The sequence below is a fragment of the Schistocerca americana genome, chromosome 2 (assembly GCF_021461395.2).
Source record: "Schistocerca americana isolate TAMUIC-IGC-003095 chromosome 2, iqSchAmer2.1, whole genome shotgun sequence".
Lineage (NCBI taxonomy): Eukaryota > Metazoa > Arthropoda > Insecta > Orthoptera > Acrididae > Schistocerca > Schistocerca americana.
This window is the reverse complement of record NC_060120.1, coordinates 9,864,510-9,936,598: the sequence shown is the minus strand read 5'-3', so window position 1 is coordinate 9,936,598 and position 72,089 is coordinate 9,864,510.

The window sequence follows — 72,089 nt, the reverse complement described above, 5'->3', positions numbered from 1 at the left end:
ATGCCTATGTTCACGGACGAAATTTTGTTGTTACTTGGTAGTCACTGTAATATTTTTATCTTACGACTAAAACGCTGTTATCAGTTGGATTGTCCTTACAGTACTTGAAATTACTTTCTTTTAATGATAATTTTCAAATTTAATGATTGTTTTACTTGTTACAGTATGTTTCACTCGTGCACACTCGGCATACGTTTATTTTGACATTCAAGTTTGCCAACTATTTTACGTTATATTTTATAATGTCTATTCTCTTGACTGACAAGCAACTTTAATTTTGCTATTGTAAATATCATTCACGATACATGCATACATACTTTGGTTTTATTCGCGTTTTAGTGGATCTATTAGCTCTATTTTACTTAATAATTTTTTCTTCGTTTCTGTTGCTTTCTGTGTACAGGTTTATAAAAGTATGATGTCGACTCTGACTAATAGCATCTTTGTGACTCCAGTTATATCCACAGTATGTGAGATCTTTGTCACATTTCCACCTTCTTTTGTTTCTCCCACGATACTGGTTACATGAGACTTATCTTATGTGTCTACTGTGAAAATAGTTGTTATCATCCTGTGAAGTGTTTGTTACTTTTCAGACTGTGGTATTGTGTGTTCTCACATATTTTTCGGAAGAAGGGAAGGATTTATATCACCATATGTTGTTAGTTTTATAATGTTCGGTACCATGTTGTCGTACTTGACAGCTTCACGTTGTTAAGTTGGTACAGTTGCGTTATGTAAGTAATTATACAGTCTTATTATTCTTTACTATCTAGTTATAGATACAAAGCCCACGACTACCTCAGTAGTAGAAGTTTATGTGCCAACTAGCTCTGCAGATGACGAAGAAAATGAAGAAATGTATGATGAGATAAAAGAAATTATTCAGGTAGTGAAGGGAGACGAAAATTTAATAGTCATGCGTGACTGGAATTCGATAGTAGGAAAAGGAAGAGAAGGAAACGTAGTAGGTGAATATGGATGCGGGTAACAAATGAAGGAGGAAGCCGCTTGATAGAATTTTGCACACATCATAACTTAATCATAGCTAACACTTGGTTCAAGAATCATGAAAGGAGGTTGTATACATGGAAGAAACCTGGAGATACTAGAAGGTATCAGATAGATTATGTAACGTTAAGACAGAGATTTAGAAACCAGGTTTTAAATTGTAAGACATTTCCAGGGGCAGATGTGGACTCTGATCACAATCTAAGGTTTATGAACTGTCGATTAAAACTGAAGAAACTGCAAAAAGATGGGAATTTAAGGAAATGGGACCTGGATAAATTGACTAAACCAGAGGTTGTACAGAGTTTCAGATACAGCATTAAGGAACAAGTAACAGGAATGGGGGAAAGAAATACAGTAGAAGAAGAATGGGTAGCTTTGAGGGATGAAGTAGTGAAGGCAGCAGAGGATCAATTAGGTAAACGGACTAGGGGTAAAAGAAGAAATATTGAATTTAATTGATGAAAGGAGAAAATATAAAAATGCAGTAAATGAAGCAGTCAAAAAGGAATACAAACGTCTCAAAAATGAGATCGACAGGAAGTGCAAATTGGCTAAGCAGGGATGCCTAGAGGACAAATGTAAGGATGTAGAGGCTTATCTCACTAGGGGTAAGATAGATACTGCCTATAGGAAAATTAAAGAGACCTTTGGAGAAAAGAGAGCCACTTGTATGATTATCAAGAGCTCAGATGGAAACCCAGTTATAAGCAAAGAAGGGAAAGCAGAAAGGTGGAAGGAGTATATAGAGGGTCTATACAAGGGCGATGTACTTGAGGACAATATTATGGAAATGGAAGAGGATGTAGTTGAAGATGAAATGGGAGATATGATACTGCGTGAAGAGTTTGAGAGAGCACTGAAAGACCTAAGTCGAAACAAGGCCCCGGGAGTAGACAATATTCCATTAGAACTACTGACAGCCTTGGGAGAGCCAGTCCTGACAAAACTCTACCATCTGGTGAGCAAGATGTATGAGACAGGCGAAATACCCTCAGACTTCAAGAAGAATATAATAATTCCAATCCCAAAGAAAGCAGGTGTTGACAGATGTGAAAATTACTGAACTATCAGTTTAATAAGTCACGGCTGCAAAATACTAACGCGAATTCTTTACAGACGAATGGAAAAACTGGTAGAAGCCGACCTCGGGGAAGATCAGTTTGGATTCCGTAGAAATGTTGGAACACGTGAGGCAATACTGACCCTACGACTTATCTTAGAAGAAAGATTAAGGAAAGGCAAACCTACGTTTTTAGCATTTGTAGACTTAGAGAAAGCTTTTGTCAATGTTGACTCGAATACTCTCATTCAAATCGGGGAGGCGGCAGGGGTAAAATACAGGGAGCGAAAGGCTATTTACAATTTGTACAGAAAGCAGATGGCAGTTATAAGAGTAGAGGGACATGAAAGGGAAGCAGTGGTTGGGAAGGGAGTGAGACAGTGTTGTAGCCTCTGCTCGATGTTATTCATTGTGTATATTGAGCAAGAAGTAAAGCAAAACATTGGGATTAGTTATTAAAATCCACGGAGAAGAAATAAAAACTTTGAGGTTCACCGATGACATTGTAATTCTGTCAGACACAGCAAAGGACTTGGGAGAGCAGCTGAACGGAATGGACAGTGTCTTGAAAGGAGGGTATAAGATGAGCAGCAACAAAAGCAAAACGAGGATAATGGAATGTAGTCGAGTTAAGTCGGGTGATGCTGAGGGAATTAGATTAGGAAAAGTGAAACATGTACGATAAATAGTTTGGACAAGAAGAGAATAGAAGCTTTCGAAATGTGGTGCTACAGAAGAATGCTGAAGATTAGATGGGTAGATCACATAACTAATGAGGAGGTATTGTTCAAATGTATGTGAAATGTTATGGGACTTAACTGCTACGGTCATCAGTCCCTAAGCTTACACACTACTTAACCTAAATTATCGTACGGACAAACACACAACTCATATCCGAGGGAGGACTCGAACCTCCGCCGGAACCAGCCGCACAGTCCATGACTGCAGCGCCACACACCGCTCGGCTACTCCCGCGCGGCCGAGGAGGTACTGAATAGAACTGGGGAGAAGAGGAGTTTGTGGCACACCTTGACTAGAAGAAGAGATTGGTTGGTAGTACATTTTCTGAGGCATCAAGGGATCACCAATTTTGTATTGGAGGGCAGCGTGGAGGGTAAAAATCGTAGAGGGAGACCAAGAGAAAAATACACTAAGCAGATTCAGAAGGATGTAGGTTGCAGTAGGTACTGGGAGACGAAGAAACTTGCACAGGATAGAGTAGCATGGAGAGCTACATCAAACCAGTCTCAGGACTGAAGACCACAACAACAACAACAACAACACTATCTAATTTGTTGAAATTTGTGTCATTTTTTGGAGCTGATCGCTTCTAGACCACCTGATGACAAAATGTCGAAACTGCAATTGTGTTATGTAAACAATAAAGATTTTTGGTACAGCCCAAGCAGAATGAAAGCTTTCAGGAACATACCAAGACTAGAAGTATCATAGAGGTTGTTCCAGAAATGTTGTGACTAGTTTCGAATGTCTTCTGGTAAACCTTGCGGGATGTAAGGTCGTGGTCCATGAAACTCTTCAGCTCCTGACGTTTCGTCCAGTGCTTCGCTGGACATCTTCAGAGGGGTGTTTCTCCTCCGGTGAGTCTTGCCGACTGACGGGTCGGACGTCTGAGAGCGACTTATGTATCGTAGAAGGTGGGCGTGACCAGAGTTACACGTGATATGCAGAGATAACCTTTGTCAGAGATAAAACTTAACTATCGATCGTAACCTTGTCACGGATAAAACTGTCTAGCAATTCTGTAGTGCTACTGTCCAAATATCACTAAGTTTCATGGTCTCTTCTTTCCGATTAAAATTATCCCTATGTTTATATATTTCAATTGATTCTCTACAAAGCCGTGGGTAATAGTTCGTCGTCGTAGATAAAATTTTTATTTCGGAAAACTTCACTTGATGATTTCCTGGCTGAAAAGCGTGTTCTGCTACAGCCGATTTATCTGTTTTTCCTAATCGGCAAAGACTTCTGTGTTCTTTTAACCGTGTATTTACGCTTCTTTTTGTTGTTCCAACATAAACTTTACCACATGTACACGGAATTTTATATACGCCACTGGCTGATAGAGGAGCGCGTTTATCTTTTACAGACCGAAGAACATGACAAATTTTCTTCGTTGGTCTAAAAACAGGTCTAATATCATGTTTACTTAAAATCTTTCCAATCTGATCCGTTACTTTCTTTATAAAAGGGAGAGAGACTGTATTCTTCCATCGTTTTTCGGACTTGTCCTTAAGCTTTTTGTTGTTTGGGTGCAGAATTCTGCTTACTTCTTTCTTTGAGTAGCCATTTTTCTCAAAAGCGTGCTTCAGATGTTTTAACTCGTCGTCTAGATACTCCGGCGTGCAAATCCGTCTGGCTCTGTCAACGAGACTTGTAATCACACCTCTTTTTTGTTTTGGATGGTGGTTAGAGTTTTTATGTAAGTATCTGTCTGTGTGCGTTATTTTTCTAAAAATCTGTTGTTTCAAGCTTCCATCCGTCTGTCTCATAACTAAAACATCCAAAAACGGTATTTTGTTATCATTTTCTCTCTCCATGGTAAACTGGATTCTTGGATTTATATTATTAAGGTAATCAAAAAATTCGCCTAAGGCTTCTCTACCATGTGGCCAGACCACAAATGTATCGTCTACATACCGATACCAGCGGGATGGTTTCTTATCTGCTTTTTCCAAGGCTGACTGTTCGAATTTCTCCATGTAGAAATTAGCTACTGCAGGACCCAATGGGTTACCCATTGCTACGCCATTAAGTTGTTCGTAAAACTCATTATTCCACTGGAAATGACTGGAAGTAAGACAGTGTCTGAAAAGAGCAGTCAGATCTTCTGGAAAAATATCCGTTATAAAATCCATAACTTCATTAACTGGAATCATAGTAAATAAAGATACTACATCGAAACTTACTAAAATATCTTCAGGAGTCAGAATTAAACCTTCAATTTTCTCTATAAAATGACGTGAGTCCTTTATATATGAATCCGTTTTTCCTAAATATGGTTGTAAGCGAGTTGTTAGATATTTTGCTATTTCGTACGTAGGAGAATTGATAGCACTAACAATCGGTCTCAGAGGAAGGTCCTTCTTATGTACCTTGGGTAGGCCATAGAGTCTAGGACACATAGCTTCAGTCTTCAATAAAGCTCTTTTTTCTTCTTTTTGAATAGAAGTGGCCGATTTTATCAAAGATACAGAGAGCCCTATGGAATAAAATAGATTGCCTTACATTTCGATCTATGGAAACCATGATGGAAACGACTACTAGAAGGCATAAGAAGAAGTTCGAAAAGTTACAAACTTATGCAGAAACTACAAATAATATAGTGATGTCCGAAACTGTTATTAATAAGTCAGACAGAGTTTTATCTCAAGACGAAATTTCAGTTCTTGCAAAAGGAGGAAACTACTCTATAACACCTCCGAAAGTTCCTGTTGAGGATATTATTGCAAATGTAGAAGCTGGTATACGTACTCTCCCCAAAGAAACTGCAAATGCAATCCGGATCGAAACCACCAGAGTATTATGCCGCAGTAAACCTCTGGAAAGTAATTTAACCAATGGCGAAAGAAAGGCTCTGAGAGATTTAAATGCAGATGAAGACATAGTGATTGTTCCTGCTGATAAAGGGAATGCTACGGTCGTTTTAAATACAGAAGATTATCAAAGCAAAATTTTGAATCTTTTAACGGCAGGGCAATACAAAAAACTTAAGAAAGATCCTACAGCCAGCGTACTACGGAAAACAAATAATTTGATAAAATCGGCCACTTCTATTCAAAAAGAAGAAAAAAGAGCTTTATTGAAGACTGAAGCTATGTGTCCTAGACTCTATGGCCTACCCAAGGTACATAAGAAGGACCTTCCTCTGAGACCGATTGTTAGTGCTATCAATTCTCCTACGTACGAAATAGCAAAATATCTAACAACTCGCTTACAACCATATTTAGGAAAAACGGATTCATATATAAAGGACTCACGTCATTTTATAGAGAAAATTGAAGGTTTAATTCTGACTCCTGAAGATATTTTAGTAAGTTTCGATGTAGTATCTTTATTTACTATGATTCCAGTTAATGAAGTTATGGATTTTATAACGGATATTTTTCCAGAAGATCTGACTGCTCTTTTCAGACACTGTCTTACTTCCAGTCATTTCCAGTGGAATAATGAGTTTTACGAACAACTTAATGGCGTAGCAATGGGTAACCCATTGGGTCCTGCAGTAGCTAATTTCTACATGGAGAAATTCGAACAGTCAGCCTTGGAAAAAGCAGATAAGAAACCATCCCGCTGGTATCGGTATGTAGACGATACATTTGTGGTCTGGCCACATGGTAGAGAAGCCTTAGGCGAATTTTTTGATTACCTTAATAATATAAATCCAAGAATCCAGTTTACCATGGAGAGAGAAAATGATAACAAAATACCGTTTTTGGATGTTTTAGTTATGAGACAGACGGATGGAAGCTTGAAACAACAGATTTTTAGAAAAATAACGCACACAGACAGATACTTACATAAAAACTCTAACCACCATCCAAAACAAAAAAGAGGTGTGATTACAAGTCTCGTTGACAGAGCCAGACGGATTTGCACGCCGGAGTATCTAGACGACGAGTTAAAACATCTGAAGCACGCTTTTGAGAAAAATGGCTACTCAAAGAAAGAAGTAAGCAGAATTCTGCACCCAAACAACAAAACGCTTAAGGACAAGTCCGAAAAACGATGGAAGAATACAGTCTCTCTCCCTTTTATAAAGAAAGTAACGGATCAGATTGGAAAGATTTTAAGTAAACATGATATTAGACCTGTTTTTAGACCAACGAAGAAAATTTGTCATGTTCTTCGGTCTGTAAAAGATAAACGCGCTCCTCTATCAGCCAGTGGCGTATATAAAATTCCGTGTACATGTGGTAAAGTTTATGTTGGAACAACAAAAAGAAGCGTAAATACACGGTTAAAAGAACACAGAAGTCTTTGCCGATTAGGAAAAACAGATAAATCGGCTGTAGCAGAACACGCTTTTCAGCCAGGAAATCATCAAGTGAAGTTTTCCGAAACAAAAATTTTATCTACGACGACGAACTATTACCCACGGCTTTGTAGAGAAGCAATTGAAATATATAAACATAGGGATAATTTTAATCGGAAAGAAGAGACCATGAAACTTAGTGATATTTGGACAGTAGCACTACAGAATTGCTAGACAGTTTTATCCGTGACAAGGTTACGATCGATAGTTAAGTTTTGTCTCTGACAAAGGTTATCTCTGCATATCACGTGTAACTCTGGTCACGCCCACCTTCTACGATACATAAGTCGCTCTCAGACGTCCGACCCGTCAGTCGGCAAGACTCACCGGAGGAGAAACACCCCTCTGAAGATGTCCAGCGAAGCACTGGACGAAACGTCAGGAGCTGAAGAGTTTCATGGACCACGACCTTACATCCCGCAAGGTTTACCAGAAGATATTTCATCCGGTCGTGAAAGCCTTCATACTATGATAGTTTCGAATGATTGTAGATGGTGTCTTCAGGAACAAATCGAGGTTAGGAACTCGTCTCCAGAAACATCATCCAATGACGCTACACAGCGTTGAAGCCATAGTTCCCAGCGCCTGCCATTGGACACCCCTTCGGCAGCAGACGTGACTTTGTAGGCTACCGGACCGTAGGCGGTACGTATCACAATGTTGTTTGTTACTCAGTGATCGCGACTGGTTGCCAAGATTGCCAGTGTAGAAATTGGAGCCGGCTGCAGCGTTGACAGGCCTTGTCTGCCAAGAATGCGATACTCTGTTGCCTCGGTGGGTGATGGTTTTAGGCATGGGTTTCCATCTGGCGTTTATTTTTTTTTCTGGAACCTTCTGAAATCTCTGACGTTGTTCGGTACACAGGAGGGAAATATAATAACGGGTGGAAATACGCGTCCGAAGCCATCACTACTTAGGCAACAGATCATCACATTCATAGGAGGCAAAGCCTGTCTACGCAGCAGCCAGTTCCATTTCATCTATTGGCGACGGTGGCTATCAGTCGAGATCACTAAACAACATAACACAATTGCGAGACATTCTACCTACGGTCCGTCAGCGTACGAAGTGACGTTTGTTGCAGAAAGGGTGGCCTAGTTTCAGATGCCGGCTCCTGTAACTTCGACGCTCTGCAACGCCGTTGGATGATGGTTATGGACATGAGGTCCTGTCCTCGATTTGTTCTTCAAGATACACTCTACAACACCTCGAAGTTTATCGCATCATCTCTGGTACAATCTGTATAACTGAATGGTAGCCATAGACTTCAAACAAGCTCCGGTTCAGATGAAAGAGCGTTAAATAAATCAATGTGATATACTTCCCAGCGTATCGTACACCTTTCGATTTAGCGTCACAATTGTGAGCCTCAGTTTCACTGCTTGTTTACTCAAGAATTAAGTTTTCTATTAACCTCTAGAGGTTGACAGCACATTATTGCACCTGCACAGTAGGTAACAGCCACTGATATTCGAACCCAGTATCTCTGCTACAGTAGTCAATGTAGTTAGCAATAATAACACGAAGGCCAGTCAGTAAGTAACGCAAAGAATCAACAGCCAGTAGCGCTGCGGTCTGAGTTCGTGACAAGAGCTGTGATACTGTGTTCAGATCGCTGACAGCAGATTTTTTTTCTTTGTTATCATCAGTCATCTGATCTCTCCCTTGTGCCAATATCTTCATCTCAAAGCAGCACGTACACTGAACGTCTTCAGTTATTGGTTGAGCAGCAACAAAAGCAAAACGAGGATAATGGAATGTAGTCGAATTAAATCGGGTGATAATGAGGGTATTAGATTAGGAAATGAGACGCTTAAAGTAGTAAATGAGTTTTGCTATTTGGGGATCAAAATAACTGATGATGGTCGAAGTAGAGAGCGTATAAAATGTAGACTGGCAATAGCAAGGAAAGCGTTTCTGAAGAAGAGAAATTTGATAACATCGAGTATAGATTTAAGTGTCAGGAGGTCGTTTCTGAAAGTATTTGTGTGGAGTGTAGCCATGTATAAAGTGAAACGTGGACGATAAATAGTTTAGACAAAAAGAGAATAGAAGCTTTCGAAATATGGTGCTACAGAAGAATGCTGAAGATTAGATGGGTAGATCACATAACTAATGAGGAGGTATTGAATAGAGTTGGGGAGAAGAGAAATTTGTGGCACAACTTGACTAGAAGAAGGGATCGGTTTGTAGGGCATATTCTGAGGCATGAACGGATCACCAATTTAGTACTGGAGGGCAGCATGGAGGGTAAAAATCGTAGAGGGAGGCCAAGAAAGGAATACGCTAAACAGATTCAGAAGGATGTAGGCTGCAGTACGTAGTGGGAGATAAAGAAGCTTGCACAAGATAGACTAGCATGGAGAGCTGCATCAGACCAGAGTCTGGACTAAAGACCACAACAACAACAACAACAACAACATGCTAATCTTGGTAGTTTCCTACAGTTCTTATGCTCTACAGCTCCCTGAAGTACCACGGAACTTATTCCCCGATATTTTAACACACCTCCTATCAATCCGTCCCTTCTTTCTGCAGAGAAACTCGTTTTTATCCGAGTCCACGTAAGTTCCAGACTCTTTTTAAAGCAGCGCATCTCAAACGTCGAGCCCCCCCCCCCTCCCCCCATCTCCCCACAAACTCAGTCCATGATTCTTTTCCGTAGAATGCTATGCTCCAGAAGCACAGTCTCAAAAATTTCTTCGTCAAATTAAGCCCCATGTCTGACATTAATGGAACATTTTTGCCCAGGCGTTACGCCCTCTTTGTCTCTGCTACTCATGTCCTCTTTGCTTCGGGCGTCACCAGTTCTGATGTTCTGACATTAATAAGTCTAGTTAATTCGATTATTAGTGACACCAACAATATCATCTCTTGCTTTCATTTCTAATTATTTCTTGACATTTCTCTTCTTCATATCAAATTTCTGCAGATATAGGTTTGAAAGACTGAAATCAACTTTAGTTACCATGAATATTAATCAATTTATAATGCAAAACAACTTTCTAATCATTGCCTGTCATACGTACAAGTGTACAGATTCTGTGTATCAGATCGAACTAGGTGGCACTGTGTTAAAACACTGGACTCATGTCCAGGGGACTGTGAGTCAATTCCACTTTCGGTCACCGAGATCCCGGTTTTCTATAACTTCCACAAGTGTAACGAAAATGACGAAATGTTTCCTTTCAAAGGAAAATAGCCGACTTCCTTCCCCATCCTCCCCCCGACTCTGTCTGTGATGACGTCGTTGCAGACTCGAAATTTAACACTAACTTTCCTACTTTCATTTCTGTATACCATGGTTAATAAATAGTATTAAGGTCGAGCGTCTTGTATTGCTGAACAGTGATTGCCTTACTTTAACGGTTACACTGACCTACGGCAAGGGGTTACTATTTTACAACTGGATTAGAGACAGCTGTAGCATTGTGCAGGGAGTTCGACGTGTCACACAGTTAAGGGATTATGGCCAAGAGTGTCTAAAAATGGAAGATATTTAGAATTTTATTTATACTAGGATTGTTTTTAGTAAAATGGGGTCTTACATTAGTGTATGAGGTTTTGAAAAATACGTAAAAAATGGCAGATATTTGAAAAAAAAGGTCAATTTCTTGGCACGCTTTTCTGCGTTCAATTATTTACAAGGGTCACTCCAAAAGAAATGCACACTATTTTTGTAAAAATACAGTTTTCATTCTGCATGTCTGAAAGTTTTACAGTGTGTAGATACATCCTTCCCGCGTGTTTTTAAACTTCGTTCAACCTGTTCCCGTGAGTGGCGCCGTCACAGCATGTCTTCAAGATGGTTGCTACACTTGACATCCGTCAGAAGCAACGTGCTGTCACAGAATTCCTGTGCTGTGAATACGAGACAGTGGGAAACATCCACAAGAGGTTGAAAAACGTGTATGGAGATGCTGCTGTCGATCGCAGTACAGTTAGTCGGTGGGCGAGCAGGTTACGTGATGAAAGCGGGCACGAGAATATTGAGGATTGTCCTCGCAGCGGCAGGCCTCGTACTGCACACACTCCAGACAATGTGCAGAGAGTTAACGAATTGATGACTGCTGACAGACGCATCACAGTGAACGAATTGTTACGCTTCGTTGAGATGAGGGAAGGAAGTGTTTGCAGAATACTGAAAGTGTTGGCGTTAAAAAAGGTTTGTGCCAGGTGGGTTCTCAGGATGTTGACAGTGGCTCACAAAGAAACAAGAAAAACGGAATGCAGCGAACTTTTGGAAGAGTGCGAGAATGGTGCAGACGAATTTCTTGGAAGAATTGTGACAGGTGATGAAACATGGCTCCATCATTTTTCACCAGAGACGAAGAGGCAATCAATGGAGTGGCATCATGCAAATTCACCCAAGAAAAAGTAATCAAAACTACAGCTTCTGCTGGAAAAGTTATGGCTATGGTGTTTTTGATTCGGAAGGACTCTTGCTTGTGGACATCGTGCCAAGTGGAACCACCATAAATTGTGATGCATATATGACGACACCGAAGAAACTTCAAGCTCGACTGAGTCTTGTTCGACCACATCGGCAAAAGCAGGATGTTTTGCTGTTGTACGACAATGCACGGCCACATGTCAGTCAAATAACCATGGAAGCGATCACAAAACTCGGATGGACAACACTGAAACACCCACCTTACAGTCCTGACCTGGCTCCATGTGATTATCATCTCTTTTGGAAACTGAAAGACTCTCTTCGTGGAACAATGTTTGCAGATTATGACTCCCCTTTTGCACGCTGCCAAACAGTGGCTCCAACAGGTTGGTCCAGAATTTTACCGTGCGGGGCTACAGGCGCTGGTTCCAAGATGGCGTAAGGCAGTTGAGAGGGATGGAAATTATGTGGAGAAATGAAAATATTGTTTCGAATCGATGTATCTACACACTGTAAAACTTTCAAACGTGTAGAATAAAAGATGAATTTAAAAAAAAATAGTGTTCATTCTTTTGGAGTGACCCACTACAAAACATTTAAAATTCTAATACAAAGAAAATTTCGCACTTAGGCCGCAAAATTTAGTTATAATTCGCTTAAAAAATCAAATGAATCGCTTAATCTGTCGAGGCTCTAGAGTGCTTCGCGCGGTGATAAATGCTTTTTCGAGAAAAATGCGTTTAAAATTAGGAGTAACAAAGAAAAGCATTCTTTCAAAACTTACGGTTAATCTGCGACCTCAGGACCGTAGAGATAACCGTCCTCTTCTTCAAACATGCTGTATTTCTGAATTTGGTGCTGTAGTTTTTCAGTCCGGATTCTTTTTAAAAAACTGAGACAGTCCTTTCTCCGCGGCGGCCACGTATTTCCTGTCAGACATCTCGGCGAAGTTGTTGTTGTTCACGGTATTCAGAATAGATGAACGGACTTCACTGAGTACACTAACAGCTACATACTCTGCTATTTCAGCAGTTTTGCTCGACAATGGAGGTGTTCTGGTACCAGTTTCCAGACGCATGCGTTGAAGTCTTCGTTGTTATTTTCCGAATTGGGCCGGTGCATCTTTCAGGTAAACCTTCATTGGACAGAAATTTGTATTCTGGTCGATTCTTTTCTTTAACTAATTCATCGAGCACCTTCATATTTTGTCGGGGTACGGCTCCATCCAACACGCTGTATCTTCTAAAACACCTTCACAATAAAAAAAAATCCGTTTACTGGAATAATCAGTATACGAAAAGGATGAAATTTATGTACAAAAATTCTTTTCTTCATTGGTCTCGAACAGAACCTTCATTTAAGACCCCGTTGACCTTTTATCTGCAATCCATGTGACAGTCGACAGAAAGATGGGAAATAGGCGAGATATTGGCCTATATTATCCCTACCAGATCGAGTGTAGAACATTTCTTCTACCGAGCTTTTCATCCCCCTCCGTGTCAACTGCGTCTAGTGAGAAGCTCAATCCAGAGAAAACTTCCAAACCCAAAGTCAACTGCCGTGGACATAAAAATCTGAATGACACTGATATACTTCGAATATCGCTGTTTTCAACAGATTATAAACCTACCAAATTGCAGTTAATCGCTTTCTAGGTCGATGCTTGACAAGAATATCAGGTTTGTACAAGTACTGCACCCGTGGTTTACGTGTAGCGTCTTTGATTAGTAATCAAAACGTCCTCGATCCTAGGTTCTAACTCCGCCATCGTTTAGATTTTGAATAAAAAATCATCAGCAATGGCTGCCACAGACATTCGGCGTAAAAAGTCACCCTCATTCTGCCAATGGCCTTGTCAAAGAGAGCGGAGGTGCGGACAGTGGTTCATGGTACTATCTTCAGGCGCGAAATTCCCACTAAAGGAGGAATGTCAAACGCATGAGGATGCAGAATGCAATGGAAAACACTGAATTACTGAGACATATTGAGTATCCATGGGACATGTGGCCAGTAATTGAAAAAGTGTCATAATGATCTCTTCATTGGCAAAAGATTCCAGAAAAGTCCTTACATCTCCGTGAAGGGGCTGCCAAGGGGCCGTTAACCATGCGAAAAAGATTGAATAACCAATGGAAGGATAAAGTTCTCCAAGTCAGGGCTTGCAATGTGAGAAATCAGAATGTGATAGCGAAGAAGCCGGCCGGAGTGGCCGTGCGGTTCTAGGCGCTAAGTGTGGAGCCGAGCGACCGCTACGGTCGCAGGTTCGAATCCTGCCTCGGGCACGTATGTGTGTGATGTCCTTAGGTTAGTTAGGTTTAAGTAGTTCTAAGTTCTAGGGGACTGATGACCTCAGAAGCTAAGTCGCATAGTGCTCAGAGCCATTTGAACTATTTGATGGCGAAGCTAGAAAATCTGAAAAATGAAATTCAAAGGCTCAATCAACATTTAGTGGCGGTCAGTGAAGTGAAATGGAAAGAAGACAAGGACTTCCAGTTATATGGGTATAGGGTACTATCGACAGCAGCAGAAAATGGTATAGCGGTAATAGGATTCGTTACGAATAGGAAGGTGGAACAGAGAGTGGTTTACTGCTAACAGTTCATTGATAGGGCTGTTTTCATCAGACTCGACAGCAAACCAACACCGACGACTATAGTTCATGAATACATGTCAATGTTGCAAGCTGAAGATGAAGAGGCAGAGAAAGTATATGGGGATATTAAGCGGATAATTCAGTACGTAATAGGAAATGTAAATCAAATAGTCATGGGGGTCTGGAATGCTGCTGTAGGGGAGGGAGTAGAAGAAAGCGTAACAGGACAATATCGGTTTGGTACCAGGAATGAGAGAGTAGTAACTGAGTTCTGCAACAAATTTAGGCTAGTAATAATGAATACTCTGTCCAAGAATCACAAATGGAGGGAGTATACTTGCAAAACGGATACGGGAAATTTCATTTAGATTACATCATGGTCAGACAGAGATTCTGAAATTAAATACAGGATAGTGAAGCGTACCCAGGAGCAGATGTAGATTCAGATCACAATTTAGTAGTGATGAAGAGTGTGGTAAATTTTAAGAAATTAGTCAGCAAGAATCATTACGTAAAAAAATGGGACGCAGAAGTACTAAGCAATGAAGATAAACGCCTTAACTTCTCTGAGGCTATAGATATTGTGATAAAGAATAGCTCAGTGGGCATTTCAGTCGAAGAAAAATCGGTATCTCTAAAAAGGGTAATCACAGAAGTTGGAAACAAAAACATATGTACAAAGAAGGTAACAGAAGAAATACTTCAGTTGATCGACAAAAGAAGGAAGTGCAAAGACGTTCAGGCAAATTTAGTATACAGAAATAAAAAATTCACTTAGGAATGAAATAAACAGGAAGTGCAGGGAAGCTAAGGTGAAATTGCGGCATGGAAAATTTGAAGAAAAAATGATTGCCGAAACGACTGACTCAGCGTGTAGAAAAGTCAAAACACTTTTCGATGAAATTAAAAGCAAGGGTGGGAACAGGAGGAGCTCAACGCGAATTCGAGTGTTAAATGCAGAGGAGGGAGCAAACTGGTGGAAAGAGTACACTAAAGGTCTGTATGACGGGGAAGACTTGCCTGATGTGATAGAAGAAGAGATAAGAGTCGATATAGAGGAGATAGAGGATGTAGTACTAGAAACAAGATTTAGAAGAGCTTTGGAAGAATTAAAATAAAATAAGGCAGAAGGGATAGATAACCCATCAGAATTTCTAAAAAAACTTAACTCCCGTCACTCTGCTATCTTTGTTTCCCTTCATCTCCAGAACGCCTATGACCGAGTCTGGCATCCCGGGCTCCTCTTCAAACTCCAGACCTATGCTCTCCCCATCAACTTCGTCCGTCTCGTTGCTTCCTTCCTCTCCTATCGTCCCTCCTATGTGACTATCCACAATTCCAACTCCCGTACTTTCTATCCCTCTGCCGGCGTGCCCCAAGGTTCTGTCCTTTCCCCCTCTCCTCTATCTCCTGTACACTGCTGATATGCCCAAACCTCCCCCTTCAATTCATCCTCTCCAGTTCACTGATGACACCGCCTTCCTAGCCCTTTATCCTACCCTTCAACAGTTCCAACGTACCCTCCAAACCCACCTCGACCAATTCACCGCTTGGTGCAACCAGTGGTTCCTCCGTGTTAATTCTTCCAAGACCCAGGCGACCATCACAGGCCGCACCACCCGCTCCTTCCGCCTCCACGATTTCTACCTCACCATTTATGGCCGTCCTATCCACCCTCAAATACTTGGCCTCACATTCAACTGCCACCTCAACTGGACTTCCCATCTCCTTACCATCCAAAACAAAGCTCATAACTGCCTCCACCTCCTGAAACTCCTGTCCAGCCGGACGTGGGGTCTGCATGCTTCCACCATCCTTCACACCTACAAATCCTTGATCCGCCCCATCCTCTGTTATGCCAGCGTCGCTTTGATTTCCGCCCCTCCCCGGTCCTATAAAGCCCTCCAAATCCTCGAACGCCATGCACTCCGCCTCGCCTTCCGCATCCGCCTTCTGTCCCCAACGCGCATCCTCTACAACCTCGTCACCTTCCTCCACCTTCTCCTTTTCCTTGAACACATCCGCACACTATATGTTGTCTTCCGCCTTGATCCCCCTCACTCCCTGGTGTCTCCCTTCCTCTCCACCCCCAACCAGTTGCCGTGCCTTTACCGTTGTGTCCCACCCTCTCTCCATCTCCACACCCTCCATCTCCTTTCCCAACGCAACTTCCACCGTCTACCCCTCCCGGATGATGAGCTTCGTCCTCACATCTACCCTTCCTACCAACTCTAACCCCATCTTCCTGCCTCCTCCTCAGGGCTCCCTCTCCTCCCCCTCCCTCCTCCTGAGCGGCTTCCCCCTCCTACTCCCACTCCCTCTCTTGTGCCCCCTTTCAGTGTCTCTGCACTCCCTCCTGCCCTGTCTTCCCTCTTCCTCTCCCGCCCCACGTGTCTCCTGCCTCTTTGTGATTCCACTGATGCCCCTGCTCTCTTCGTCCCGCCGCTTCCCCAGCTGCCCCATGCTCTCCCCTCCTTTTCCATCATCTCTGCCCTTTCCCTCGGCAGGTCCCGCCTGGCAGTTTTATCCTTCGTTGTGTGTGCTCCAAGTGGGTCTTACGTGTGTTGTTCCGTAGTGTTTTTACTGCTGTGGCCGACTTTTAACGTGTGCATATCCATTCAGTGTCTTCTCTGTGTTTTGAAGACTCCCCAACTGTGTTTTTTTTTAACTTTCTGGTGACTTTTAACTGTCCTACATCAACGTCTCCATTTTAGTCTATTTTTTACCTCCATTTTCTCCCATTATTCTGTTTTAAGTTCCCCTTTCTCGCCTTATGTATGTAACATTTTATTCTTATTTTAAGTTGTTATGTCACTTGGCTGAAGAGCGGCGGATTGTGCCACTGACAGCCCTCCTCTGCCCATATGGGGCAGGGGAATGAAATCACAATAAAGAAAAAAAAAACCGTCAACCTCAATGCGCTTGGCTATACGTGTAAGGACTTTTCTCTCAACAGCGAGTAGTTCGCCTTCCGTAATGTTTGGAAATGCATTGACAATGCGCTGACGCATGTTGTCAGACGTTGTCGGTGGATCACGATAGCAAATATCCTTCAACTTTCCCCACAGAAAGAAATCCGGGGACGTCAGATCCGGTGAAAGTGCGGGCCATGGTATGGTGCCTCGACGACCTATCCAGCTGTCATGAAATATGCTATTCAATACCGCTTCAACCGCACGCGAGCTATGTGCCGGGCATCCATCATGTTGGAAGTACATCGCCATTCTGTCACGCAGTGAAACATCTTGTAGTAACATCGGTAGAACATTACATAGGAAATCAGCATAAAATTCACTATTTAGATTGCCATCGATAAAATGGGGGCCAATTATCCTTCCTCTCATAATGCCGCACCATATATTAACCCGCTAAGGTCGCTGATGTTCCACATTTCGCAGCCATCGTGATTTTTCCGTTGCCCAATAGTGCATATTATGCGAGTTTACGTTACCGCTGTTGGTGAATGACGCTTCGTCGCTAAATAGAACGGGTGCAAAAAATCTGTCATCGTCCCGTAATTTCTCTTGTGCTCAGTGGCAGAACTGTACACGACGGTGAAAGTCATCGCCATGCAATTCCTGGAGCATAGGAATATGGCACGGGTGCAATCGATGTTGATGTAGCATTCTCAACACCGACGTTTTTGAGATTCCCGATTCTCGCGCAATTTGTCTGCTACTGACGTGCGGATTAGCCGCGACAGCAGCTAAAACACCTACTTGGGCATCACCATTTATTGTAGGTCGTGGTTGACGTTTCACATGTGGCTGAACACTTCCAGTTTCCTTAAATAACGTAACTATCCGGAGAACAGGTCCGGACAGTTGGATGATGTCGTCCAGGATACCGAGCAGCATACATAGCACACGCCCGTTGGGCATTTTGATCACAATAGCCATACATCAACACGATATCGACCTTTCCCGCAATTGGTAAACGGTCCATTTTAACACGGGTAATTTATCAATAAGCAATTACCGTCCGCACTGGCTGAATGTTACGTGATACCACGTACTCATACGTTTGTGACTATTACAGCTCCATCTATCAAAAAGCGAAAAAAGTGATCCAACTAAAACACTCATATTTCTTTACGTACTACACGAATATGTAATAAAAACTGGGGGTTCCTCTTTAAAAAAACGCAGTTGATATCCGTTTGACCTATGGCAGCGCCATCTGGCGGGCCATCCATAGCGCCATCTGGTTTCCCCCTTCAAGCTAAACGAGTTCGTTCTTTGTAGTTTTTTCGCTTGATACTTATTTCGTGAGATATTTGGTCCGGTCACTATCAATGGGCCACCCTGTATACATGGAAGACGCAGTGAGGAAAATAAAAGAAACGTTCAAGTGCGGAATAAAAATTCAAGGTGAAAGGATATCAGTGATAAGATTCGCTGATGACATGTGTGGTGTCACCGCCAGACACCACACTTGCTAGGTGGTAGCTTAAATCGGCCGCGGTCCATTTAGTACATGTCGGACCCGCGTGTCGCCACTGTGTGATCGCAGACCGAGCGCCACCACAAGGCAGGTCTCGAGATACGGGCTAGGACTCGCCCCAGTTGTACGACGACTTTGCTAGCGACTACACTGACGAAGCCTTTCTCTCATTTGCCGAGAGACAGTTAGAATAGCCTTCAGCTAAGTCCGTGGCTACGACCTAGCAAGGCGCCATTAACTGTATCTGAAGATAGTCTTATTTGTATTATCAAGAGCGATGTACCACAAGGATCGAATAAAGTTAAGTATTCGAGGAGCTGCATACTTTTCTTATTAGCATTCAATACTTATCCTGTTCCAGAATTCACGCCCGTCTGCGTTAGATAGCTTCCATTTCGGCCTCCTCTATCTACAGGGTGTTGGCACATTTACCAACACATCAACATGCTTGCTGAGTGAAAGCGAAGAAGAATTACATGATCGGCTGAATGAAATGAACACTCTGATGAGTGCATAATGTGGACTGAGAGTAAACCGAAGAAAGGCGAAAGTAATAAGAAGTTACAGAAATGAAAACAGCGAGAATATTTACATCAGGATTCGTGATCACGAAGTAGGTGAAGTTAAGGAATTCTAATATCTAGGCAGTAAAGTAACCCATGGCGGACTGATCAAAGAGACATCCAAAGCAGACTAGCACTTGCAAAAAGGGTATTCCTAGCCAAGAGAAATCTACTAGCATTGAACATAGGCCTTAATTTGAGCAAGAAATTTCTGAGAACGTCCTTGTGGATTACAGCACTGTATGGTAGTGAAACACGGACTGTGGATGAACCGAAACAGAAGAGAATCGAAGCATCTGGGATGTGGTGGTACAGACGAATGTCGAAAATTATATGGACTGATAAGATAAGGAATGAGAAGGTTCTGCACAGAGTGGACAATTAAAGGAATGTATGGAAAACACTGGCAAGAAGGGACAAGGTGATAGGATGTCTGTTAAGACATCAGGGAATAACTTCCACGCTACCAGAAGGAACGATAGCAGGCAAAAACTGTAGAGGAAGACAGAGATTGGAATACACCCAGGAAATAATTAAGGACGTAGGTTGCAAGTGCTACTCTGATATGAAGAGGTTGGCACAGGAGAAGAATATATGGCGGGGCCCATCATACCAGTCAGAAAACTGAACAGAAGGTTGCTTGATAGATTGGCTACACAACAAAACTGGACAAAAGCACGACAAATACAGTGGCTCATGATTGTATAAAATAAAGTGTAACGACTGTAAAATTTTTTATATACGATAGGCCAGCATTCCCACTCTGGGAGTGGCAGCGCTTTGACGATGCACTAAAAATCCCAGAAGAATAAGTTGTTTCAGATAATTGAAAACACGAAAGTGTTTGTATAGAACCCCAAAAGGACATGCCTTGAACTTACTGGAGTACCTTGTAAATTTTCCCTGAAAAAACAGAGATGCACAAACAATTTTGAACGATCAGAGTTAATTTATCCCTTAACGAGTTTCGAAACCTTTTCGTGAATTGCTGGTGTGACGTGTGATCATATGCTGTTGGGGCGGGGGCACGCGGGTTAAGTTGTTATTTCCACCGCAGTAGGGAGCTGCCATCCAAATATTGTAGTATAACAAAACCGTTGAGCTGATGTTTGTGGTGCGAACTATTGGTCTGACTCTAGACAGAGTACAGCCCTTCTTTGTAGTAGCACTATGAGTGGGACGGTGGCTGGCCCGCCATTTATCCCACGAGAAAGATCCCGGTATTCATCTTGATAGCAGCCTGAGTTGACCTACGGCTGTCCTGGAGGGATTGGAACGAAGATAAATGGAGATTTTTTATACACTGCTGTTACGGTAGCTGATGAAAAATTTTTGACACTTCGTGTTCAGCAGCTCAACTTTATGTGAGTAAACTGATCAGAATATCAGATGAGTTAGGGAGCTTTCTACATACGATATGGTTGTCCTCTGATGTTGGTATTTGTACGTGACACTATACTGTGTGTATGAAACTTGTAAACTCCTTTGATATTCTGAAGATGAATTTACTCGAAAAGCGCCAGTAAAATTAAGTTGCAGATCATAAAATGACTAAAATTTTTCTCTGATGACCATAACAACAGTGCATACAAAATCTCCATACTTAAGGTCGAATGCCTCTTACGTGACTACATGCTTTACATGACAAACGAGGGGAAATCCCACACCCTGACCACCTCGGCAACATTTTAATAACATATTAAATCTTTTTTATTCTTTGTTGTTTTAGTACATTGTCTGGTCAAATTTTAGTTCATAGGACACGGTTTTTATGTATCGGTCACTCTTAATTGTAAGAGTGATCTCAGCTTATATAAACACAACAGCATGTTAAGGCAAAATACACTCCTGGAAATTGAAATAAGAACACCGTGAATTCATTGTCCCAGGAAGGGAAAACTTTATTGACACATTCCTGGGGTCAGATACATCACATGATCACACTGACAGAACCACAGGCACATAGACACAGGCAACAGAGCATGCACAATGTCGGCACTAGTACAGTGTATATCCACCTTTCGCAGCAATGCAGGCTGCTATTCTCCCATGGAGACGATCGTAGAGATGCTGGATGTAGTCCTGTGGAACGGCTTGCCGTGCCATTTCCACCTGGCCCCTCAGTTGGACCAGCGTTCGTGCTGGACGTGCAGACCGCGTGAGACGACGCTTCATCCAGTCCCATACATGCTCAATGGGGGACAGATCCGGAGATCTTGCTGGCCAGGGTAGTTGACTTACACCTTCTAGAGCACGTTGGGTGGCACGGGATACATGCGGACGTGCATTGTCCTGTTGGAACAGCAAGTTCCCTTGCCGGTCTAGGAATGGTAGAACGATGGGTTCGATGACGGTTTGGATGTACCGTGCACTATTCAGTGTCCCCTCGACGATCACCAGTGATGTACGGCCAGTAAAGGAGATCGCTCCCCACATCATGATGCCGGGTGTTGGCCCTGTGTGCCTCGGTCGTATGCAGTCCTGATTGTGGCGCTCACCTGCACGGCGCCAAACACGCATACGACCATCATTGGCACCAAGGCAGAAGCGACTCTCATCGCTGAAGACGACACGTCTCCATTCGTCCCTCCATTCACGCCTGTCGCGACACCAATGGAGGCGGGCTGCACGATGTTGGGGCGTGAGCGGAAGACGGCCTAACGGTGTGCGGGACCGTAGCCCAGCTTCATGGAGACTGTTGCGAATGGTCCTCGCCAATACCCCAGGAGCAACAGTGTCCCTAATTTGCTGGGAAGTGGCGGTGCGGTCCCATACGGCACTGCGTAGGATCCTACGGTCTTGGCGTGCATCCGTGCGTCGCTGCGGTCCGGTCCCAGGTCGACGGGCACGTGCACCTTTCGCCGACCACTGGCGACAACATCGATGTACTGTGGAGACCTCACGCCCCACGTGTTGAGCAATTCGGCGGTACGTCCACCCGGCCTCCCGCATGCCCACTATACGCCCTCGCTCAAAGTCCGTCAACTGCACATACGGTTCACGTCCACGCTGTCGCGGCATGCTACCAGTGTTAAAGACTGCGATGGAGCTCCGTATGCCACGGCAAACTGGCTGACACTGACGGCGGCGGTGCACAAATGCTGCGCAGCTAGCGCCATTCGACGGCCAACACCGCGGTTCCTGGTGTGTCCGCTGTGCCGTGCGTGTGATCATTGCTTGTACAGCCCTGTCGCAGTGTCCGGAGCAAGTATGGTGGGTCTGACACACCGGTGTCAATGTGTTCTTTTTTCCATTTCCAGGAGTGTATTTTTAATACTAAACTTGAAGTGGCTGTTGTATTGATTGAATGTAATGATTTTAGGGGAAATGCACATGAACTTTATGAGGAAATCTGAAAAGCAAATTTTGTGACTGTGCAACTATACTTATGTAAACTGTAGTTTATAATTTACCCTTGACTGCATTTTAAACAGTCTGTCGTTTTATGTTCGACCTTAGGGAAAAGGGACCCCAAGGCTACCCTACGTCTTGGCTAGCACTCACATCTTTGAAATTTTTTGTGTATTGATCTGGCAGTCGACTCCTCACCTCTGCATACGTTTTACTGATAATTGTACTGAACGTTGGTTTACAAGTTATAAGTCTTTTGAATGGGCTTTTATTAAAAAATGACACCTTTTTAATTTTAAATCTTTTGCAGCCTGATAATGTATAGCAAACGCCTTTCTCTTCTACGTTCGTTTAATTTTAGTTACAGATCCGATGATGGCAGTAGCCGAAAAGATGTTACAAATAAAAATTTATATTTAACGACCTAGACGGTATTGTTCACACAGTACCTAATGTCTGCCGGCCGCGGTGGCCGAGCGGTTCTAGGCGCTTCCGTCCGGAACCATGCGGCTGCTACTGTCGCAGGTTCGAATCCTGCCTCGGGCATGGATATGTGTGATGTCCTTAGGTTAGTTAGGTTTACGTAGTTCTAAGTCTATGGGGCTGATGACCTCAGATGTTAAGTCCCATAGTGCTTAGAGCCATTTGAACCTAATGTCTCTGCCATTATCTCCCGCAAGTGAACGGTTAGGAACCTACTGGCCTGTTAATATGCATCCATTTATTTGCCTACAGCATTCAACAGAGTGTGCGAATATGACACGGAAAATTTTCAAGCAATTATAAATGGCTCCTTGAGGGACGCATTGATGGACGGACCGGTAGACCCAGAAGAAGGCCGCTGCAACCGTGGCCGAAACGTTGGTTTTTCTCCAGCAGTAGTTTTGTACAATATGAAGCGGTACCATAACCAGAAAACTTTTATGTCGACTGGCTCTGGCCGCGGAAGCCTATGCAGTTATATGAATGCAGTAAGTCCAACTGCGAGAAGTTTCTCTTGCTGTCTATCAACATAGAAATGTCCGCCCCGGGTAGCTGAGTGGTCAGAGTGACAGAATGTCAATCCTAAGGGCCCGGGTTCGATTCTCGGCTGGGTCGGAGGTTTCCTCCGCTTGGAGACTGGGTGTTGTGTTGTCCTAATCATCATCATTTCATCCCCATCGACGCTCAAGTTGCCGAAGTGGCGTCAAATCAAAAGACATGCACCCGGCGAACGGTCCAACCGCTGGGAGGCGACAATTATTATTACTAACGTAGAAATTCACATAACATGGCTACGGACGACCTACTCAAAGAATTGGTTCCTAATAGCTTCGACAGCCTGTAGCGCCGCTCGACAGCATTTTCCTATCCTAGATTTGTACCTGAAGACAACATCTGTGATTCCTCTTGTTTTGTCACTATGGTTTGGTAACAGGCTATGCAGGGTGTAAGAAAGAGGAGCGGCCGAACTTTCAGAGAGCATTCCTCACGCGTAGAGGAAGAAAATAATGTCATGTGGACATGGGTACGGAACCGCTTTCTTTCTATGTTAGAACTCAGTCCCTAAAGCGCTAAGAAAAACCAGTAATCTTCTTTCAGATGAAGCCTCAGCCGAGAACAGCACATGTGCACTAAAGTGAGGGTTGACACAGTGTTGAATGAACCACTTGCAGAAGTGCACCCGTGCATGAAAATCAGCTGCCTGCAAGCACTGTTCATGGTACTGCTTATGTAGCGCTCTTGAAACACGTGGTAAACATTACTGGTTGCAGCTAATTGCCTCACGCTGATTCTACGGTTGTTGACAACTGTGCAAACAAGTTCCTTCTCGTGCTGAGATGTCCTCGACCATCAAAGCCTACTGCTGTCGCGAGTGGTAGGCTTGACTCTCCCATGCTCCCTAAGACGGCGATTAGTTGCCTCAAATATCCTGTCGGGGTACCGTCGTTCTGAAAATCTCTCCCAGTACGAACGTTGAGCGCCACGGGCCTTACAATCTGCTAATCACAACAGGAAATGGGCATCTGCCAACATCGTATTCGATTACACTTCCATTAAACTGTGCCGGAAACCAAGCACATGACGAACAATAAACAGTTAGTCCTACGAGATTGATGCTAGTAGATCAGTAAAGTCAGTTGCATGTCGACACAAACAATGAAGTGAGTCACATACCAAGATTACTTTCGTTCTGTTGGGGGAAAAAATGTGGATTCTAACCAAACGTAACAAAGTGCATATTTTGAACATTTCGTGTAAGAAAACCCACTGGATTGCCGCTAGTGTTAACGCGAGCTCTTCCAGCACCGGTTCTGGATCGAACACGTCTGGCGGATGGACAACTAGGGGTCATTGTGCCGGCCACTCTGGATCTGATTCTCATGCGGTTTGCCATACACCGCAAGGTGAACATCGGCCTGATTCGCGTGTGCCGCCTCACCCTTTATTTTTTGAGGATAAATTTCAGTCATCAGTTTTTATTTTTCTATGTGTGAAGAATGTTTCCTGAAAGTTTAGCAGCATCTTTTTGTTGCGCCATGTGTTTGTTGTTGTGGTCTTCAGTCCTGAGACTGGTTTGATGCAGCTCTCCATGCTACTGTATCCTGTGCAAGCTTCTTCATCTCCCAGTACCTACGGCAACCAACATCTAACTGAATCTGCTTAGTGTATTGGTTCAAATGGCTCTGAGCACTATGGGACTTAACATCTAAGGTCATCAGTCCCCTAGAACTTAGAACTACGTAAACCTAACTAAACTAAGGACATCACACACATAGGACCGTTGCTATTCACAATATACATAAATGACCTGGTGCATGACATCGGAAGTTCAGTGAGGCTTTTTGCAGATGATGCTGTGGTGTATCGAGAGGTTGTAACAATGGAAAATTGTACTGAAATGCAGGAGGATCTGCAGCGAATTGACGCATGGTGCAGGGAATGGCAATTGAATCTCAATGTAGACAAGTGTAATGTGCTGCGAATACATAGAAAGATAGATCCCTTATCATTTAGCTACAAAATAGCAGGTCAGCAACTGGAAGCAGTTAATTCCATAAATTATCTGGGAGTACGCATTAGGAGTGATTTAAAATGGAATGATCATATACAGTTGATCATCGCTAAAGCAGATGCCAGACTGAGATTCATTGGAAGAATCCTAAGGAAATTCAATCCGAAAACAAAGGAAGTAGGTTACAGTACGCTTGTTTGCTCACTGCTTGAATACTGCTCAGCAGTGTGGGATCCGTACCAGATAGGGTTGATAGAAGAGATAGAGAAGATCCAAAGGAGAGCAGCGCACTTCGTTACAGGATCATTTCGTAATCACGAAAGCGTTACGAAGATGATAGATAAACTCCAGTGGAAGACTCTGCAGGAGAGACGCTCAGTAGCTCGGTACGGGCTTTTGTTCAAGTTTCGAGAACATACCTTCACCGAAGAGTCAAGCAGTATATTGCTCCCTCCTACGTATATCTCGAAAAGACCATGAGGATAAAATCAGAGAGATTAGAGCCCACACAGAAGCATACCGACAATCCTTCTTTCCACGAACAATACGAGACTGGTGGCTTGCGGAGTATGGATGTAGATGTAGATGTAGATCCATGCCCGAGGCAGGATTCGAACCTGAGACCGTAGCGGTCGCGCGGTTCCAGACTGAAGCGCCTAGAACCGCTTAGTGTATTCATCCGTTGGTCACCCTCTACGATTTTTACCCTCCGCGCTACCCTCCAATACTAAATTGATGATCCGTTGATGCGTCAGAACATGTCCTAACAACCGATCCCCTCTTCTAGTCAAGGTGTGCCACAAATTTATCTTCTCCCCAATTCTATTCAATAACTTCTCATTAGTTATGTGATCTACCCATCTAATCTTCAGCATTCTTCTGTGTCACCACGTTTCGAAAGATTCTGTTCTCTTCTTGTCCAAACTATTTATCGTCCATGTTTCACTTTCATATATGGCTACACTCCATACAAATACTTTCAGAAACGACTTCCTGACACTTAAATCTATACACGATGTTAACAAATTTCTCTTCTTCAGAAACGCTTTGCTTGCCATTGCCAGTCTGCATTTTATATCCTCTCTACTTCGACCATCATCAGTTATTTTGCTCCCCAAATAGCAAAACTCCTTTGCTACTTTAAGTGTTTCATTTCCTAATCTAATTCCCTCAGCATCACCCGACGTAATTCGACTACATTCCATTATTCTCGTTTCGCTGTTGTTGATGTTCATCTCATATCCTCCTTTCAAGACACTGTCCATTCCGTTCAACTGCTCTTCCAAGTCCTTTGCTGTCTCAGACAGAATTACAATGTCATCGGCGAACCTCAAAGTTTTTATTTCTTCTCCATGGATTTTAATTCCTACTCCGAATTTTTCTTTTGCTTCCTTTACTGCTTGCTCAATATACAGACTGAATAACATCAGGAATAGGCTACAACCCTGTCTCACTCCCTTCCCAACTACTGCTTCCCTTTTATACCCCTGGTTTCTGTACAAATTGTCAATAGCCTTTCGCTCCCTGTATTTTACCCCTGCCACCTCCAGAATTTGAAAGAGAGTATTCCACTCAACATTTCCAAGAGCTTTCTCTTAGTCTACAAATGCTAGAAACGTAGGTTTGCCTTTCACTGCCGTCTGGAGTGGCCGAGCGGTTCTAGGCGCTACAGTCTGGAACCGAGCGACCTCTACGGTGGCAGGTTCCAATCCTGCCTCGGGCATGGATGTGTGTGATGTCCTTAGGTTGGTTAGGTTTAAGTAGTTGTAAGTTCTAGGGGACCGATGACCTCAGAAGTTAAGTCCCATAGTGCTCAGAGCCTTTTTTTGCCTTTCATTAATCTATCTTCTAAGATAAGTCGTAGGGTCAGTATTGCCTCACGTGTTCCAACATTTCTACGGAATCCAAACTGATCTTCTCCGAGGTCGGCTTCTACCAGTTTTTCCATTCGTCTGTAAAGAATTCGCTTTAGCATTTTGCAGCCGTGGCTTATTAAACTGATAGTTCGGCAATTTTCACATCTGTCAACACCTGCTTTTTGCACCATATATATGCAGCAAAATAAACCATGCTACCGCTCACAAATGGTACCAGAATATTTTCAGAATGAACAGGTTAAAACTGTGTGTCGGAACGAGACTCGAACTCTGGACATTTGCCTTTTACGGGGGAGTCGTGCATGAACAGCTCAGTTGGTAGAGCACTTGCTCGCGAAAGGCAAAGGTCCGAAATTTGAGTCTTGTTCTTGGAGTCAGTTTTAATCTGCTAGGAAGTTTGGTATCAGAAGGAACAATGGAGCTCAATAGTACTGTCAACATCTCAGACACTGTCGAGTGAACAATTTGGTCTCAGTTCCTGTCAACCTCCTTTCAGCTGTGAGCGGCGATTGAGCGTTTGCAGTCCACAGCATGGCGCGACGCCCCCATCATTCTGGACGAATGAAAGTGTTAGGCTGGAGTGTCTAATTATAGCGGTACAGCTGCTCGGACTACGTTCACGAAAGCGGAGAGATGACAAGTTTATAACGGGAGTCAGTGTCGGCAGGAGGTCCCCGGATCTGTTCCCGGAGCAGGCACGCCAGACCCGCTAATGGCATACGGCAGAGATGTACGACGGATGCCCCGCACCCCCTAATGCGCGTTCGTGTCCAGTGAAGTGGCGCAACGAGATGCAATGCCGTGAAGCGCCGGGCGTGGCCACTGCAGCCGCGGCCCGCGATCCGCCCCGGTGCTCACCAGAGTCGAAGTAACGGACGCCGGGCTGGGCGCGTCATATCCTCACACGGGCTCACACGGCCTAACAAGACACGCGCCGCTGCCCCTGTAAATTGGTCGCCCCGGCAGTTCCTTTTCATTAGCTCTAATTGGACGGCCGACATTTGGACCCCCGCTCCCGGTGTCTGTCGCCTAGGTCGATGGATCCGCCTTCCTCTGTCGGCGGTCGCCATCCACCGGGAAATGTTACCCACTGTGCAGCTTCTGAGATACGCGCGCTCCGTGTCTCTAATTTGAAATTATGTGGCGGCCTTGGGCTATAATTAATTCGGACGAAGCTATGACGGCGGAGGCAAGGTGTCTAGCTAGCTCCTCGTTCCGTCCCACTGATCGGAAACACCGCGGCATTGGCGAGTCTCGTGTTAGAAAGGATAAACATGGTAATTGGGGGTCTTGAAAGGAGGAAAGCGACACGTCGTCTTCTGATCTCTTCAGAATAAGCTTGCTGCTTCTATAGTAGGAAGCAAGTCGTAAAACATCTGTCAATAGGATTGTCGTGTTACAATGTAACTAATGTTGGGATGGACTGCTTGTTTAAGTGGCCCTTATTTATAGGAGAACAAAGTGAAGATAAAATATCTGTCTGTTATCCAGAACGTATTCACCCAACGAGATCGCTAAATTCCATACGCCAGAATCTTCCGCGAATCCTTAATCGAAGACACAAACTTAGGTAAGTCTGTGGCTGTGGACCAAGATATCATTGTTTTAGGCTGTGAGGCTGGAAGAAATGTTCGTCACGAAAATGAACAGTGGCATTATACACTACTGGCCATTAAAATTCCTACACCAGGAAGATGATGTACCACAGACGCGAAAATTAACCGACAGCAAGAAGATGCTGTGATATGCATATGATTAGCTTTTCAGAGCATTCACACAAGGTTGGCACCGGTAGTGACACCTACAACGTGCTGACATGAGGAAAGTTTCCAACCGATTTCTCATACACAAACAGCAGTTGACCGGCGTTGCCTGGTGAAACGTTGTTGTGATGCCTCGTGTAAGGAGGAGAAATGCGTACCATCAGGTTTCCGACTTTGATAAAGGTCTAATTGTAGTCTATTGCGATTGCGGTTTATTGTATCGCGACATTGCTGCTCGCGTTGGTCGAGATTCAATGACTGTTAGCAGAATATGGAATCGGTGGGTTCAGGAGGGTAATACGGAACGCTGTGCTGGATCCCAACGGCTTCGTATCACTAGCAGTCGAGATGACAGGCATCTTATCCGCATGGCTGTAGCGGATCGTGCAGCCACGTCTCGATCCCTGAGTCCACCGATAGGGACGTTTGCAAGACAACAACCATCTGCACGAACAGTTTGACGACGTTTGCAGCAGCATGGACTATCAACTCGGAAACCATTGCTGCAGTTACCCTTGACGCAGCGTCACAGACAGGAGCGCCTGCGATGGTGTACTGAACGACGAACCTGGGTGAACGAATGGCAAAACGTCATTTTTTCGGATGAAACCAGGTTCTGTTTACAGCACCATGATGGTCGCATCCGTGTTTGGCGACATTGCGGTCAACGCACATTGGAAGCGTGTATTCGTCATCGCCATACTGGCGTATCACCCGGCGTGATGGTATGGGGTGCCATTGGTTACGCGTCTCTGTCACTTCTTGTTCGCATTGACGGCACTTTGAACAGTGGACGTTACATTTCAGATGTGCTACGACCCGTGGCTCTACCCCTCATTCGATCCCTGAGAAACCCTACATTTCAGCAGGATAATGCACGACCGCATGTTGCGGGTCCTGTACGGGCCTTTCTGGATACAGAAAATGTTCGGCTGCTGCCCTGGCCAGCCCATACTCCAGATCTCTCACCAATTGAAAACGTCTAGTCAATGGTGGCCGAGCAACTGTCTCGTCACAATACGCCAGTCACTACTCTTGATGAACTGTGGTATCGTGTTGAAGCTGCATGGCAGCTGTATCTGTACACGCCATCCAAGCTCTGTTTGACTCAGTCCAGGCGTATCAATGCTGTTATTACGGCCAGAGGTGGTTGTTCTGGGTACTGATTTCTGAGGATCTATGCACCCAAAGTGCGTGAAAATGTAATCACATGTCAGTTCTAGTATAATATATTTGTCCAATGAATACCCGTTTATCATCTGTATTTCTTTTTGGCGTAGCAATTTTAATGGCCAGTAGTGTATATTAATTAATAGAAGTTATGGTAACTTCCACCTACAACAGCCTTCTGGAAGTAGTGAGGAGATTAACCTCGCGGAGGACCAGGAAGGATTTTCTGAGACACTGACAGCTATCTCCCAATCTCCGCTCCTTGGGTGGAACAGCAGCGAAGCCCCTGTGAAACCTGAGTTGCATCTCAGCTCCCCGGGCGCTAACTGTCCAGGCAAATAAGAAATCCAGTGTGGTTCTGATACCAAGTATAGTAGTGTAGTTAGTGTAGCGTTTTGTAATGTAGTATTATGTAGTAGTGTAGTCCGGAATAGCGTAATACGAAGACTATTCGGAAAGCAGGTTCCGATCGGTCACGAAATGGAATCGACTGTGAAAATACGAGGGTGAGCCAAATAAAAACCTTAAATTTGTAATAACAAATCGAAATTCCACACCGTTATCCTGTAAGTTGATAAGAGTGCTACAAACAGCGTGCAGAATGGCCTGTAGGTGGCAGCATAGTTCAGATGCACACATACCGTCGCAGTATCAGTATAAAGATGGCCGCCCCACTTGCGACTTGCACCAGGGAAGAACAGCGTTCTGTTATTCGGTTTTTGCGTAGTGAAGTGTGAAACCTACTGATATTCATCGACGAATGAGGGTTCAGTACGATGATGCATGTTTGTCACAGCAGGAAGTCTACGAATGGAGTAGGAAGTTTGCAAATGGTGTGACTTCAGTGGAAGATGCTCCTTGTCCAGGTCAGGCACAACGAGTTGTGATTCCACAGAACATTGCAGCAGTTAAAGCCATAGTGAAGGAAAACCACCGAGTGACACTGAATGACATGTTTACATATTGTCAGTACACCACATTGTGCATGATGTGCTCCCGTTTCACAAAGTGTCTGCAAGATGGATGCCACGGCAGTTGACTCCTGAAATGAGAGAACGACGTGTTGAAGCTTGTGAAGAACTTCTTCGGTGCTTTGAACGAGAAGGTGATGGCTTCCTTGCAAGAATCGTTACTGGGAAGGAAACCTGGATTCCCTTCCACCAACCGGAAACGAAGAGAGCGAGCAAGGAACCAGAACCAAAGAAGTTTCGAACAGAACCGTCAGCAGGGAAGGTTTTGCTGACTCTCTTTTGGGACGAAACAGGCTTCATTTTGGAGCATTGTAGCCCAGAGGGACCACTGTCACCAGCGCATCATACACAGATCTCCTAAAAAATCATCTTCGACCTGCAATCAAATCAAAGCGAGGTGGATTGCTGTCAGCAGGTGTCCACTTGCAACATGACAATGCAAGGCCCCACACTGCCCGTACGACAGTTGCAGCAACCACAGACCTGCATTTTGAGTGTCTTCCTCATCCACCATACTTACCAGACCTTGCCCCAAGTGATTTCCATATGTTTGTACCACTAAAAGACGCAATGGGAGGAAAGAAGTTCCGTTCCGATGGAGAGGTATGCCATGCGGTGCATGAGTGGTTGCGCGGACTACCAAAAGAATTTTTTTCTGAAGGAAATTATGCACTTTGAAGCGCTGGAGGACTTGCATTGAGCGTGAGGGAGATTATGTTGAAACGTGATACAGTTTTGTACCACTTCTGCACAATAAATAATATTTAAAAAATATTTAAGGTTTTCATGTGACTCACCCTCGTACGATGAAGTTTTGCACTGATGTGTTGGGTATTGACTCTAATATGCCCGTCGAACGAAGCAAGTTTCTCTTTTCAGTTCTGCTTGTTGTGTCGGTAGCTGGGCCGACACCGTGAAGTGGAGATGGCTGAAAAGGCAAGCTAGACTAACGCAGACGGGCGTGAAGTACTGGAACAGGATACGTAATTAATGTTAGGAAGAAAAGTACGGAGCAGGTTTAATACTTAACTTTACTCATTCCTTGTGGTACATCGATCTTGACGATACACAGAAGACTTTAAGTTCAATCACTGTATGGCTAATGGCGCCTTGCTAGTTCGTAGCCATTAACTTAGCTGATGGCTATTCTGTCTCTCGGCTAATGAGAGAGAAAGGCTTCGTACATCTGGTCGGTAGCTAGGTTCTCGTACAACTGGGCGGTAGCTAGGTTCTCGTACAACTGGGGCGAGTGCTCTCTCGTATCACGAGACCTGCCTTGGTGGTGGCGCTAGGTCTGCGATTACACAGTGGCGACACGCGGGTCCGACATGTACTAAATGGACCGCGGCCGATTTAAGCTACCACCTAGCAAGTGTGGTGTCTGGCGGTGACACCACATTCCTCCCCCGCAAATCGGCGAACGGTCGTGTGATAAGGCTTCCGCCCGCCGTGGGGAGGACCACATGTTGACGTATGCGATGAGGTGGGGAGCCTAACAACAGGCGAGGCTGTGCCACCCGCACCCGGCCATCCGGTCCGAGGGGAGCTAGGAAACGCCTGAAAAACTAGTCCAGGGTGCACGTCAACATGCGGTGTATGCGCCCGTAAAGAGACAGGAGGGACCGAAGGATCAACCTCCATTGCGTCGGGGTAGCCGACGCGCGATGACGTCATGTGGTCCGGAGCGGGCGGGAGTTCCATGGCGGAGGACAGCTGGTCACGGGAAGCGATCGGCGGCGCGTGACCCTGGGAGGCGCTTGGCGGCTGCAACGAAGCGCCGAATGCGGGCGGCGCCGGCGGGAGAACAAGCGGCGGCGGCGGCGGCTGCTGCTGCTGCGGCGGCGGCGCGTCGCCATGGGGCAAAATGGAAGGCATCGTCGGTAACACCTGGGGATGAGGCGAGCCAGTAGATGGGTCCCCAGGGCGCTGACCGGACGGCACCGTCGCTGAAAGCAGACGGGGAGCGGCAGAACCCGAGCGACGACAGAGGCGCAGCTGATTGAGATGCCGACGCACCTCACCAGAGGCCCCCAAGACCAAATACATCGCGCGGCCGAGGCAGCGAAGAATGCGCCCTGCGAGCCAACGCCGGGAACCGCGATAGTTGCGATAAAATACAACGTCGCCTGGAGCAAAAGCAGGAGTCTGCCGCTGCACAGGAACCTGATGCGGCGGATGCAGCAAAGACAGCAAGGTGCGATGAGGACTACCGTGGAGCAACTCAGCCGGCGAGCGACCATCTCGGGGCTGAGAGCGATACGAAGACAAAAAGAGCAACAATGCGTCCTCCCGAGAATGCGACTCTTTCAATTTCAACATATGTGACTTGAAAGTCCGGACCAATCGTTCAGCGGCACCGTTGGACTGAGGCGAAAACGGCGCGGATGTCAGATGTTGAATACCATTGGCCTGGCAGAATGACTGAAATTCTGCGGACATGAATTGTGGGCCATTGTCGGAAACAATAGTCTGCGGAAGACCTTCAATGCAAAAGATAGCAGACAACGCTTGGATGGTGGCGGAGGACGTCGTGGAAGACATCCGGACAACAAAAGGAAAATTACTGAAGGCGTCGACCAGAACCAACCATCGAGCATTCCAGAATGGACCAGCAAAATCAATGTGCAAGCGTTGCCAAGGGGAAGTGGCTTTTGGCCATGCAAAGACTTTCCGCGGCGGTGCGGATTGTTGTTCGGCACACGCCGGGCACGAAGAACACATATTCGTAATCGCAGCATCGATTCCGAACCAAGTACAGTGCTGACGAGCAAGTTGTTTCGTTCGCACTATACCCCAATGTCCTTGGTGAAGAAGCCGTAAAACAGAGGACTGTAACGAACGTGGGACCACGACTCTGGACTGATCATTATCAGAACGCAACAACAAAACACCACGTCGAACAAAAAGTCTCTCCTTGTGAGCAAAAAATCGGCGAACCAACGGATCCTCGATCCGAGACTTTGACAAAGGCCATTGCGTAGCAACAAAACGTAAAACAGTAGCAAGGACAGGGTCAGCAGCTGTGGCTGTAGCGACACGACGAAAATCAATCGGAAACGATTCGACCACTTCATCGGTTTCCGAATCAATGAACATGTAAGCAAGTTCGGAAGAATCGAATGCTTTATCCTCAGCAACAGGCAAACGGGACAACGCATCGGCGTTTCCGTGCTTAGCAGTGGACCGATACAAGATATCGTAGCGGTACTGCGAGAGGAAAATAGACCAGCGAATGAATTTCTGCGCTGTACGTGGAGGTACAGGCTTGGTCGGATGAAAAAGCGATGTCAAAGGTTTGTGGTCTGTGATGATGGTAAAGTGACGACCATACAAGAAATCATGGAACTTAGTAACACCAAACACGAGAGCCAAAGCTTCTTTCTCTATCTGTGAATAATTTCTTTGCGCAGACGAGAGCAATTTGGACGCAAAGGCAATAGGGCGATCATGGGAGCCAACTTTGTGCGCAAGCACAGCACCGATCCCGAAATCCGATGCATCTACCATCAACAAAAGGGGTTTCTGGGGATCGAATGGCGTAAGGCAAGTATTAGAAAGCAACGCCGATTTCAACTGGCGAAAGGCGCGTTCACATTCCGTCGTCCAGACGAACGGAACACCTTTACGGCGTAAGCGATGAAGCGGAGCTGAAATGGAAGAGGCATTGCGCACATATTTATTGTAATAATTAATTTGACCCAACACACTCTGTAGCTGTTTCACATTTTGAGGGGAAGGCAATTCCTTCAGTTCTAAATGTGCTTCATAGTTTTTAGCGCAACCTAAGCCCGGTGCAAAAATATCTGCAAATTCGTCACACAGCCGAGAAACACTGCCTGTAGGCACAGTCTGATTCACTGATAGGACCTGATTTACAATAGACATGTTAAACAACTGAAATAAATCTAGACCAAACAAGTTCACTGCAGAAGAAGAACGAAGAACGTAAAATGACACAAGGTTTGTTTGTCCCTTGTATGTTGCAAGAAGGCTGCACTGTCCTAACACAGGAATTGTCTGTCCGGAATATGTAGTTAGCTTAACATTTGCGGAACGCAACGGAGGTTTGCCCAGTTGTTTGTACGTGTCGTGATTGAGCAATGAAACTGCAGCTCCGGTATCGAGCTGGAATGGTATCACTTTGCCTTCAAAGTCTAAGTCCACAAAAAGTTTATTGTTCTGCTGACGACAAGAGCGACTGTTTTGTGCAATTGGAACAGACACTGGTACAGAATCACTTGCTAATCCAATGTGCTTTGCACGCGTGGGTTCGTATCCCATCCTCGTCGCCAATGTTGTGTCGGTAGCTGGGCCGACACCGTGAAGTGGAGATGGCTGAAAAGGCAAGCTAGACTAACGCAGACGGGCGTGAAGTACTGGAACAGGATACGTAATTAATGTTAGGAAGAAAAGTACGGAGCAGGTTTAATACTTAACTTTACTCATTCCTTGTGGTACATCGATCTTGACGATACACAGAAGACTTTAAGTTCAATCACTGTATGGCTAATGGCGCCTTGCTAGTTCGTAGCCATTAACTTAGCTGATGGCTATTCTGTCTCTCGGCTAATGAGAGAGAAAGGCTTCGTACATCTGGTCGGTAGCTAGGTTCTCGTACAACTGGGGCGAGTGCTCTCTCGTATCACGAGACCTGCCTTGGTGGTGGCGCTAGGTCTGCGATTACACAGTGGCGACACGCGGGTCCGACATGTACTAAATGGACCGCGGCCGATTTAAGCTACCACCTAGCAAGTGTGGTGTCTGGCGGTGACACCACACTGCTCATACAATGAACATGAAAAGATGCTTAGACAGTAGTGTCTGCTGCCAAATACGACGGTCTGGTGAGAGATTTCGCCTGATGATGTGCAGCCGACATAACATACCTGTCATGCGTTTCGTTCTTCATGACAATTCTCGGCCGCACTCTGAAGAGGCAGGGAAGATGCTCCTGCACCGTTTTCGATAGGAAGTGTTTGTTCACCCACAACACAGTCCGTAAATGGCTCGTCCTGAGTTTCATCTGTGCTCACGTGAACCGCCAGCTATGAAGGCAGAATTTTGGCACTGAGAACGAGCTGCAGACGAGTGTAGAGAACTGGTGGAAACCACAGGCTGCTGCCTTCTGTCTACATCTACGTGATTGCTCTGCAGTTCACAATTAAGTGCTTGGCAGAGGGTTTATCGAACCAGCTTCAAGCTATTTTTCTACCAATCCACTCTCTAACAGCGCTCGGGGAAGACGAGCACTTACATCTTTCTGCGTGAGCTTTGATTTCTATTTTCTCATGATGATTATTTCTTGATATGTAGTTGGGAGCCAACAGAATATTTTCGCATTCAGAGGGTAAAGTTGGTAACGGAAATTTCACGAGAAGATTCTGCTCCAACGAAGAACGCCTTTGTTTCAATTTATGCCACCCTAATTAATGCACTCTCTCTCCCGTTTTGCGTTAATGCAAAACGAGCTGCCCTTCCTTGGACTCATTCGACGTCCTCCGTCAGTCCCATCTGATGTGGATCCAACAAGGCGCAGCAATACCTCAGTAGAGGGCGGACAAGCGTGGTGTACGCAGTATCTTTAAACGATCTGTTGCATTTTCTAAGTGTTCTACCAATAAATCGCATTCTTTGGTTTGATTTACCCACAACATTGTCTGTGTAATCGTTCTAATTGAAGTTATTCGTAATTGTAATCCCAAAACATTTAGCTTAATTTACAGCCTTTACATTTGTGTGATTTAACGTGTAACCGAAATTCAACAGATTTCTTATGGTACTCATGTGAATAACGTCACACTTTTCATTATTTATAGTTGATTGCCACTTTTTGCGCCACACAGATATCTTGTCTAAATCATTTTGCGGTTGGTTTTGATCATCGGATGACATTACAAGACGATAAATGGGAGCATCACCTGCCAACAATCTAAGAAGGCTGCTCGGATTGTCTCCTGCATCGTTTATGTAGATCAGGAACAGCAGAGTGCCTGTAACACTTGCTTGTGGGACGCCAAATATTACTTCTGTTTCACTCGATGACTTTCTGTCAAAACGAACTGTGACATACTTGAGAGAAACTCACGAATCCAGTCGCACAACCGAGACGATACTCTATAGGCACGCAATATGATTAGAAGATGCTTGTGAGAAACGGTGTCGAAAGCGTTCTGCGAACCTACAAATATGGAATCAATTTGACAACCCCTACTTATACCTCCCGAGAAAATCACGAATGTAAAATTAGAGAGATTCGAGCGCGCACAGAGGCCTTCAGGCAGTCGTTTTTCCCGCGAACCATACGCGACTGCAACAGGAAAGAGAGGTAATGACAGTGCCACGTAAAGTGCCCTCCGCCACACACCGTTGGGTGGGTTGCGGAGTATAACTGTAGATGTAGATGTAGATGTACTTCGTGAGAAGAGAAAGCTAGTTGTCTTTCACAAGAACGATTTTTCCTGAATCCAGGCAAAAAGGAATACAAACGTCTCAAAAATGAGATCTACAGGAAGTACAAAATGGCTAAGCAGGGATGGATGGCTAGAGGACAAATGTAACGATGTAGAGGCTTATCTCACGAGAGGTAAGATAGATGCCGGCCGGTGTGGCCGGGCGGTTCTAGGCGCTTCAGTCTGGAACCGCGCGACCGCTACAGTCGCAGGTTCGAATCCTGCCTCGGGCATGGATGTGTGTGATGTCCTTAGGTTAGTTAGGTTTAAGTAGTTCTAAGTTCTAGGGGACTGATGACCTCAGATGTTGAGTCCCATAGTGCTCCGAGCCATTCGAACCATTTTTTAAGATGGATACTGCCTACAGGAAAATTAAAGAGACCTTTGGAGAAAAGAGAACCACTTGCACGAATATCAAGAACTCAGATGGAAACCCAGTTCTAAGCAAAGAAGGGAAAGCAGAAAGGTGGAAGGAGTACATAGAGGGTCTATATAGGGGCGATGCTCTTGAGGACAATATTATGGAAATGGAAGAGGATGTAGTTGAAGGTGAAATGGGAGATATGATACTGCGTGAAGAGTTTGACAGAGCACTGAAAGATCTAACTCGAAACAAGGCACCGCGAGAGAACAACATTCCATTAGAACTACTGAGGTCCTTGGGAGAGCCAGTCCTGACAAAACTCTACCATCTGGTGAGCAAGACGTATGAGACAGGCGAAATACCCTCAGACTTCAAGAAGTATATAATAATTCCAATCCTAAAGAAAGCAGGTGTTGACAGATGTTAAAATTACCGAACTATCACTTTAATAAGACACAGCTGCAAAATACTAACACGAATCCTTTACAGATGAATGGAGAAACTTGTAGAAGCCGACCTCGAGGAAGATCAGTTTGGATTCCGTAGAAATGCTGGAACACGTGATGTAATACTGACCCTACGACTTATCTTAGAAGAAATATTAAGGAAAGGCAAATCTAAGTTTCTAGCATTTGTAGACTTAGAGAAAGCTTTTGACAATTTTGACTAGAAAACTCTCTTTCCAATTCTGAAGGTGGCAGGTGTTAAATACAGGGAGCGAAAGGCTATTTACAATTTGTAGAGAAACCAGATGGCAGTTATAAGAGTCGAGGGGTATGAAAGGGAAGCAGTGGTTGGGAAGGGAGTGAGACAGTTGTAGCCTCTCCCCGATGCTATTCAATCTGTATATTGAGCAAGCAGTAAAGGAAACAAAAGAAAAGTTCGGAGTAGGTATTAAAATGCATGGAGAAGAAATAAAAACTTTGAGGTTCGCCGACGACATTGTAATTCTGTCAGAGATAACAAAGGACTTGGAAGAGCAGTTGAACGGAATGGACAGTGTCTTGAAAGGAGGGTATGAGATGAACATCAACAAAAGCAAAACCAGGATAATGGAATGTAGTCGAATTAAGGCGGGTGATGCTGAGGGAATTAGATTAGGAAATGAGACACTTATAGTAGTAAAGGAGTTTTGCTATTTGGGGAGCAAAATAACTGATGATGGTCGAAGTAGAGAGTATATAAAATGTTGACTGGGAATGGCAAGGAAAGCGTTTCTGAAGAAGAGAAATTTGTTAACATCGAGTATAGATTTAAGTGTCAGGAAGTCGTTTCTGAAAGTATTTGTATGGAGTGTAGCCATGTATGGAAGTGAAACGTGGACGATAAATAGTTTAGACAAAAAGAGAATAGAAGCTTTCGAAATGTGGTGCTACAGAAGAATGCTGAAGATTAGATGGGTAGATCACATAACTAATGAGGAGGTATTGAATAGAATTGGGGAGAAGGGCAGTTTGTGGCACAACTTGACCAGAAGAAGGGATCGGTTGGTAGGACATGTTCTGAGGCACCAAGGGATAACCAATTTAGAACTGGAGGGCAGCGTGGAGGGTAAAAATCGTAGAGGAAGACCAAGAGATGAATACACTAAGCAGATTCAGAAGGATGTAGGCTGCAGTAGGCACTGGGTGATGAAGAAGCTAGCACAGGATAGATTAGCATGGAGAGCTGCATCAAACCAGTCTCAGGACTGAAGACCACAACAACAACAACATTTTCTTCGGGATAATTCATCATTTTGAAACACAGAATGTGTTCCAAAATACTGCAAGTCGACGTTAGCGATATGGCTTGGAATTCAGCGGATTACACCTGTTTCTTTTCCTGGATATTATTGGTGTGATTTGTGCAACTTTCCAGTCTTTAGGTACAGATCTTTCGATAAGCAAGCGATTGTATATCATTGTTAGATATGAAGCTACTATAACAGCATACTGTGAATGGAACCTGACTGGTATGCAGTCTGGACCGGAAGCCTTGCCTTTATTAAGTGATTTAAGCTGTTTCACTACACTGGGGATATCTACTTCTAAATTACTGATGTTGGCAGTTGTTCTAGATGCGAATTATCGAATATTTACTGCCTCCCCTTTCGTGAACGAGTTTCGGAAAACTGTGTTTGGTAGCTCTGCTTTAGTGGCTCTGTCATCAGTGACATAGCCTGCGTTATTGCGCAGTGAAGATAATGAATGCGCCTTGCCGTTGACGTACTTTACAAATGACCAGGATCTCTTTCGGTTTTCTGCCAGACTTAGAGACAGAATTTCATTGTGGAAGCTGTTAAAAGAATCTCACATTAAACTCTGCGCCAAATTTCGAGTTTCTATAAAATTTCGCCAGTTAGTTAGGTCGGAAGGAGTGGAGACTGTCTCTTAGACAGGCGTCTAGTGAATTTTCATCTGTCTTTTCAAACAGATGTACTTTGCTTTTGTTATTGGTAGGTTTGGATGTTACGGTGTTCAGTCTCGCTACAACTGCCTTGTGGTCACTATTCCCTGTATTCGTCATGATGCTCTCTATTTGTTAAGGATTATTTGTTGATAATAGGTCAAGCATATTTGCGCAACCACTTGCGCTTCGAGTGGTCTCCTGAAGTAATTGTTTGAAATAATTTTCTGAGAAAGCGTCCAGTACAATTTCGGATGACGTTTTATCCCTACCGCCAGGTTTAAACATGTATTTTTCGCAACATATGGAGGGCAGATTGAAGTCATGCCAACCTTCACGACTGAAAGTAATTGATCGTCATTCTTACGGTGCAACGTTGACACCCAAATTTTATCTAATTTGACACCTTCCTCTTTTCTGTTAAAACTAGTACGGTGTTTGTAAGGTTCAAGTTTCAAGCGAAGTCATTACCGTCTCTCAACGTTTATATTGCATGATCAGGAAGTGTTTAGTTAGTGGTGTGGTTCCTCTTTACGCCAAGCATAAATCTTCGAGCTTCGAGTGCAAACAGTGAAGTGTGAACGTTTAAACGTAAAAAGTGAGTTTAGTTTGGTATATAAATCCAAATATTACGATGAAGTAACAGATATGTAATGACGGAAATAAATCCGATAGGCGTCAAGTGAGCAATTTGATTAATAAAGTAATTTTTACCGGCTGTATGACTTTTTTGAAGTGAGCAGTCCTGCACCAGTGCAGTAATACATTGTAGTTTTTCCTATATTTCAGGAAATTTTGGCGCATGGGTTTCTGTTTCCATAACCGTTTCCGGTATTACTCTAAATGTGTTTTGATCTATTACAAAAAAAAAAAAAAAAAAGAATGGTTCAAATGGCTCTGAGCGCTATGGGACTTAACATCTGTGGTCATCAGTCCCCTAGAACTTAGAACTGCTTAAACCTAACTAACCTAAGGACATCACACACATCCATGCCCGAGGCAGGATTCGAACCTGCGACCGTAGCAGTAGTGCGGTTCCGGACTGCAGCGCCTAGAACCGCGTGGCCACCGCGGTTGGCGATCTATTACAATCGTTAACTACGTAGTGTAACAGTTCTAGAGTTAGCGAAAGGAATAGTAATAGTACTAATGGCTATATGAATAACAGCAATGTCTAGTAACTGGAAATAACAGAATCGCTAGAAGTGTAGTAAGAATGGTTTATAACACTAGTAACTGTAGAACTGGTTAGGAAGAGCGTGTTTGACTCTGAGCTAGGGGGCAGTGAACACGAAGAAGACTGAAAATTTGGCGAGACAGAAAATGCAAAGATAAAAGTGTGGTTAACAGGTAATAAATTACTACGCAAGAGAAGAACAAACAGTTAAGGAATATGAGGGAGTATAAATGGAATGAAATGTGAAATGAATAATTCTTTCGAAATTATTATGAAGAAAGTTAATATGATTATTGTATCAAGTGGTTCAACTTCTACCAAACTAGTGTTGTATCATACGAGAAGACAGAAACATATAACGTAAAGTTTCGTACGCTGTTTTCCACGTTCGGCTATTGTTCAGATTTGACAATGCAAAATCCGTTTTATTTAAATCGGATTCTGTAGTAACAGCGTATTTCGTACCCACTACACTCTGTGCCTGTGCCGGAAGATGTAATGGCACTGTGTGAGTTTTCGATTAATATGTTCCTTAGTGAGTCGCCTTTACAAACATTTACTTGCCAGTTACCGCTAGGTTTCAGTTACTTTACTCTGGTCTGCCTGAATATTTACGGAAAATAAAAATAATTAAATTAGATAGAAAAATCTTGTTCATTCGGCGCTGCATCATGTGTGAGAGTCCATAATAGGTCAGACACTACAACTCTTGAGTCTCCAAATAATTATTTTCTACCCTGACATTAGATTTTCAGGATAAATATGAAAAGGATATGCTTGAATATTTTACGAAGATGTCCGTCAGTAGCCCAAACTGCCGAAACGATTGGGTGATTTTTTGTTTTGTTTTGAGTCACCAGTCTTCTGGTTGGTTTGATGCGGCCGGTCACGAATTCCTGTCCGGGGCCAACCTCTTCATCTCCGAGTGGGATGTGCAACCTACATCCTCAGTATTTGCTGGATGTATTCCAGTTTCTGTCTCCCTCTACAGTTTTTGCCTTCTACATCTCCCTTTAGTACCGTGGAAGTTATTCTCTGACGTCTTAACAGCTCTCCTATCACCCTGTCCCATCTCCTTATCAGTGTTTACCACATATTTCGTCTCCGATTCTGCGCAGAACCTCCACGTTCCTTACCTTATCAGTCCACCCAATTTTCAACATTCGTCTGTAGCACCACATCTTAAATGCTTCGATTTTCTTCTTGCGATATTCCCACAGTCCATGTTACACTACCATACAATCATGTGCTCCAAATGTACATTCTCAGAAATTTCTTCCTCAAATTAAGGCCAATGTTTGATACTAGTAGACTTCTATTGGCCAGAAATGCCCTCTAGTTTCCATTTCATGTCCTCCTTGCTCTGTCCATCATTGGTCGTTTTGCTGCCTAGCTAGTAGAATTCCTTAACTTCATCTACTTCGTGACCATAAGTTCGCTGTTCTCATTTCTGCTACTTCTCATTACTTTCGTCTTCCTTTGATTTGCTCTCATTCCACATCTGTACTCATTACATTGTTCATTCCCTTCAGTCCTTCTTCACTTTCACTCAGGTTAGCAATGTCATTTCATGTCCTCCTTGCTCTGTCCATCATTGGTCGTTTTGCTGCCTAGCTAGTAGAATTCCTTAACTTCATCTACTTCGTGACCATGAGTTCGCTGTTCTCATTTCTGCTACTTCTCATTACTTTCGTCTTCCTTTGATTTGCTCTCATTCCACATCTGTACTCATTACATTGTTCATTCCCTTCAGTCCTTCTTCACTTTCACTCAGGTTAGCAATGTCATCGCCAAATCGTATCATCGATATCCTTTCACCATGAATTTTAAAATTGCATTCCTGATTTTTTTTTAATTTCCATCATTGTTTCTTCGATGTACAGATTGAACAGTACAATTGGAAGACTTCATCCCTGTCTTAAAGACGCATTTTAATCCGAGCACTTCGTTTTTGGTCGCCCGCTCTCATTACTCCTCCTGGCTTTTCTATATATTGTATATTACCAATTTCTCCATACAGCTTGCCCCTACTTTTCTCGTAATTTCGAACATCTTGCACCATTTTACATTGTCTAACGCTTTTTTTAGGTCAACAAATCTATGATCGTGTCTTGATTTTTGTCTAGTCTTGCTTCCATTATCGTCCGCAACCTCAAAATTGCCTCTCTGGTGCCTTTACCTTTCCTAAAGCCAAACTGATCGTCGCCTAACACAACCTCAATTTTCTTTTCCATTCTTCTGTGTATTATTCTTGTCAGAAACTTGGATGCTTGAGCTGTTAAGCTGATTGTGCGATAATTCTAGCACTTGTCACCCCTTGCAGTCTTCGGAAAGTCTTCCGAAAGTCAGACAGTATATTGCCAGACTCGTACATGCTAACACCAACGTGAAAGCCCTTTTGTTGCACGTTGCCTAATGATTTTAGAATTTCTGATGGAATGTTATCGATCCCTTCTGCGTATTTCATCTTAAGTCCTGCAAAGCTCTCTTAAATTCTGATTCATATCTCTTCTAAATCGATTCCTGTTTCTTCTTCTGTCACATCATACATATCTTCCCCCTCATTGATGCCTTCAGTGTGCTCTTTCCATCTATCCTCTCTCTCTTCCGACTTAAACAGCGGAATTCCCGTTGCGCTCTTAATCACCCTTGCTTTTTATTTGACTTAGCTACAAGCTGAGTCAGTTTTTCTTTTTCGATTTCTTCACATTTCACATGCAGCCATTTCGTCTTAGCTTCCCTGCACTTCCTATTTATTTCATTCCTCAGCGATTTCTATTTCTGTACTCCTGAATTTCCCTGAACATTTTTGTACTTCGTTGTTTCATCGATCAACTGAAGTATTTCTTCTGTTACCCGTCGTTTATTGGCAGTTGCCTTTATTGTACCTATGCTTTTCTTTCCAACTTCTGTGATTATTCTTTTTAGACATGTCCATTAATCTTCAACTATACTGTCTACTGGGCTACTCATTATTGCTTTATCTATAGCCTTAGAGAACTTCAAGCGTATCTCGTCATTTCTTAGTAGTCCTGCATACCACTTCTTTGCGTGCTCATTTTTCCTGACTAATCTCTATAACTTCAGCCTTCTCCCCATCACTACTGCATTGTGAACTGAGTCTGTATCTGCTCCTTGGTACACCTTACAATCCAGTGTCTGATTTCGGAATCTCTGTCTGACCGTGATGTAATCTAACTGAAATCTGTCACTTAACTTGTTCACAGTAACACTCTCTCTGCCCTACTTACTACTCATAACAAGTTCTTCTCCCGTTATACCATCTCCGGCTGTTAATATTACCCTATACTCGTATGACAATGAATCCATGTCTTCTTTCCATTTCACTTCACTAATCCCTACTTTATTTATATTGAGCCTTTGCATTTATCTTTCCAGATTTTCCAGCTTCCCTAGCACGTTCAAGCTTCTGACATTCCACTTCCCGACTCGTAGAACGTTATCCTTTCGTTGATTATTCAGTATTTTTCTCATGGTCACCTCCCACTTGGCACTCCCATCCCGGAGATCCGAATGGGGGCCTATTCAGGAATCCTTAGCCAATGGAGAGATCATCATTACACTTTTTCAATTACAGGTCATATGTCTTGTGGATACACGTTATGTGACTGTAATGCAGTGGTTTCCAGTGGCTTATGTATCCTCATGATAGACGACAGAGGGATAGAGAAACAAAATCGCTCAAAAGAGGAAAGACCGCTGGACCTGATGGGATACCAATTCGACTTTACACAGAGTACGCGAAGGAACTTGCCCCCTTCTTGCAGCAGTGTACCGTAGGTCTCTAGAAGAGCGTAGCGTTCCAAAGGATTGGAAAAGGGCACAGATCATTCCCGTTTTCTAGAACGGACGTCGAACAGATGTGCAGAACTATAGACCTGTATCTCTAACGTCTATCAGTTGTAGAATTTTGGAACACGTATTTTGTTCGAGTATAATGACTTTCTTGGAGACTAGAAATCTACTCTGTAGGAATCAGTATGGGTTTCGAAAAAGACGATCGTGTGAAACCCAGCTCGCGCTTTTCGTCCACGAGACTCAGAGGGCCATGGACACGGGTTCCCAGGTAGATTCCGTGTTTCTTGACTTCCGCAAGACGTTCGATACAGTTAACCACAGTCGTTTAATGAACGAAGTAAGAGCATATGGACTATCAGACCAATTATGTGATTGGATTGAAGAGTTCCTAGATAACAGAACGCAGCGTGTCATTCTCATTGTCCCCTTAGAAAACTTATTCAATTACTACGCAGTTAAACCACTTACATTATTTGATTTTCAAACAGCTGATCAGAACTGAATGTACTCAGACATTTCTCTCTTTACTTATTCTGATCAACACTAAACTGACACACAAATTTTTGGCGCAACGCAATCTGACTTTCAAAAATCCCTACAAAAGAATGGCCCTGACTAACATTAACCTATACCTTTCACACATCACTTACCTCACAAAAAAATCTTTGTTACTCGAACTACTGCAATACAGCGAGCGCCACTACTGCCAGCTAAATAAAAGATTCAAACTACTGAAGGCACTAACTACTGATAGGCATAGTTAGCAAATGAAAGATTTTGGTAGAGAACAAACAATGTAGTTACCTTAATAGTGTTCAAAAGTCATAATATATATAGCAGTTCATGACATCCGTTCTTACAAATGTACTGTTTCTGATGGACACACGTCCAGATCATCCGCTCTCAAAAATTCCGCCACCTCACTTCCCCACATCCACCACTGCTGGCGGCTCACCTCCAACTGGGCAACGCTACGCGCTGTTCACATCCAGCTGCCCAACACTACAATGGCAAACAACAATGCAAACTAGCCACAGACTGCACACAGCACAGCCAGTGATTTTCATACAGAGCACTACGTGGCGTTACCAATAAGCAAACCTAAACAGCCTACTTACATAGCCCACATGTTCCCCACAAACATTTTTACGAATTGTTTTGGGCAGTGGCCAATAATGATATGATAAAATTTTTCATAATTACAATAACAAAGATATCAAATGCACACACTTATCGATACAATGTTGGTCACAAGATAAAATTTTCTCGCAGTCCATAAAGACAGTCCTGATCATTCATCACAGTAAGATTGCAGTGTTTCTTTTTTTTTTCCTCAAAGTCTGAGCAGTAAAAGAGAATGCACACGGAAGTAGTGGGTTTCCATGCAGTCTTTAAGAAGTAGTGTTGTCTTTCCAACAGAAAGATAATACTGACTCTTGACATGCAGACAGGTAATGTTCCGCAACAGAGCAAATCCACAGCAGAGTCAGTCGAAGTTTTGAAGAATATTGATAGGTAGGTCATCACAGAGCAGACCCACTGTAGTCCTGGTAGAGATTATGGTATTGGTGGGCCACCAGAGGTGCAGACCCACTGCAGTCCTTGTAGAGATAATGGTATTGGTGAGTCATCAAAGGTGTAGACCCACTGTAGTCCTTGTAGAGATGGCTAGCAGCCATCCGTTGCGACTATGCAGGTGCACAACCACCATCGTAGAGTCTTGCGGACAATATAGCAAGTCCATGAACCACCACTTGTGCACTCACAAAATTTTTTTTTGAAATGTCCTTAGAACCTGCAATGCTGTTATCCAGTCCCTTGCTGAATTATTAACACACGTGCAAACACTAACAGTCCTCTTTTTTTCACATATTGTGCATATACTATGACCAACAGAAATGTGTGCAGTGAATTGCAACTTAATTTGAAGAACTGGTGTCTATACAATTATAAATATACAACATAAGAATACAACTACAAAGGTACAAAATACATAATTAAAGAACATAATAGTACATGTGGTGTCAGAGCCAGACACCACACTTGCTAGGTGGTAGCTTTAAATCGGCCGCGGTCCATTAGTACATGTCGGACCCGCGTGTCGCCACTGTCAGTAATCGCAGACCGAGCGCCACCATACGGCAGGTCTAGAGAGACGTACTAGCACTCGCCCCAGCTGTACGCACGACTTAGCTAGCGATGTAACACTGACGAAGCCTCGTTTATTTGCAGAGAAGATAGTTAGAATAGCCTTCAGCTAAGTCAATGGCTACGATCTAGCAAGGCGCCATAGCAATTGATAGTTATCGTATGAAGCATGTCTCATCAAGAACAATACCTCACGCCAGCCTGCGTGAGTTTAAGCACGTGCCTTTCGGTTACCCGTCACTGAGGATTGGCTGTCTTGCCAGTCCACAACAGTACAGATAACATTTGTAGTAATACAGGCTTTACAAAAGAATAGAAATATACATATACATCAGTGTTACAGGAATTATGACGTAAGTTCATACATAAAAGATCAAAATAACTTTTGAAACATCAACTTCACACATGAGCATTAAAACAAAACAGAATAAATAATGTCTAAACATCTTTACAAAGTAAATAACATATTATTAATGCAAATTATATTTGAGGATAACAGTATCCTCATCATAGTGAATATAGCTTAGTATTAGAAGAGAAAAAAATTCTAAGAAACAGTACACAGAGACAGGAAGAAAACAAATACACAAGGGTACACAAACACATGGTGGGATAACACAAAAGGAAAGGACAGGGTTTGTTTTCAGTGTAACATTTGGTACTGTAGTCCAACGCAAAACTTCATTCCATAGATCGTCCCTCTTATTTCAACATTTGCTCCAGCAAAAAAAAAAAAAAAAAAAAAAAAAAAAAAAATCCTATCCAAGCATGCTTTCTGTATTCTGTTCACATCCTCTTTCAAAAATAGTTTTTCTCCACTGTACACTACTTTTTTGGCCAAACCATTTTCTTATAGCTTCTCAATGCATTTCTTCCAATTCATCACAGTTACTTTCTTATGTAGTTTACCCCCTCTTAAGCTAACTTAAATCTACTGAGCTCAGATGCTAAACTAAGGGACGACGCAATGCAGCAGCACAAAGCAATTAACACAAACAGCAGTGACAAAAAATGCAAATTGGCAAAGCAAGCAGCAGTAAATCTAAATTAGCAGAGCAAATGCAACATTACAACTAATATGAGCCAATGTGCAGCAACAAGAAAAATAAATCAGTAGTAAAACTGGCTTAACAGAGTAATACAAAGTGACATTCAGCAGCACTAAGCATGGCAAACAGCAGCAGCAAATGCCATAACTTATACCTAAACATGTCAAAGCTCAAGCAGAAAAAATATTACACTAAAGACAACAATGCAGATAAGGGAAATGTCTATTCACATCTTACTGTCTATGTAATTAAAGTGGTGCACCACAAATTATTCTACGAGAAATATTACCAAGTAGTTGAAAAGAAAATTATGTATGCAAGTCCTGTGAAGATAAATGTCTTTTTGTGCTCCTTCGTTTTTCTTTAAGTAGATCATAAAGCTATTATTTACTGGATCTGTAGGCATAAAATATTTATATTAGTACATCTATAAAATTTTATTTTAACCAATGCTGCAGTGCAGCTAGAAACAAGATATTAAACAAAATGAGTAAACTCTCAACTAGAAAGACAATAGATGTAAAATGTTTCTCATCATTTCATTAGGCCTTTTAGTAAGTATCATAAATTAAGAGCTCCACAGCATAATCATATGTTTTCAAGTTTGAGCGTGTCGTATTTGCGATGCTTTCTACAAAGAAATGTCAATAGCGAGTATAATGGCCTCCTTTCTTCTCCACCTGTGCATCTGAAAGGCACACACTATTGACTTTTTTCCAGGCGACTGCCACGCAGCTGGGTGCCCACGACGCATTATGTGAAGGTCACTTAACTTTCTTACCGAAATATTTACGACACCAGTTTCCACTACAGTGACAGTCTCATACAAAAAATTTCACACGTCGAGAATTGCGTTGCAAATGTGTGGAAACAAAATCCTATGAATATAACAGTGTGCAAAAAATTTTCACCTGCATTGTGATACATTCACGCATTTACACACATTTCATAACAATTAAAGTACGATTCTCAGCTTATTGATCATAAACATACCTCAACATCATAATACACATAGTCATCATAATAATAACATCATAACAGATCAATCACATCTCATAATCGTCACAGCTTCTTTCAATAATTTCAAGACCTTCAATAAAGTCATCTACCTCAAACATACTTCAAAAATCATGATCCCTTAACAAATACAATATTCAAAGCTCTCGTAGTATCACAATGGTTCCGAAAAAATATGAACAGTTCACAATGTACAGACAAAATACAATTCGACATATGAAACTTCCCCTTAGAAAAATTATACATGACTGTGCTTAAACTGACACACAATATTTTTGGCGCAACGCAATCTGACTTTCAAAAATCCCTACAAAAGAATGGCCCTGACTAACATTAACCTATACTTTTCACAAATCACTTACCTCACAAAAAAATCTTTGTTACTCGAACTACTGCAATACAGCGAGCGCCACTACTGCCAGCTAAATAAAAGATTCAAACTACTGAAGGCACTAACTACTGATAGGCATAGTTAGCAAATGAAAGATTTTGGTAGAGAACAAACAATGTAGTTTCCTTAATAGTGTTCAAAAGTCATAATATATATAGCAGTTCATGACATCCATTCTTACAAATGTACTGTTTCTGATGGACACAAAAAAATGGTTCAAATGGCTCTGAGCACTGTGGGACTTAACATCTGAGGTCATCAGTCCCCTAGACTTAGAACTACTTAAACCTAACTAACCTAAGGACATCACACACATCCATGCCCGAGACAGGATTCGAACCTGCGACCATAGCGGTCACGTGATTCCAGACTGAAGCGCCTAGAAATGCACGGCCACACCAGCCGGCCTGATGGACACACGTGCAGATCATCCGCTCTCAAAAACTCCGCCATCTCACTTCCCCACATCCACCACTGCTGGCGGGTCACCTCCAACTGCGCAAGGCTACGCGCTGTTCACATCCCGCTGCCCAACACTACAATGGCAGACAACAATGCGAACTAGCCACAGACTGCACAAAGCACAGCCAGTGATTTTCATGCAGAGTACTACGTGGCGTTACCAATAAGAAAACCTAAACAGCCTACTTACAAATGGAGAGAAGTCTTCCGAAGTAAGAGTGATTTCAGGTGTGCCGCAGGGGAGTGTCGTAGGACCGTTGCTATTCACAATATGTATAAATGACCTTGTGGATAGAATCGGAAGTTCACTGAGGCTTTTTGGGGATGATGCTGTAGTATATCGAGAAGTTGTAACAATGGAAAATTGTACTGAAATGCAGGAGCATCTGCAACGAATTGACGCATGGTGCGGGGAATGGCAATTGAATCTCAATGTAGACAAGTGTAATGTGCTGCGAATACATAGAAAGAAAGATCCTTCATCATTTAGCTACAGTACAGTAGGTCAGCAACTGGAAGCAGTTAATTGCATAAATCGTCTGGGAGTAGGCATTAGGAGTGATTTAAAATGGAATGACCATATAAAATTAATGGTCTGTAAATCAGAAGAATCCTAAGGAAATGCAGTCCGAAAACAAAGAAAGTAGGTTATAGTACACTTGTTCACCCACTGCTTGAATACTGCTCACCAGTGTGGGATTCTTACCAGATAGGGTTGATAGAAGAGATAGAGAAGATCCAACAGAGATCAGCACGCTTCATTACAGGATCATTTAGTAATCGCGAAAGCGTTACGGAGATTATAGATAAGTGGAAGACTCTGCAAGAGAGACGCTCAGTAGCTCGGTGCGTGATTTTGTTAAAGTTTCGAGAACATACCTTCACCGAGGAGTCAAGCAGTATATTGGTCCCCCTTACGGATATCTCGCGAAGAGACCATGAGGATAAAATCAGAGAGATTAGAGCCCACACAAAGGCATACCGACAATCATTTTTTCCACGAACAATACGAGACTGGAACAGAAGGTAGAACTGATAGAGGTACTCAAAGTACCCTCCGCCACACACCGTCTGGTGGCTTGCGGAGTATGGATGTAGATGTAGATGTAGACCGAGGCCGGCAGGAGCGTCGCCTTTATTCTGATCTTGCCTAACGCGGCGCGGTGCAATTCCGCATACCACTGGCCACCGTTTCCTCACCGCCTTCTCTGGTCTTGCGTTCCGCATCTTGGTTCCGGCGTTTGTGGTTACGCCAGAATAGCAAGTGCATGGATTAAACTGTTCGTGTGTAACAGGGGAATTTAGAGTAGACTCGGGCGGCAGTGAGAAAATTTTCAAATGTGTGTGAATTTCTAAGTGACCAAACTGATGAGCTCATCGGTCCCTAGACTTACACACTACTTAAACTAACTTATGCTAAGAACAACGTATACACTCATGACCGAAGGACGCCTCTAACCGCGCGGCCACTCCGCGTGGCTCACGTCATTGCGAATTTCGATTCAGCAGGGTGGTGTGCCAGGACAATATGTGCAGCTGTGTGAACCTCTATGCCAATGTGGTTTAGTGGCTATCGCACCTACCTAGCGACCAGGAGACCCAGGTTCGATTCCCGGCCGTGGTACAAATTTTCACTCTCCGCTTCAGTCTATATACAGGGTGGTCCATTGATAGTGATCGGACCACATATCTCACGATATAAGCATCAAACGAAAAAACTACAAAGAACGAAACTCGTCTAGCTTGAAGGGGGAAACCAGATGGCGCTATGGTTGCCCCGCTAGATGGCGCTGCCATAGCTCAAACAGATAATAACTGCGTGTTTTAAAATAGGAACTGCCATTTTTTATTACATATTAGTGTAGTACGTAAAGAAATATGAATGTTTTAGTTGGACCACTTTTTCCGCTTTGTGATAGATGGCGCTGTAATAGTCACAAACGTATAAGTACGTGGTATAACGTAATATTCCGCCAGTGCGGACGGTATTTGCTTCGTAATACATTATCCGTGTTGAAATGGACCGTTTACCAATTGCGGGAAAGGTCGATACCGCGTTGATGTAATCAAAATGCCCAACGGGCGTGTGCTATGTATGCTGCTCGGTATCCTGGACGACATCATCCAAGTGTCCGGACCGTTCGCCGAATGGTTACGTTATTTAAGGAAAGTGTTCACCCACATGTGAAACGTCAGCCACGACCTGAAACAAATGATGATGCCCAAGTAGGTGTTTTAGGTGCTGTCGCGGCTATTCCGCACATCAGTAGCACACAAATTCGAGAGAATCGGGAATCTCAAAAACGTCGGTGTTGAGAATGCTACATCAACATCGATTGCACCCGTACCATATTTCTATGCAACAGGAATTGCATGGCGACGACTTTTAACGTCGTGTACAGTTGTGCCATTGGGCACAAGAGAAATTACTGGAGGTCATTCACCAACAGCGGTAACGTAAACCGTCATAATATGCACTATTGGACAACGGAAAATCCACGATGGCTGCGACAAGTGTAACATCAGCGACCTTGGCGGGTTAATGTATGGTGCATCATTATGGGAGGAAGGATAATTGGTCCCCATTTTATCGATGGCAATCTAAATGGTGCAATGTATGCTGATTTCCTACGTAATGTTCTACCGATGTTGCTACAAGATGTCTCACTGCATGACATAATGGCGATGTACTTTAAACATGATGGATGTCCGGCACATACCTCGCGTGCGGTTGAAGAGGTATTGAATAGCATATTTCATGACAGGTGGATTCGTCGTCGAAGCACCATACTATGGCCCGCAGGTTCACTGCATCTGACGTCCCCAGATTTCTTTCTGTGGGGAAAGTTAAAGGATATTTGCTATCGTGAGCCCCCGACAACGCCTGACAACATGCGTCAGCGCATTGTCAATGTATGTGCGAACATTACGGAAGGCGAACTACTCGCTGTTGAGAGGAATGCCCTTACACGTATTGCCAAATGCGTTGAGGTTGACGGATATCATTTTGACCATTTATTGCTTTAATGTGGTATTTACAGGTAATCACGCTGTAACAGCATGCGTTCTCAGAAATGATAAGTTCACAAAGGTACATATATGACATTGGAACAACCGAAATAAAATGTTCAGACGTACCTACGTTCTGTATTTTAATTTAGAAGACACACCTGTTACCAACAGTTCGTCTAAAATAATGAGCCATGTGTTTGTGACTATTATAGAGCCATCTGCCAGAAAGCGAAAAAAGTGGTCCAACTAAAACATTCATATTCCTTTAAGTACTACACCAATATCTAATAAAAATGGGGGTTCCTATTTAAAATAACGCAGTTGATATCTGTTTGACCCATGGCAGCGCCATCTAGCGGACCAACCATAGCGCCATCTGGTTTCCCCCTTCAAGCTAGACGAGTTTCGTTCTTTCTAGATTTTTCGTTTGAAGCTTATTTCGTGAGATATTTCGCCCGGTCAAGATCAATGGACCACCCTGTATACATAAAATCATACCTGTATGACCAGGTAAGTCTCTGGAATTGTGCCATTTCGCTTCCCTGTACGTCGCCGTATCTGCGGCTCAGCTGTCCCAACCTCCAAGGACAGCCCGCTTCCGACAACCTACACTGCCATTAACCAGCACATCCGCCCGCCGCATAGACTATTCGCGACACGCTGCGGTCTTCCCGACCGCTCCCTGCGGTCACAGTACTGGTTTTCGAGAGATGTTTCCTCGTTGCGAGCGGAACAGGTGACTGGCTTCTTCCATTTCTCACTGTCCCAGGTCAGTTGGGAGTGGCGCTAGCAGCAGTGTACGCATTCCGCTTTCAACCTGCCCATATTGGGCTGTCAGCCAGGCAGGCAAGCCGCCATACGTTATCAGCCCGTCCAAGCCAAGCTACGCCCAACCTAAGCAGCCTGAAGGAATCTTGCTTACCTCACCGTCTTCCCGCGTTGCTTCGCTACGAAGCAGTTCATTTTGTACGCTTTCACTGTAGTATTATGAGAAGGCTTCGTAGATTTTTACCCGAGTGTCGCAGGCAAGGACCAACATAGTACGAGAGTTGTCCAGAAAGTACACTATTGGCATTAAAATTGCTACATCACGAAGATGACGTGCTACAAACACGAAATTTAACCGACAGGAAGAAGGTGCTGTGATATTCAAATGATTAGCTTTTCAGAGCATTCACACAAGGTTGGCGCCGGTGGCGACACCTACAACGTGCTGACATGAGGAAAGTTTCCAACTGATTTCTGTGACACAAACAGCAGTTGACAGGCTTTGCCTGGTGAAACGTTGTTGTGATGCCTCGTGTAAGGAGGAGAAATGCGTACCATCACGTTTCAGACGTTGATAAAGGTCGAATTGTAGCCTATCGCGATTGCGGTTTATCGTATCGCGACATTGCTGCTCGCGTTGGTCGAGATCCAATGACTGTTAGCAGAATATGGAATCGCTGGGTTCAGGAGGGTAATACGGAACGCCATGCTCGATCCCAACGGCCTCGTATCACTAGCAGTCGAGATGACAGGCATCTTATCCGCATGGCTGTAACGGATCGTGCAGGCACGTCTCGATCCCTGAGTCAACAGATGGGGACGTTTGCAAGACAACAACTATCTGCACGAACAGTTCGACGACGTTTGCAGCACCATGGACTATGAGCTCGGAGACCATAGCTGCGGTTACCCTTGACGCTGGATCACACACAGGAGCGCCTGCGATCGTGTACTCAACGACGAACCTGGATACACGAATGGCAAAAAGTCATTTTTTCGGATGAATCCAGGTTCTGTTTACAGCATCATGTTGGTCGCATACGTGTTTGGCGACATCGCGGTGAACGCACGTTGGAAGCGTGTATTCGTCGTCGCCATACTGGCGTATCACCCAGCGTGATGGTATGGGGTTCCATTGGTTACACGTCTCGGTCACCTCTTGTTCGCATTGACGGCACTTTGAACAGTGGACGTTACATTTCAGATGTGTTACGACCCGTGGCTCTACCCTTCATTCGATCCCTGCGAAACCCTACATTTCAGCAGGATAATGCACTACTGCATGTTGCGGGTCCTGTACGGGCCTTTCTGGATACAGAAAATGTTCGACTACTGCCCTGGCGAGCACATTGTCCACATCTCTCACCAATTGTAAACGTCTGGTCAATGGTGGCCGAGCAACTGGCTCGTCACAATACGCCAGTCAATACTCTCGATGAACTGTGGTATCGTGTTGAAGCTGCATGGCCAGCTGTACCTGTACACAGCATCCAAGCTCTGTTTGACTCAATACCCAGGCGTATCGAGGCCGTTATTACGACCAGAGGTGGTTGTTCTGGGTACTGATTTCTCAGGATCTATGCACCCAAATTGCGTGAAAATGTAATCACATGTCAGTTCTAGTATAATATATTTGTCCAATGAATACGCGTTTATCAGCTGCATTTTTTTTGGTGTAGCAATTTTAATTGCCATTACTGTAAGTTCCGATCGGTCGCTGAATTGAAACCACATTGAAAATCAGAAACATTTTATTTGTGAGAGTTAGCTACACTATCCAGAAAAGTCTCTACATAGTCGCCGCTGCGACATTTCTCGGAGTGTTATACCAAATTTCCAACACCATCGTCATATAAGGCAGCCGCCTGTGCTTTCCGATAGTTCTCTACGCTGGTCTATAGCGCACAGTCTGCGCCCAAGTGTAGTCTTCGTAACCAGCATATCATGCGAACAGAGACGTTACTCAGGACGAGCCAATTAGGGCTGTGTTGTGGGTGGTCGAACACTTCCTATCGAAAAGGCTGAAGGAGCGTCTTCATTGCCCCTGCAGGGTGCGACTGAGAATTGCCACGAAGAAGGAAGTGCGTGGCAGTTGTGTTAGGTGGGCTGCATTCATTAAGGCGGGAGCCTCTCAGCAGGCCATCCTACTTGGCGGGAGACATCGTTGTTCTAGGCACCTTTACTCGTTCACAGTGCGATCACAACTGAAAAGAGCGTCTTGATGCGATCGATGGTCATATTAGAGACACCACCCAACACATCTGTGCAAAGATTCATCGGGTTTTCACTGTGGTGTTCATTTCACGAACGATCGGAACTTACTTTCTGGAGAACCCTCTTATACATTTATTTTGAGTCATTTTATGCCAGTAAATTGTTGATTTCCTTTGTCCTCTTCTTCCTTTTTGGCGTATTTCGTACTAATTTATTTCTTTCAATGCGAACTTTCCTCTCTTTCGATTAGCACTGGCTATTTACTGTAAGAACGATCGTTAGGTCATCTGTTATCCATGTTTTCTGTAGTAAGCAGCAGCACATCTGAAAGTCGAGATAATTTGCAGTTAAAAAGCTGAAGATGTCTATTATACTCTAACGCCGTCTACAGTATGGCTTAGGATGTCTAGTTTCTGTAACCTTAGAGTGTTTCAGCCACATATGAACCCATTAATACCAGTTTTAATTACTTGTCCAGGGTGTGTATTACAGGCTCTTTAAATTCATCATAAGTAGGGAAAATAGTTCACCATACAATGAGAGTTTCACTCTGCAGCAGAGTGCGCGCTAAAATTATAATTCCTGGCAGATTAAAACTGTCTGCCTGACCGAGACTCGAGCTCGGGACCTTTCCCTTTTACTAGTTCGCGGGCAGTTGAGCACTTGCCTGTGAAAGGCAAATTGGCATTCATAAGAAGAAGAACAACACCAAAAATGCAACAGGAACGTAATATGTAAGAAATTGTCCACGCAGCCTGCCACTGATGATGCCTTGCAGAAAATAAAGACGAAACGCGTAAGGCACTAAAATTGTGTTTTATTCAGTTGCTGTCAGACGGTGCATAAGTAAAAATTATCAATATACCGTAACATCATAAGAACTTCACATCTACTCTTGCAATTCGAGAACAAATAATGGGCCCCATGCAACATTGTATGTCATCACGCACCATTGGTCGGAGACAATAGCTGGATTAGGGAATTACCATCCCAAGCGTAGGCCGTCTTTAATATCGCAATAAAAGTGGCAGCATTTGGAATGGAGGCATGACTGGAAATCAGGAAGTGCTGATGAATGACATGTGTACAACATTGAATAGCAGTTCTACATTAACTCGGATGATCTCGTCGGCGAGTATGGTGACAACTGGAGCGAGGTCTCGATGGTCCAAATGGCTCTGAGCACTATGGGACTAAACATCTGAGGTCATCAGTCCCCTAGAACTACTTAAACCTAACTAACGTAAGGACATCACACACATCCATGCCTGAGGCAGAATTCAAACCTGCGACCGTAGCAGTAGCGCGGTCCCGGACTGAAGCGCCTACAGCCGCTCGGCCACAACGGCCGGCGATCGTGGTCTCGCTCTACCAGTGTTTCTGAGAGTCACAGTGTTGTTACTCCTGGAGTTATATTGTGGGGAGCCTTCGGGTACGATTTTAGGTCACAGTGACAGTGATTGAGGGAACTGGCGTCATGACGGTACGTCACGGACGTCCAGCATCCTCATGTATTACCTCTCAAGCAACAGTATCGTGGTGCCATTTTTCAACAGGACAATAACTCGTTCACTCCCGGTACACACGTTCCTGCGTGATGTTGAGGGACTCTCACGGTCATCAAGATCTACAGGTCTGTCCCCGATAGAACATATGTGGGGGATATCAACTCCGTCCCAAAATCAGTATTTAGAATAGACAGGAACAGTTACAACAGTTGTGTGGCAGCTAGCCTCATCAGAGGATACAGATGCTTTATTACACCCTTCCCAATCTTATCAGTGCACGCATGCAGTCTAGAGGTGGCACAACATTGTACTGGTGGAGCACTTTCCCGCGAAAGGCAGAGATCCCGAGATCGAGTTTCGGTCCGGCACACAGTTTTAATCTGCCAGGAAGTTTCATATCAGCGCGCACTCCGCTGCAGAGTGAAAATCTCACTCTGGAAACATCCCCCAGGCTGTGGCTAAGCCATGTCTCAGCAAATATCCTTTCTTTCAGGACTGTTAGTTCTGCAAGATTCACAGGAGAGCTTTTGTAAATTTTGGAAGGTAGGAGACGAGATACTGGCAGAAGTAAGACTGTGAGGACGCGGCGTGAGTCGTGCTTGGGTAGCTCAGTTGGTAGAGCACTTTCCCGCGAAAGGCAAAGGTTCGGAGTTCGAGTCTCGGTCCGGCACACAGTTTTAATCTGCCATGATGTTTCAACATTGTACTCTGACGTGGGCTGATACTGCCAAGTTCTCCATTTTGTAATCACTAAAATAACATCACACTCGTGAATTTTCTTTTTTTTTTTTTTTGCTTCTATCCTTGCGGGTGCTTCGCCCTATTTTTCCAGACAGCATATTTTCAGTCAGTATTTAGTACTTATTTAATTTTGCCCTAATATCGCTAAGAAACTGAACTGGGTAGCGACCCGATTAGCAAAGATGTGTGGACTGAATTCGTCCAAAGGTGATCTGCCGAGTCTTTGTGGCGTACAACGATTACTTGCTATTTAGCAGGGTTCGCCATTAGATGGCCCCGTCTTTCACATCTTTGAAACACATGTAGTATTTATTTAGCTGTACAGTGTAATAGAATACTGGTCTGAGGTCTCGATGCAAAACGATGACTGCCTTTCTTGACGTGAAAGCGGTATAACAAAGAATAGAATTATGGTTGCCATCCTTCGTCGAGTCAACACGACTTTTACTATGTTTACAACGGGATATGCGATACTGGCTCTTAAACATGTCACCCGTAGGAATGCGAAACCCGTAGCGCACCGCGTAAATGCCAGAACGAGAAAAGAGCCTGCCGCACGTTGTAATGAACTGCTCGTTGCCTGTCGTCACGTACTCCTTGTCGGAAGTAGAGTCGTTTTCTTATAGAATAAAATCTGTCTTCATTAGCTCATATAAGCTGCGTCGTGGTCGACGAACGACTACTTTAGCTTTTGCCATTTCCGAAAGTCATATATAAGAATCATCGCAATATCTTGCGACTTGGAAGATCTTGGAATTTCATCTGTGAAGAGATACTGGAAGAAAACACGTTTATTTGGTCCAATTTTACGTACGGATCTCTTCCCTGTGTATGTAAATACAGAACTAATTTATTTTGTTGTAACTCTGTATTGGATGATGGATTAGAATAAACTGTGTTAACTAGTAAACGATTTATTTAGCTTAGTGTCTGAAGACACTAATGGCTAGACGATTTAAAATACTAAAATAAAAATAGGCCCAAAAAAATTCTTCAATCTGTTATGCAAATATGTTTCGGCACTTCTGTCCACGATCAGCAGATGCTGACTTCGTTTAACCACACAAAATATGAGGGTAATATATCATTTAATAATATCCATAGCACAACGTATCTGAAATAGAATCACTTGTTTTTACCAGAGGCATGTGGTTCTACTACCTACCGCCATTTCTTTCTTTCTCAGGGATCCGTAATTCAATCGATAAAAACGGGATACTCATGGGATCGATCACGTAGTTGTTCTGCCTGTCTGTCCGACTGCTAAGAAAACTTTTCCTGAGGAGCGGGTGTCAGGTTGAAATTTATGTCACTTACTAAGGTCTATGATCTCTTAAAATGGTAAAACATTTAAGCCAGTATCTCAATGCGATCAAAATATAAAGTCATTTATGTCACATATCTTTTTACTGGCTAACCTACTCATCAGAATCCACTGGGTACTTCCTGTTCACTTAGAATCATTAAATTTGGCAACAAAAAAATGGCTCTGAGCACTGTGGGACTTAACTTCTGAAGTCGTCAGTCCCCTAGAGCTTAGAATTACTTAAACCTAACTAACCTACGGACATCACACACACCCATGCTTGAGGCAGGATTCGAACCTGCGACGTAGCTGTCGCGCGGTTCCGGACTGAAGCGCCTCGATCCGCATGGCCACACCGGCCGGCGCTCCTGTCTGTGATGCAGCGTCAAGGGTAACCGCAGCCATGGTCTCCGAGCTGATAGTCCATGCAGCTGCAAACGTCGTCGAACTGTTCGTGCAGATGGTTGTTGTCTTGCAAACGTCCCCATCTGATGAATCAGGGATCGAGATGTGGCTGGTCGATCCGTTACAGCCATGCGGATAAGACGCCTGTCATCTCGACTGCTAGTGATACGCGGCCGTTGTGATCCAGCCATTTATGTCAGATATTTTGCTATCGTGCCAGTATCGATATCGATAATAGGCAAAAATCGTCTAAATTCGCCAATCCCACGATCGACAAGTTTGAACAGAATCATCGGGGCGTCAGCCCGACATTTATCCGGATTTTTACTAATACAGCTGGTAAATCAGTAAGACCTTTACTGTGAAGTAGAGTTTACAGGGCAGGTAGGCGAATTTGGTTTAAATTGTATAATTGGCTAAACAGGTATCTGAACTTGTGGTAAGAACATTTTCAGTAGCTGTTACAATAGTATGACTGCTCACCGAACGCACTGTTGTTGTTGTTGTTGTGGTCTTCAGTACAGAGACTGGTTTGATGCAGCTCTCCATGCTACTCCATCCTGTGCAAGCTTCTTCATCTCCCAGTACCTACTGTGTGGTGTCACCGCCAGACACCACACTTGCTAGGTGGTAGCTTCAAATCGGCCGCGGTCCATTAGTATACGTCGGACCCGCGTGTCGCCACTGTCAGTGATCGCAGACCGAGCGCCACCACACGGCAGGTCTAGAGAGACGTACTAGCACTCGCCCCAGTTGTACGGACGACTTCGCTAGCGATGCACACTGACGAAGCCTCGCTCATTTGCAGAGCAGATAGTTAGAATAGCCTTCAGCTAAGTCAATGGCTGCGACCTGGCAAGGCGCCATTAGCATTACATTGCATGTATCTACAGAGTCTCACTTGTATCGTCAAGAGCGATGTACAACAAGGATGGATTAAAGTTAAGTATTCCAGCAGCTACGTACTTTTCTTTATAGCATTCATTACGTATCCTGTTTCAGACCTATCTCTAGCCTGCGTGAGTTAACGCGTGCATATCGGCTTCCTCACTCAGGTAGTGTTCGTAGTGTTGGCTAACTGCTAACACTACATACTCCAACCTACATCCTTCTGAATCTGCTTAGTGTATTCAACTCTTGGTCTCCCTCTTAAATTTTTACCCTCCACTCTGCCCTCCAAAACTAAATTGGTGATCCCTTCATGCCTCAGAACAAGTCCTACCAAGCGATCCCTTCTAGTCAAGATCTGCCACAAATTTTTCTTCTCCCCAATTCTATTCAGTACCTCCTCATTAGTTATGTGATCTACCCATCTAATCTTCAGCATTCTTCTGTAGCACCACATTTCGAAAGCTTCTATTTTTCTCTTGTCTAAACTAATCATCGTCCATGTTTCACTTCCATACATGGCTACACTCCACACAAATACTTTCAGAAACGGCTTCTTGACACTTAAATCTATACTTGATGTTAACAAATTTCTCTTCTTCAGAGACGCTTATCCTTGCCATTGCCAGTCTACATTTTGTATCCTCTCTACTCCGACCATCGTCAGTTATTTTGCTCCCCAAATAGCAAAACTCCTTTACTACTTTAAGTGTCTCATTTCCTAATCTAATTCCCTCACCATCACCCGACTTAATTCCACTACATTCCATTATTCTCGTTTTGCATTTGTTGATGTTCATCTTATTTCCTCCTTTGAAGACTCTGTCCATTCCATTCAACTGCTCTTCCAAGTTCTTTGCTGTCTCTGACAGAATTACTATGTCATCGGCGAACCTCAAAGTTTTTATTTCTTCTCCATGGATTTTAATTCCTTCTTCCGAATTTTTGTTTTGTTTCCTTTACTGCTTGCTCAATATACAGATTGAATAACATCGGGGATAGGCTACAACCCTGTCGCACTCCCTTCCCAACCGCTGCTTCTCTATCATGCCCCTCGACTCTTATAACTGCCATCTGGTTTCTGTACAAATTGTAAATAGCCTTTCGCTGCCTGTATTTTACCCCTGCCAATTTCATAACTTGAAAGAGAGTATTCCAGTCAACATTGTCAAAAGCTTTCTCTAAGTCTACAAGTGCTAGAAACGTAGGTTTGCCTTTCCTTAATCTATTTTCTAAGGTAAGTCGTACGGTCAGTATAGCCTCCCGTGTACCAAACTGATCTTCCCCGAGGTCCATTATTAGAGAGGAATGATGAGACAGCCAAGACAACTTTCCGAAGCGGAGCTCAGATAGCCAACTGCCTATGAAAGACGGGATATGGGTTCGAGTACCAGTCTGGCACAAATTTTCAGCCTGTCTCCCGTAGTCAGTGTTGTCACTGAAGCGAGAAAGTTTAGGGAGAACCGCGAAAGACAGTATTTGGCCTGCCGAAATTGCTTGACGGGTGAAGATCGTAATACTGTTCCTCCTATCAATCATGGCACGAACGCCGAACCGGGTTTAATTAAATGTGCATTCGCGATGATTCAGTCATTATTGCAAACCTGACACTAGCACAATAGCTTCTAAGTTGGTAACAATGTCCACTATGGTCGCCCTACCGAGAATCTTGTCCGTTGTCGGCCCTCGTCAGTCTTCTTTGACTGCTGTTCCGATGTGGTACTAGACGACAACTGCAATAGTCTTTCGACCGATCGAGTAGTAGACATCAACTGTTGCTGATTCTCCAGTACTGAATGAGAACTGAAGCATCCCTGGGTTACAGGATGTAGTTGAATTTGGGAAAGATATCGTAGGTGCACTCGTAGATAGATGTGTGCAGAATGGAAACTTTCGAAATAAATGCAACTCAGAATCAGAAACATATATAAGAAACACCTGAATGGAGTGGCTAAAAACATCTGAAAAGAAGGGACAGTATAATAAACGAAACAATACAAAGAGTGTTGGCTTTGTGCTGGCATATTTCAAGTGCTCAATAGAGGTGCACACTTGGCACGGAGGATGATGCCGTACTGGAGGCACCGTTTGCCATTTTACTTGTGCATATGTCAGTGTCACTGTCGTTTGCTGCGCTGGACCTCCTTCACATTTCGTCCAATGGTTTTGAACGGTCCCTAGTGGTTCCAGCCTGTATACCAGAGCAAAAACTGGGGTCGCACTACACTCCAAAGGACAGAGATCGAGTCCACTGCAGATGCAGCCCCACGATACTCACAGACATACATTGTATCGTCCATAGGTGACAGCAATGTCAAATTTTGTCAAGAATGTCGTTCAGTTGCACATCGAAAACTGTCGTTTTCGACAGCGAAATGCGTGTTATCGAACGCCCCAAGAGAAGCGGTGATTTAACTGGCGCCATGTATGCCACCTCTTCAGGCCTTTTTGTGTCTGTTCTGAGCGACAATATTTCTGAATTGTTTTCCTTAGCCATCCACTAAAAACAGCATGATTTCAAGGTTCGGCAACGCGGTTCTAAACTCCACTGCAGGCCCGTTAAGCGAAGGGTGAGTTCGTTCGTTAGTTAGTTGGTTGCGTGTTCCATTGATCAGTCCCACGGTTCGGTAGCCGTTATGATGTGGAACGTATCAAGTGCACAAGAAATACAGATATGAAAGAAATATATATATATATATATATATATATATATATATATATATATATATATAGAGTTAAAGATTAATATTTCTATTATTTGCCCCATTCCCTTAAATGACACAAAATGCATATACTATATTTATAGATTTATTTATTTCTATTCAAGAATACATCTGTGGTATAGAAGGAGTGGTCAAGGAGATATGAATTCAATTTATTTTTGAAGCTATTAGTGCTGTATGTCAGACACCTTATTTCATTTGGCAATTTGTCGAAAATTTTTATAGCAACACAATTTACCCCTTTCTGTGCCAAAGATAGGTTGAGCAAAAGATAGTGTAAGTCTTTCTTTTCTCTGGTACTATAATCATGAATGTCACTGTTGTTTTTAAACTGGTCCATGTTGTTGAGAACAAATTTCATTAGTGAGTAGATGCATTGTGGGACTGTTCTAAGAATTCCCAGTCTTTTAAAAAGATGCCTACAAATGTTATTCTAACCACTTTCTTTTGAGCAGTGAATACTTTTTGTCTAAATGTTGAGTTACCCAAAAATATTATTCCATATGACATCAGAGAGTGAAAGTATGCAAGGTATATTACCTTACTAATTTCTATATCCTCAAAATTGGCAATTATTCTGATCGCAGAATTTGCTGAACCTAGGAGATCCAAAATATGAATTTTCCAATTAAGATTCTCTTATATATGTACACCCAAAAACTTAGCATGCTCTACCCTGTCTACTGACTTCCGTTGATGTGTTATATCTATTGAAGGAACTGTACTTTTTCCAGCAGAAAATTGGATGTATTGTGTTTTTTCAAAGTTTAGAGCAAGCCCATTTGCAGAAAACCAATTAATGACTTTTCCAAAGACCTTGTTTGCATCATTTTCAATTTGACTTTCTTTTCCTGGATTAATAATGATGCTCGTATCATCAGCAAGCAGTGTCATTTCAGCTTCCTGTTTCAGATAGGAAGGGAGGTCATTCACATTTATAAAGAACAGAAGGGGACCCATGATTGAACCCTGTGGAACACCTAATGTAATTTCACCCCAGTTAGATGAAGTGGCAAACTTATTTAAATCACTTGACCCATATAAGGAAACTTTTTGCTTCCTGTTCCGTAGGTATGACTTAAACCACTCATATGCTATTCCATTTATACCATAGAATTGTAATTTCTGTAACATGCTGTCATCGTTCACGCAATCAAATACTTTGGAAAAGTCACAGAAAATTCCTATTGATGGCATTTTACTATTTAAAGACTCTATTATGTGGACAGCGAAATTGTATATTGCTGTCTCAGTGGAACAGTAGTGATATGTGGGTAAGAGAGGGGGGCAGATGAGCTTCATATCGCCCTTGATACGTCCTTGGTGGCGACAGGCAGAACAGTGGCAGACATTTGGCGCCGATGTGACATCATCGACTCGTCTCACACCTCACGTGAGCTCCTGGGCTCTAGCCTATGTTTCGCATGTGTCGACAGCTTGCTGTTTGAAGGGCGACGAACCCAAGAAGGGCGTCGCAGTGGTCCACGCATTTGCACCATTATACATGTCCTGTAACATGTGCTATACTCAGATTGAGCCAAGTTTTACTCTTCTACGTCACAATGATGGGAGATTTTAAAGAAGTGACCCTTTAATACTTTTGCGCAGTGTGCTTTCTACTATTAATCAGCATAAGTCAGGTTTATCAGCACACGATGGTAAATCTTTTACATTTCCTGATAAGCCGAATATCTCATCTTGGGGTCACCATTGCCTTCTCATTTCGCCCCGTTCTAGACTTCCCTATCTGGGACGTTCTGAGGGGCTTTCAGGAATCGAACCTGACTCCTCACAAGACGGTGCCGGCAACCACTAGGATATGGAGGCAGTCGATTTCACAGTGCATGTGCGAAAACGTAAAAACTTGATGATGGCTCATTTTCTTGTGAATATACGAAAAATCTAAAGATACTAAATGTGTGAGTGTGTGTGTGTGTGTGTGTGTGTGTGTGTGTGTGTGTGTGAGAGAGAGAGAGAGAGAGAGAGAGAGAGAGATAATTTAAACTCTGAATATCGCTCGTCATATGTAGTGTGTATAATGAAAGGTGTATTTAAATTTCATATATATGGTATTTTTGTTGGGTTATTTTCCTGTCATTCCCTCTGTATGACATTGTTTGTGCTTCATGTATGAGAGAGAGAGAGATGAAATTTGATGTAACATTAGTACAATTCACTTGCGTCATCTCTTAGCAACCGGCTGGGCATGTGTTCGAAAGCCCCAGTGCTCATACTTCTTTTTCTTCTTTATAGATACGTATCAGTGTGTGTGTGTGTGTGTGTGTGTGTCTGTGTGTGTGTGTGCTCGTGTGTGTATGTTTGATGAATAGCATCAATTTATGCAATTCAAGTGAAGTACACGTAATTATCTCAAAGTATTGTAGTATTGGCAATACTTACTTTTTTTAACATCGTGACAGTGTATATATATACTATGTGATCAAAACTATCCGGACACATGGCTAAAAACGACTTACATGTTCGTGGCGTCCCCCATCAAATGATTCAAATGGCTTTGAGCATTATGGGACTTAGCATCTGAGGTTATCAGTCCCCTAGAACTTAGAACTACTTAAACCTATCTAACCTAAGGACATCACACATATCCATGCCCGAGGCAGGATTCGCACCTGCGACCGTGGCAGTCGCGCGGTTCCGGACTGAAGCGCCTAGAAACCCTCGGCCACCGCGGCCGGCCGTACCCCATCGGTAATGCTGGAATTCAGTATGGTGTTGGGTCATCCTTAGTCTTGATGACAGCTTCCATTATCGCAGGCATACGTTCAATCTTGTTGTGGAAGGTTTCTCGGGGAATGGCACCCCATCCCGCACGGAATGGTGCACTGAGGAGAGGTATCGATGTCAAGTTGGTGAGGCCTGGCAGGAAGTCGGCGTTCCAAAACATCCCAGAGGTGTCCTATAGGATTCAGGTCAGGAGTCTGTGCAGGCCAGTCGATTACTGCGATGTTAATGTCGTGTAACCACTCCGCCACTAGCCGTGAATTATGAACAGGTGCTCGATCGTGTTGAAAGATGCAATCGCCATCCTCTAATTGCTCTTCAACAGTGGGAAGCAAGAAGGTGCTAAAACATCAATGTAGGCATGTGCTGTGATAGTGCCACGCAAAACAATAAGGGGTGCAATCCCCCCCCTCCCATGAAAAACACGACACCGTAACACCACAGCCTCCGAATTTTATTGTTAGCACTACACACACTGTCAGACGACGTTTACAGGGCATTCGCCATACCCACACCCTGCTATCGGATCGCCACGTTCTGTACCGTGATTCATCACTCCACACAACGTTTTTCCACTGTTCAATCGTCCAATGTTTACGCTTAATACACAAAGCGAGGCGTCATTTGGCTTGATATATAGGTTATGAGCAGCCGCTCGACCATGAAATCCTAGTTTTCTCATCTCTCGCGTTAGTGTCGTAGTATTTGCAGAGGATCCTGATGCAGTTTGGAATTCCTATGTGATGGTCTAGGTAGATGTCTGCCTATTGCACATTACGATCCTCTTCAACTGTCGGCCGTCTCTGTCAGTCAACAGACGAGGTCGGCCTGGACGCTTTTGTGCTGTACGTGACCCTTCACGTTTCCATTTCAATATCACATCGGAAGCAATGGACCTGTGGATGTTTAGGAGTGCGGAAATATCGCATACAGGCGTATGACACACGTATGAGACGTATGATACCTGACCACGTTCGAAGTCCGTGAGTTTTGTGGAGCTCCCCATTCTGCTCTCTCACGACGTCTAATGACTACTAGGTGGCAGCACAATGCACCTAATATCAAAAACGTATGTTTCTGGGGGTGTCCGGATACTTTTGATCACTTAGTGTGTGTGTGTGTGTGTGTGTGTGTGTGTGTGTGTGTGTCTGTATTGCTGACGTATTTCAGATGTGAAAATACTGCACGTTACATCCTTTACGTAAATTTTTTGAATAAACTCTTTTGAACATGGCGCAAACATTAAGATTGTTTGGATACTTTTCAGTACAGTCAAGATAGCTGTTTGGCTGCTACATTGTGACCAGCTGTTTCATTTTAAGGCATCAAAAATACTAGGTATGACTAGCACGTAAAATACGAAGCTGTGATTGCAGGAGTGGGGAGGGACGGAGATGGGTAGGGTTTGGGAGCGTGGTGACTTAATTGTAACAAATCGTGGCTTGTCATCTGAAGGTGATGCCGTCATAAAAAAGAGGCCGTGGCTTGTGACGTCATGCGGTTGTCCATGGCATGTTGGCTATCCACAATAGTCAGTGTACTGCAAGGTTCAATATCGCATTTAAGTGCAAAGTTTGGCAGAATCCTCATAGATATACAACATACAGCGTATTGGCGTCAGTGATATAGGCCTGTAATAACTAGATGACCCTGACTTCAGAAGGATCATGTTTTATGTTTGAATAACGAAAAATTCTTCTATCAAAATCAACGCAGATTCCACAAACAGGGAAGTTGCGAAACTCAAATGTTCATATGTGTGTGTGATATCTTATGGGACTTAACTGCTAAGGTCATCAGTCCCTAAGCTTACACACTACTTAACCTAAATTATCCTAAGGACAAACACACACACCCATGCCCGAGGGAGAACTCGAACCTCCGCCGGGACCAGCCGCACAGCCCATGACTGCAGCGCCTTAGGCCGCTCGGCTAATCCCGCGCGGCTGCGATAACTCAGCTCCCTCTGTAATTTTTAGGACATTTCAAGTGGAGAAAAAAGCGCTCTGGCGAAAATACTTTGAAAATGGATTAAAAACACCCATGACCACAGTAAAATATTTGTTTGCAATGCTTAGAGCTTTCGGTCAGAATGTGGCCGTCAGAGGACCATTTGCACGACGGTGGCGATGAACGGAGCAGGTGTGGTGGTCCCACGAACGTCAAATGTTCAAGAGTGTTCACCGCCACCGCCTTCCGTCAAGGAATAAATGGTCTGAAGATGGTCACGTTCCGACCGAAACCACTAAGCGTTGCAAACAAATATTTTATTGTGGTCATGAGTGTTTTTTAATCCATTTTCGAGAACGCTCTGTTCACCCAAGATATCCAGCGTGCCGTATACAACGACGACGGTGTTAATGCTGTATTATTTGCCTTTTGAAAGGCTTTCAGTACAGTCCAGCAGTGTCATTTAGTGAACAAAATACGAGCTTACCGAGTATCCGACTCAGACTGATGGTTGGGTTCAGGACTTCTTTACAGACAGAACGCAACTTGTTGCTCTTAACGGGACGAAATCACCAGATGTAAAGGTGATTTAGGGGTTATCCTAGGGGAATACTTTAGGACCGTTATCGTTTACAATACATATATATTACATAGTGGACTATGGCAAAAGTTCCAAGAGTATCCTAGCGGACAATGCTGTCGTCTATAAAGAGACTGGAGCGGTAGAAGACTGTAGCGGTAATACAGAAACACCTGTAGAGGATTTACGACTCCTGCAGACTGGAATCTGGCTCTGCAATTAAATAAATGTAACGTACTGGGTATAAATAGACGAAGAGACCGAATACTGTTCGATTACATTTCTGACGAAAAATCATTGGAAAGACCAACAGTCGTAAAATTGATAAGCATGACCATCCGGTGTGGCCTAAAGGGCAATGACCACCGAAAATAAATTGTGGGAAATGCAGATAGCAGGCTAAGGCTCACTGGAATAACGTATTCATTCACCAAGAAGTGACAGAAAAGCACTTTTTTGATCGATTCTTGAATATTACTCATAGGTCAGGAATTCTCATCAACTCTGATTAGTAGAAAATATAAGAAAATCACACGAAGAGGAGGACATTTCGTAACAGTATTATTTAGTAACAGCGAGAGTGCAATCTTTACAATAGAGGCGTTTACTTCCTCTCATACGCGATGAGAAAATCAGAGATATTACTACTCATCCAGAGACATATCGACAGTCGTTCTTCTCATGAAGCATTCGCGACTGAACAGGATAGGGTGTCCATGGTAGTGGGACCAGAAGTATCCTCCGCCACACACCGTAAGAGCGCAAGTGGAGCGTACGTCAGTATAGCATACGCAGAAGAATCCCATCTCAGTTATCATTTCTGTTGATGCGCTAAATAAATAACGAAATAAATCAGCCACTAAGCGAGATCAATTAAGTTACTTACTTTGCTTTTTGAGTCATAATTTCTACAAGAAGCGTGTATTAGTTGCGGGGTTGAAGCTGGTTGATGCAGCATAGTTTTGGTGTCAAATTCGTCGATAGTCGAGTGCCATCCTGGGCGCTGGGATTGTTATAAACAATATAGTTCATGGCTGCCTCCGTTATGAACAGCATAAACAGCGGGAGATGTCTAGGAAAGGCAGAAAGTATGTACTGTTCTCACGTTGCAGGAATTTACAGAGCCATCAATTTTGCGACGAACGTAACATTTAATTACATCTGTAAGTGTGAAGTTTGAAAGGTAGGAGACGAGGTACTGCAGAACTGAAGCTGTGAGGAGGGGTCGTGAGTCGTGCTTAGGTAGCTCAGTTGCCAGCACGATAGCTCAACGTGTTCGGTCAGGGAGCTGGTTGGCCTCTGTAATAAAAAACTGAGTGAAAGGATCAACAACGAACTTAAACGGATGTCGTGTGACGTCCTAAACGACCAAATACAATGATAAAAGAAAAACTGGTAGAGCATCTAACAATACCACCGCTTGAAAAGTAGGTTAGAAATCAGATTAATAATGTTGCTCACGCAGCACATGTACGCTTTATCGGGCAACAACAAAGTTATTGACTGTGGACGGTACCATCAGAATGGAAATAATGAAGTCACTGTAAAGAAAAGTCATTAATTTTGGCACTTATCTTGAATGGATTCCCACGTACATTTCGTCGAAGTTGTTATAGCTCATCTTGTTGATTCTAGCGTGATTCCACTTTGACTGCTAGAAGGTCCAGAGCTGTATTTTAGCAATACTTGAAGACATAACAAATGCGTTTTCAGGAAATTCTCAATGATCAAACAATCCCAGATCAGAACAATGGTATGGTAGAAATAATTTTTGACTTGGTGTTCACGATCCACATTTTTATTAAACTTCTTGTAAATTCACATATACTTCTTCTTAATTGTCACATCATCAAGAAAACAGTTTTGTATCAATCTTCATATATTTAATTTCCACTTTAACCAAACACAAGACTTGACTGTTCTTTTACAAAGCGAAATAACAACTTAACTTCTGCAAAGTGAAACAAAGTCTGCCCTGTGCGCATTCGCACCAACACGGTTGCAAGTAAGTAAAAGATTATGACAGTCTCACAGAAATGAATACACACCAGAACCATATCACTGTAATATATCGATACATCGGAGTACCTATACATTAATAAAACCAAATTTGAATATTGTCACAAAAATATGTCTGTTACTTCGCAGAAAAGTAGTACGATATTACTGGTATCGAGAACTGGGGTTGGAGTGCCGTAATGGGCACGTAAATAAAGAACCATTACAACCACTTGCCCGCGGAAAGTAAAAGTCCCTAGTTCGAGTCTCGGTATGGCACACAGTTTTAATCTGCCAAGAAGTTTCATATCAGCGCACACTCCACTGCAGAGTGAAATCTCATTCTGTAAAAACTGAGTCTTACTGTGATTTAGCGTTAGTTTATTTTCTATAAGCCATGAACTTATGTCATGAACTGCACCATTTGAAACAGAGCCAATGTTGCACACAACATCCATTACTACCAAGCTAGTGTCGTCAGCAAACAGAAATATTTTAGAGTTACCCGTAATATTAGAGTACATTCACTTATAGAAATAAGGTAAAGGAGTAGCCCCAACACTGATCCCTGGGGAAGTCCCTCCCATTTGACCGTACTCAGACCCCCACATCACAGCCATTCTCAACACTGTGAATAATGACCTTTTGCTGTCTGTTGTTAAAGTAACTGGTGAGCCAACTGTGAGCTACTCCCCGTATTCCGTAATTGTCCACCTTCTGGAGAAATATTTTGTGATCAACACC